This window comes from Rutilus rutilus, assembly GCF_951802725.1.
Source record: "Rutilus rutilus genome assembly, chromosome: 3".
In the NCBI taxonomy this organism is placed as follows: Eukaryota; Metazoa; Chordata; class Actinopteri; order Cypriniformes; family Leuciscidae; genus Rutilus; species Rutilus rutilus.
This window is the reverse complement of record NC_140211.1, coordinates 38,402,689-38,456,422: the sequence shown is the minus strand read 5'-3', so window position 1 is coordinate 38,456,422 and position 53,734 is coordinate 38,402,689. Positions and strand designations below refer to the sequence as shown.

Genomic DNA, 53,734 nt, shown 5'->3' with positions numbered 1-53,734 from the left:
AGTCCGCCTTGAAATGATTCAGCATCATTGAAACCGTTCCTACACAAACAAAAGAAAGCGATTAATTCAGACCGTAAATTCAGTTTGACTTTATCATGTTTTCGTTAGCACAGCACGATATATCATCATTTACTCATTTATAACGAGAACATTTCTGAACCGCTCCGTCACTCTGATTGCTGCCTCTGTTCCACGTTTTGTTTACATTGTGGATTTGCTCAGCTCTACCCCTATTTTACCGTGGTGTTATGGTGGTAAAGTGCATTGTTGCTTTCTGAACAAACTAATTGACAATCTTGCTGTTTTTTACTGTTTACAGTTTTTGAAGGTGTTGAGCTTTAGAATGAAGGATTTGTTCAAACTGGCGTGTTGAGCTGTGTGTTTAAGTTGCACAGAAAATTGGAGGATAACGAAATCCATACATTTGCATTATATCATTTTTCTGTCAGTTATAAATCAACGGAAGAGCTCGAAACATGCGTTTCATGTAATTGTCCAAGGCATGTATGTAGAGGTCATGCGCCGAGCCTTAAAAACACATTTAATTGCAAATCTGAGTGAACAAATAGTCATTTTTTTTATGTTTATAGTCAGTCAGTTGGTGTCATTTATGTCTATATGTTGGTTTTATAATTCTCCATTAACTTTGCTCTTCCAAAAACTGAGCTCTGATCAATGTATAGGTGATATGCCAAATGTCTTATACTTACATTTTCATGCACTGCTTTTCAAACATGGCACCAGAGGCAGCTTTTCAAAGATATCTCAATAGTTATAGACGAGAGAAGGATGGGAATACATGATTATGTACTGTATACGAACAGTAGCGGTTCTCTAGTTCCGTACAAAGAGCTAGAATCAGTCCTAACGTTGTCTTGCTTTGCCTTTTGGACGTGAACGTTTAATCAAAGGCACAGCTTTTTCTCTTTTGCCATCGGGAGAGTTAAGTGTTGTACTGCATAGTATCAAGTTATTATGCCTTTAGGACAGTCTTAGTTTGGTAATTCACCCTTTCTTCTGGTTTTGCACTTAGAGAAAACCACATTTGTCTAGATTAGTTGCTTTCAGTCACTTTTCATGTCAAGCAATCCCGCTGTGCCTAATTTGATGCTCTGTGCTAGGCTTTATGTGTGCAGCTCATCGCTTTCACTTCCCGTTTGTCAGCGTCTTTTCCCCCGTCCCTTTTTTTTACTACTTGGTCTGTTCTAGTTATAATATTCAGAGGTATCAGTATGGTAGCAATCTCAGTCCTTAATGGGCCGCTGATGTTAGGATCATGTGCCCCAATGTGAAACAAGGAGAATTAGTTCCGTTTCATTTGTCTGTATGTTTGATTTTGTACATATTGCACCTGCTCAGTTCCATATGTCATTAAATAATAAAACTGCAATATTGGCATAAAAATCTAGAAATAAAAGTGAGATTTATTTCCATTGTATATTCTTTTTTTGGTACAACTGCAACTCTTATATAACTTTTATATAACCTATAATGTTCTCTGAGGTCCACTTATTAATAATGTTATCAAGACTTTTACATCAAAAACATCCTACTTTATAAGTAATAAGCTATTTTCTATCCTGGTTTTGACCCTGTCTTTCAAACACTCCATTTTGATAGGCATGCCGCATTCAAGAAGTAAACGCACACAAAGATATTTTGAAGAATGTCGGTAACCAAACAATTGATGGACCTTATTGACTTCCATAGTATGGGGAAAAAAAATCCTAATGAAGTCAATGGGGTCCAACAACTGTTTGGTTACCGACATTCTTCAAAATATCTTTTTTTGTGTACAGCAAAAGAAAGAAATTCATACAGGTTTGGAACAATTTAAAGGATGAATAAATGATGACAGATTTTTATTTTATTTTATGGGGTGAAATATCCCTTTAAATGTTTGCCCACCCCTGAAATGGGTCATACAGGAGTAGCCTACATTAAAATGCAATTGCATTGAATGTTTTTTTTTAAACCCAACGGAGGTGTCCTCGACGAGCGCACAGCACTTTATGTGTCAGGTTATTTATGCTGCTAATGTTTGCTGTTACAGGGGCGTTTTCCATCGTGACATCAAGTTGGAAAACCCGCTTGTGAACCTGAGCACACTGTGTTTTTTTGTGTAGATGATTTTTACATTTATTTCAATGCATTCCTCTTTCTCCCCCAGAAACTTTTTCGACATTTAGACTCCAAGATGCTGGACTTTGTCTGGAATAAAAAGGTCCCCAAGTTACATAAAGTATATTTACAGAGACCCAAGCCATTGGGGGGTTTGGCATTACCTAACCTGAGGTTCTATTATTGGGCCACCAGAGTTTTAAAATGTTGACTTCAAAATAAGAATTGAGTCTCTTCCGTCATGGCTTAAAGGGATAGTTCACTTTGAAATTAATTTTTGATATGTTTTAGCTTACCTTAAGGGCATCCAAGATGTAGGTGTCTTTGTTTCCGCAGTAGTTTCAATTTTGATATTTTTAGGTCAAACCGTTCTTGTCTGTCAGTCATATAATGCATGTCGATGGTCACTGGCTCAAAACACAAGCACAGAGTCCAAATTAAAACAATTCCCCATCATCCAAATTAAACAATTCCCCATCGTAAGTACACATTGATGGCCTAAGACACGAAACGAGCGGTTTGTGTGAGAAAACGAACAGTATTTATATCGTTGTTATCTCTTGAACACAGCACACGTCCAAATGATCTGACGGCGCGGGCGGGTATAGATATATACATAGATGTCGCCTTGGCTACGGTTTCGTTCCAATGAACTGCAGTAGCGAAGGCGACATCTAGTGTATACATCGGGCGGGTATAGATATATACACTAGATGTCGCTTGGCTACGGTTTCGTTCCAATGAACTGCAGTAGCCAAGGCGACATCTATTTATATATCTATACCCGCCCGCGCCGTCAGATCATTTGGACGTGTGCTGTGTTCAAGAGATAACAACGATATAAATACTGTTCGTTTTCTCACACAAACCGCTCGTTTCGTGTCTTAGGCCATCAATGTGTACTTACGATGGGGAATTGTTTAATTTGGACGATGGGGAATTGTTTTAATTTGGACTTTGTGCTTGTGTTTTGAGACAGTGACCATCGACCTGCATTATATGACTGACAGACAAGAACAGTTTGACCTAAAAATATCAAAATTGAAACTACTGCGGAAACAAAGACACCTACATCTTGGATGCCCTTGAGGTAAGCTAAAACATACCAACATTTTATTTCAAAGTGAACTATCCCTTTAAAGGGTTAGTTCACCCAAAAATGAAAATTCTGTCAGTAATTACTCACCCTCATGTTGTTCCAACCCCGTAAGACCTTTGTTCATCTTCGGAACACAAATTAAGATATTTTTGATTAAATCTGAGAGCTGTCTCACTCCTCCATAGGCTTCTAAGACATTATAACTTGCTGGCTCAGAAAATGTATTAAAGACACCGTTAATATAATCCAAGTGACTACAGTGGCTCAATCTTAAGTTTATCAAGCGACGAGAATACTTTTTGTGCGCAAAAACAAACAAAAATAACGACTTTATTCCACTATTCATTTCCTTCTCTGTGGGCCTCGAGTGAGTTCACGTAGTGTTTTAGCGCAGCGCTTCTGTGTTGCACGTCACACGTAGGCTCACTATTGGCCGACGCTGGTCATGTGTGTGATGCGTGTGACGAGGCCAAACAAAATCTTACTGAAAGCTCATTCTTTTAGATATCAGGCTCAAATTTTGAACACAACTTGTTTAGATTTACGGCTTTGATTTTCTCACAGTTTTAGAGTAAAACATGTTTTTGAAAATATATATTTCATATAAAAACTGAAAATAGTATTTTTGATTTATGTTATGATACATTTTTCATAACAATAAAGTACAATTCTGTTACTTTTTAATTTTTCACTTCAGCAAAACTGACTTGGGTGGCCTTTTCATCCATCCACTTAAAGGGATACTCCACTTTAAAATGAAAATTCTGTCATCATATACTCATCCTCATGTGGTTTCAAACCTGTATGAATTTATTTCTTCTGCTGAAGAGAAAGGAACATATTTAGAAGAATGTCAGTAACCAGACAGTTTCCATAGTAGGAAAAAAATATACTATGGAAGTCAATGAGACCAGAAACTGTCTGGTTGCTGATATTCTTCTAAATATCTTCCTTTCTGTTCAGCAGAAGAAAGAAATTCATACAGGCTTGAAACAACATGAGGGTGAGTAAATGATTACAGAATTTTCATTTTAAAGTGGAGTATCCCTTTAAGCCTTATCACTGCTGATATTACTTAGGGATGTTTAAATATTGAATATAATTTTAAAGTTGTACCATCCTTCCTCTTAGGCCTTATTACTGGCAAAATGACTTGTTTAGAGATGTTATATTGTATATTATGTTAAGTTTATCGGAGGAACACAAAACTTTTATGAGAGAACAAAACCATGTCCCTTTAGGGGCTTTTTTTATATTTAAAATATTTATTATACCATCCCTATACTTAGGCAGTATTATCGGCAATATAACTTGCTTAGGGTTGTTCAAATATTGTATGTTATTATATGCTTGTAAATAGACTTTTTATATATAAAATATTTATAATAAATACATATATATATATATATATATATATATATATATATATATTTATATTGCACTGTTTATATTATTGCACTTAGTTGTGGTATCTTCCTAATGCAATTAAAAAAACTGTATAGGCCTACACCTTTTGAATTTTACCATGTTTTTACCATCCTATTACTTCATTTACCGCTTTATACGATTTAAACATTTTAATATTGTTTGAAATTTCAAATTTTTCAAGAACTACCTCAAAAACCAATGTGATGCAAGACAATATATAGCCTATTTTTGATCAATATTTATGAGAACATTTATTTGAATATATCATTAGATGAAATTTATGTAATATGATAATTACCAGTACAATCTCATGGATTTCAATGGATTTAATTAAATTCATTTTGAAACTTATAACAGTCTAAATTTAGGAAACATTGTTTTTCTAACAAAACAACACCAAAACCACATCAATATTACTCTGAAATGTTTTCAAACTAAATATATTCATTTTACTAGCAAAAAACGTTTCCTTTCATATGGAAAAAAATGATGATGATGATGATAAACAGTTTGAATCTCCTTTTCAATGCTGCAGTGGTTCATCAATAGGTGGCAGCAAAGTGAAATGTGTACCATTTCTTTTCCAAACCCTCTTTCAAATTCAGACTTTTTGTTATACTTTTGCTCTACTGACACATTAATACATTCATTTGTTTTTGTCATTTTATGTAAATTTTAAGATGCTAAATGCATTTTACAGAAGTAATTTGAGACACATCTAAAAAATTTAAACAACAAAAAAAACACCATAATTCATGTGTAAAACCAGTTTACTTTCGGGTCAAAACAGACCCGAACACAGAAGGTGTAACCATTTAGTTCAAATGGTTATATCTCTAAATTTTTATTCTTTTTTAAAGAGTAAAAGAAAAAGAAATGTGTATTTTGACAGTCTTACATCTCCTTAATAAAAATTATGAATGTTAAAAAAAATCCCCTTCTAGCTCAAAACAGACTCCAATGCAATAAGAGAGCTTTATGGCACATTCCCCTCAACTAGTTGCCCAAAAAGTGATTTCGGCTAACCCGCTATGGTCCCAGATTTCCCAATCATGGTCACCCCAGTCCCAGAGTTTCCCGTCTCAACCGACATGGTACCAGAGCTCCCCAGAGGTTCATGTAATGTCCATCCCAGAACCAGTGCTCACCATCACAAGAACCCCAAAGGTTCCTGTTGCTGCAGCTCCAGTTGTTCCTGTAGCTTCAGAATACGCTACAGTCCCAAATGGATATACAGAATATTCATGTCATGACAGCAGCCAAAGCCAGTTCCCAAGGCAGCCTGTTTCAGCCTCCCCAATCCCAGAGGTTCCTTTCAAAGCTGATACAAATAAAGTCTACCTGTAACATGAAACTTTACTTGTAAATAGACATTTTTCTAGCTCTGACTGATTTTAAATCGTAATGTTGGCCACCCCTGAAATGGATCATTGCGTCTCTCGTACTACTACATGACCTGTGTGAATCAGTGGGCGGGGCTAATGATGTAGAAGTAGGCGTTGATCTTCTTGCAGAGCCGGTCTTTCGTCGCACTATGACGTCATACTGAGGCAAAATCTGAAACGAGTCGTTTTGGCAGCTTGGTTTTAACAAAAAAGTTTTGATTTCTAAAACTTACACGATATTTTTATAGTACAATGACTGATCAAGGAAACATTGATTTCTCATTTCATGACCTCTTTAAAAGACCCTGAACTGGCTTTCTGATAACTTTATACTTACTAAAGCATACTAAAAAAAAACATCTTTAAATGCATCTGTGCTGCATTGAAAAGGATTTCTCAATTTGTCAAAGCTCTTGAATAGTTAGCACCACACTGCCAGCCAACAACACTTCCATTTAGCCACACAAATGTTTTTATTGGGTCACTCTGTGTTATGTCATTTCGCAGACCTCTTTACATCCATAATAGCTGATAGATTAGATAAAGCAAGCCTGAACTCACAAAGTTATTTGTAGTCCGGGATTAAACTTGCGTATTTGCCATTGTTTTGCTCCCTAAATGGATAGTTCACCCAAAAGGTCTGTCATCGTTTACTAAAGCCCAAAAGAATATTTTAAGAGAACGATTCATCTGTTTTTGTCCATATTATTATAGTTGTTCCAACACTGTATAAACACTGAGACATTTTTTAAAATATCTTATTTTATGTGTGTAAAATATATGTCCACCATATGCTGCTGATGTAAACCATATCATAGTATATTAAAAAGAGCATCCCATTAGCTATTTATTGTCAATGGCTTTCAAAAATATTGACTTCCTACATTTTGTCTGATAAAACAATGGAAACTATGAAAAAAGTTTTCTAATATTTGCACTTCGCAAGAATACAGTGACGCAGCTGAAATAATATAAACATTCTGGTCTGACCCCCAGGTTGCATTTCATACAAAGCACTCCTAAAATATTCATTATTAGATGATATATGCACTGGCATATGTAAATCTCCTCAGGGTTTTGAAATGTTTCCTTTAATAAACAGATGTTTATTATTTTGGGCGGTTCAGTTTCCCGGTATATATACATCCGACAGACGATTAAGACTTTACACGGTTTAATGTGTTACCAGTATCGGGGACCATGCGAACGTGCGTTATAACATCTTGGCTGATGAGTATGCTATTAAAGGAAGAAATACTTGTTTATTTCATTGAGAGATGAAATTAAAAATGTGAGTTTTGGCATATACAAATATTATAAACAAATATAGTCAATGACCATGTGTCCTGGGGAAAATATCCCAGATGTCAGAAGCAGCCTTGAGTAGGTCCTTTGAAGTGCGCAACAGGTGTTAAAAGTCTCATGCAATGATAAGGACAGACTCTATGTCACAGTGTACAAACAGTACAGCTTTGCTAACACAAGATAAAGACATGCCTGTGTACTTTCCTAGAAGAAAATGGTTAATGCTACACATCTACCTATAGACACAAGCTGGTACATTTTGTACAGAGTTTACACGTTTTTGCATGTTGTATTGGCAATGAATCCAAAGAGGTTTTGCAATTGCAGATTGTGTAAGTATGTGTCATACATTTATCAAGCAGAGAATTATATGTGAAGCAGATATGATGAACAAAATATCAAACACAGCCCAGTGTACACTCTTAAGCATCTGTAAACTGATCTCAGACGTCCGATATATACACTACCATTCAAATATTTGGGGACAGTACGATATTTTAAAAGACATTAATACTTTTATTGAGCAAGGACGCATCCACTGTTACAAAACTGTTTCATATAAATGCTGTTCTTTTGAACTTTCTGTTCAGAATCCTGAAAAAAACAAATATCACGGTTTCCACAAAAGTATTAAGCAGCTCGACTGTTTTCAACTGTGATGATAATGTTTCTTGAGCAGCAAATCCACATATTAGAATGATTTCTGGATGGATCATGTGACACTGAATACTGGAGTAATGATGCTGAAAATTCAGCTTTGCCATCACAGGAATAAGTTACATTTTAAAACAAATTAAAACACTTCTTTTAAATTGTAATAATATTTCACAATTTCAAAAACGTAAAAAAAAAAAAATCCTCCAACTTTTGAATGGTAGTGTATTTAAAAGCACTATAAGTCTATTCTCAAAACATCTGGATGATTGCTTTGACTGTAACACGCACACACATACACAAATTAAGTAAAATACCAAGAAAAGCAAAGGAATTCCTCTTTGTCTTCTAGGTGAGCCAGAAAATTAGAGCACCAAATGGACAAACTTATTTATAAAGTCATGTGTTTTATCTAAAACCCAACACGTATAAGGCATAGCCGTAATGAGGACTGGACGCTACAGTCTTGCTCCATTTGATTCTGCTGTTTGTTTAACAGTGACGTACTAAATTTAAGCACTGGATTCAGTCAGCATTTCGATGCTATTGGCAGCCATTGCTTGTGCTCTCATTTATCAACAGTCCAATGAGTCTCTTTTCAGCTAGCAGCCATTTTACTAAACACCGCCAAGCTCCAGGCACGTGCACTGATAGACCCCAAGTGGTGCTCAAGCACCTGCCCTTTTGGCCTCTGACTAGATAAGTGCCCTATTTTATGTATGCCCGTGGCATCCATCCTTATTCAATTCTCAGCGTGTGCCCAACAGCTTATTCTTAATAAGCATCCACATCTCCCGGACCTGCCTTCATTGGTGACAGCCTGGTAACCATCGTGTTCGGAAATGCCACCAAAATGAACAAAAATGCCCCCAAAATACAAGATATCAATTGCCCTCGTACGAGTTCTAGTATTTTTGTGTTCATAACATAATATAGTTAAGCAATATCACACAAGCAGGAGTGCTATTTACGCAAATATCAACACGATTGCAAAATGTAATATTCAGCCGTTTGATAAACATTACGTTTATTTTTAGACAGAACATTGTCAATTTTGGATATTTTTCCTCTATTTTGCCAACAAAAAAAGTTCCAAACAAAGCAGAGAAGTCACATCTCCCTGCGACACACAGCGGAGTTTTGTTCTTGAATGATTCACCATTTTTGAACGAATCGGGTGAGTCAATGATTCAATGACCCATTCATAAACTCAGTGGACATTTGCTTCTTTCATGAATGAATCAGCCGGTTTGAACGAATTGGTTAAATGGACGATGATTCACTTATAACGACTTGCTGCCATTTTAGTTTAATATATAATAGTATCATTTCATATTTCTATATTAGAAACAGTAATCTCATTACATTATTTAGGCAATTATTGTAATTGCAGTCTAAATGGATTTTGATAAATGCTAAGATTTATCAATTTGCCAATAGGGTGTAGTTTTAAATAGTGTAATTAATTAAAAGATCGATGATCAACAATATGAAACTTTACTTTTTATAAATAATTTTAAAAGAGGTACCTTTCTTTCTTTTTTTTACTAGAGCACCTGCCCCCCAAAATGTCTGTGTACGGCCCTGCCAAGCTGTGAACGATTTTGATATCATATTGACTTTACTCTTTGGTAAATCAAAATGGGTTCCTACGCTGCAATTTTCAGGGTTTGATGAGTATCAGTTACGCTTGTGCCGAGCCACGGATACTGGTGTCAGTCAGCCTGGTAAGTGTTCCTGAGGTTTGCGTGTTACCGTCGGTCTGTCCGGTTCCTCTAAACCGCGTTCTCAGCCCTCCTGCTCCTTTGACGCTCCGTCGGGTGCTGCTCCTGCTCACTTCATCGAAATCATCCCTACAGCAGGTGAATGTCGCCAGGATGCCCTGTCTGAAGCGTTTGTTCATAAAACAGTAGACTATAGGATTGACGCAGGCGGAGGTGTAGGACAGCAAGTGGATGAAGGATATCGGCGCTCCTGAGAGGAGACGATCGGTCGAACGTCTGTCGAAGGCTCTCCAGGCGTTGACGACGAAGATCGGCGTCCAGCAGAGGAAGAACAGCGCCACGATCACCAGCAACATGCGGATGACCCTTTTCTTGGCCATGAGGTTTGCTGTGGAGCTGTTGCTGCAAACCCTTCTCAGTTTGGATTTTGGCTTGCTGAAGCTGAGCGTCACGGGTTCGGCACGCTTCCTCTTGGACGGCTGGAGGTAGCAGCCGTCGCCATTTTTCAGATTGGACGTGCCGTACTCTTTCTCTAGTGAGCAAAGTGAGGATGAAACCGTGATTATTTGATTCAAGATAAAGCTGTTCTGTTTGTAATCCTAAAGCAGCTTCCCCGCTATCTCCGACATTTACATATCATTTTCGCAGTTTGCATTTAGTGATAGGCTACACACATGAGTCACACTTTCACGCTGGTCACAAAGCAGACGTTACCATCCGCTTATTCAACATGCTAAAATAAATGAATACAAAAGAAATGTCTGCCAATAGATCTAAAAGGAAAACATAGTAGGGCTAGTCGAGGTAAATAATTATTCAATAATTATAAAATAATGATTTCGCACATTATTCATAACCGCCCATTTTACAAAATAGCATTTAAAGAATAACGTTTTAGTGGGAAAATATTGTTAATTCACATCTTTTCTCGTAGACTATGTCCATAGTGCGCGAAGAACAGTATGCTAAAAGAGTAGTATATCCGAATTCATAGAACTCCAAATTTCCCATTGTAAATACAACTTCACTTGGTCATTTAGGTGCTCAGAACTCTAATTTACGATATTTCCGATTCCAATTGAAGGGCACATTCTGGGTTGTCCCACAAATTGACTTCATGGCTAAACTCAATTTAAAAGGCTTTTATACGGTAATCACACATTTGAAATATTAAGGTCAGGAAGTCTATGATTTTTTTCCCATACCTTTGTTTGACTTCCTATTAGCCATTTCAAATTTGATCCCCCTGTAGAGTTCGATTGAGGTGAGGCCATAAGCTGTCACCATTATGATCCCAGGCACGAGAAAGAGTATCAGCAACAGAAAAACATACCTTAAAAAGAGAGGGGAGAGAGAGAGAGAGAGAGAGAGGTAAGTCAGTTGCAAAGTCAGACATGGAGATGACAGTATCTCAGTATTGTTTTTTTTTAGCTGAAAGTAACCTTAAGACTGCAAATGCTGGGTAGCTTTCTAGGTTTACATTTGCATGATATATTACCCCAAAATTATAATGGTTTACTCATCCTCAAGTCATTCCAAACCTATCCAAGTGTTTTTAAGAAGAATCTTACAGCTCTTTTCCATTCACTATTTCACTTCCATCTTCATTGGTTTGTAAAGTTTTTGGACCACATTCACAATTTTAGTGGAGCTTAAAGGCTGGAATACACTAGACAACTATTGCCTTGATTTGCAGTCTGGAGAAGTTGATGCTATTGCTGAAAATCAGAGCCAATCTGCAGATTTTGGGAAGTCGGAGTTAACAGATTTCCATGAAAATCTGGTACTATATGATTGGGCACACACTCCAATTTTTGTATCTTCAGACTATGAACAGAGCCGATTTTAGTACAAGTATTGTTTTAATTTGTCATGCATATGTTAGCAATGAGGCACATGAAGAAGAAGCAGCTTTAAAAAAAAAAAAAACTTAACCACATTCAAGTTTTAATCATTTTTTGTGTGTTAGTTTGTCTCTGTTCTTTCTTTTGATATAGGCTATATTCATACAACTAAATATTCTGGGGACCATAACATTTTTGTGAAAATTATCAAAAATGCTGGCGATGGTTAGCAACTTGAAAAAAAAAAGTTAAAGTACAGTTAAATGTTTATATTAAGTATAAAAACTAAGTTCACTTAAAAAAACAAACAAAAAAAACTAGTTGTTTACAAAGAGTATACTTCAAAGTGAACTTTCATAAACTAAAAAATTCTTTTTTAACTAATAAACTATCAGTATACCTAAAAGTTCAGTTGCAGTACAAATGAAAAACATAGTTGTAAACTACGTTTACATTTAAAGTATACTTTTACACACTAAAAACTGGGCCAAATGAATTCCAAGTAGTACTAGTACACTTAGTACAAGTATACTACTTGTACATTGATATCAGTATACTTACTACATAAGTATACTTAAAAATATACTTGATCTTTACTTAATTATACTTAAAAGTATACTTATTTTTTTGTAAGGTTTAATATGCATGGTCACACTAAACTTCTTGAATAAATAAAAGAGCAGCATAAAGTTCTTTTGTATTCCACAGAAAAAAGTGTCTTTACAGTGTCTTTACACTTTACAGCAAATAATCATGTTAGCAATGGCAATTTTCACTAACTCCAATGCTCTGATGTTTTACCTTTAGTAGAAACATTACTGTATATTACTTCTATTTACACTTTGTGTGAATAGCATCTGTCCCTATTTGCACTTATACATAGTGCAAACAGTATCTACCACTATTTACACTCAGTATAAATATCATCAAGTTTTTTGCTCTTAGTGTAAATAACTGCTGCTGAAAACATAACAGCATACAAGGTGGGAACAACATGACGATAAATTATGACCGAATTTTTCTTTTTGGTCCCTTTTCCTTTAAAGGGATAGTTCACCCAAAAAGGAAAATTAGCCCATGATTTACTCACACGCAAGTCATCCAAGGTGTAAATGACTTTCTTCTTTCAGACGAATACAATCGGAGTTATATTAAACAATATCCTGGCTCTTCCACATTTTATAATGGCAGTGAATGGCTGTTTCTGTTTTGAAGTCCATCCATCCATCATAAAAGTGCACAGCTCCGGGGGGTTAATAAAGGCCTTCTGAAGCGAAGGATTTGTGTAAGAAAAATATTCATATTTAACATGTTACAAAGTAAAATTCTAGCTTCCAGCCAAATGGCCATTCACAGTCTACTTACGCCTAAAGCGCAACTGATGGCGTAGTGCGTCATGGCGTAGTGTAAATATCAGCAGAACTCGCAGAAGTTGCGCTTAGACTTAAGTGATATCCGTATGTTCGTTTGGCCAGAAGCTATGTTTTACTTTATAGAGTTTTAAATATGAATATTTTTCTTACACAAACGCTTCGCTTCAGAAGGCCTTTTTTAACCCCCCAGAGCAGTGTGGAGCAGTGTGGATAGATGCACTTTTATGTACTTTAAAACAGAAACAGCCATTCAATGTCATTATAAAGCTTGGAAGAACCAGGATTTTTTTTTTATATATAACTCTGATCATCGTCTGAAAGAAGAATGTCATATACAACTAGAATGGCTTGAGGGTGAGTAAATCATGGGCTAATTTTCATTTTTGGGTGAAATATCCCTTTAACACCTTATCCTCAAAAAGAATAAGACACACACAGTCCTAATAAATCTTACCAGGTCTGCATGACATCACTGGGCCAAACCAAGCGGCACATGTTGCCTGTGCTGTTGTTACTGCGCATGAAAGGCACCAGGGTGCTGCCTATCGGATAAGGCAGCATGAGCAGAAAAGACACGACCCAAGTGGCTGTGATGACTTTTGCAGCGTGGGACTTCGTCTGCCAGGTACGGGACTTAAAGGGGTTGCAGATGGCACTATAGCGCTCCAGGGAGATGGCCACAAGGTTAAATGTGGATACGCTCACCGAAATACCTGTGTGTTTGGACACACAGAACTCAGTTGCACATACAGAAATAAATCTGGGCTTGTTAAAGTACTGATTCTCAGGAGGTCTGATATATATGCGTCTATAAACAACAGTAAACACAAAAATGGGAACAGACAGTAAAACTTCATAACAAACTATCTCTAAGCCCCGATAACAAAGGCATGAACTGTTAATAAACTTAATGGTGTGACTGCACCCTTTGCAACTAGTAAGAAAGCAGTTAATTAGACAGCAATGTTAACATACACGCGGTAATAACAACAGAGCATGTACATTGCGTCAGCTTTATCATGAACAAGTATTACAGAATAGCACAAAACAAACACATAAAACATGCTGATGCATCAAATAGAGAGACAGTGGCATTGTCTAATTACTAAATTGTTTACATGGCACATTTGCAACATCTGGAAGTGTGCAACCAACTGGCTATAAATAGTTTTCAGAATTGTTACACAATTCAACAAGTCATAAATATGAATTTAAAATGGATGTGCCTTCCAATAAACTATAATCTCAAGGGTGGAAAAAGAAACTCTTGTCGCTACAGTTGAGACTTAAATAGAATAAAAAGCATTTCTATTAGTGCAAGCTTTACTGTGTTTGTGGTCTGCTTTTATAATAATAAATCACTAAATCAATCTTTTTTACAAACCAAATGCGAGAAAAAAGCACCTGCAACATTAAGCATTTCCTTTTATTAAGTGACCCTTTATAGTCTGCCTCTCTCGCGTATAATGTTATCAGATTTCCTTTTTTTAAGGTACAAAGATGCTTGTCAGATCAGAGAATATTAGACATTCTCATACAGAAGTGTATCATGATACTCACACTCAAAGTAACGCAGTTACTATGGTAGCACTTTATTTTACAGTCCTGTTCCGCATGTACATATTATGTACTTATTATACCAATTACAATAACTAGGTACTAACCCTGAACTTACCCCTAAATCTAACCTTAACCCATGTAGTTACATTATATTTCACATTTCAGTTTTGGTACCATAGCAAAAACAGTTTGAACTATTATATACATAGGCTACAAAATAACAGCATCTAGCCTTCAGATAGTTTTTTGGAAAGAAAATTGAAAATTGAATCACATCTCATTTCTAGTTTGATTCAAGATGGAATGCATGTTTGTTAAACGATCTGCTGTCATCTGAATTACCTTATTTATAAAGAGAATAATCAGTATCATCATATTTTGAAAGAAAAAAATGTCACCGTCATCACAATAACAAACAAAAATATATATATATATAAAAAAAAAAGCCTTCTATATGAGAAAGTTCCCATATTGATTTACAATTGGATTAATTGTTGTAACTGTAAAAGTCTCCTTCATTGTATTAACTCAAATTTTTTATTTCAATGAACTCAGATTTTTAAGGCAACCATGTAACTTACTTTTTTTAAGTTAAACCAACAACATTGTTTACAGTGTATTTACTATCTGCCAGAAGTAGCTGCAAAAAGTGAAGCGTGACCTACAAATATCAAAATGACTCACCCATGAAGTACGTGGCCACTTTACACATGCCGCTGCCGAAGATGAAGTCCTTCATGAGGTTGGGGATGAGTGTGAAGGGCATGCAGAAGACACACAGCATCAGATCACTGACGGCCAGAGACAGCAGGAACAGATTGGTGACCGTCCGCATGCGCCGGTTCCGCACCAGAACCGTGATGATGAGGCTGTTCCCTATGAAGCTCAGGAGGAAGATCAACACATACAGCACGATCCGCACAGTCTGGTTCATATCTGACAAACAAACACGAGAGAACGAGATGAGAATACCATATTTTTATACCAAGTTTTAACAAGCAGTTTGTGTGTCTTTTGAACAAGTAGGCTATAGACGAAACTTGTCGTGGTTCGTTCACACATTTCTCAACACAAAAAGCCTGCGCTAATGCAAAGACTAAAGGCAATAAAAGTAAAATATTGAATAAATGTAAATATATGTAGGCCTATATAAAATATGTATTATAAAAGTTTTTATTTTTTATTTTATTTTTTTACCTTTTGGTTCCATCGTGCTGTCTTTGTCATTTTTACACTCCGACAAATTCCCGATTCCTAATCCACATAATATTTTATAAATATCAGTGGAATTGATGAGCATATCTTGAATAGTAAATGTCTCCATGTTTGTTTGTTGTTTCTGATGATTTCCCGCTTTCCTTCACAATATATATCCAAATGAATGTCTCTTCATCTCTTGGAGGTAAAAGTAGTACAGCAAAATTTTCTCTGCCATAATGCCACAGTGCTGCACTCTATAGAAAAGCACATGGTTTTATCTTTATTCACAATGATATATTCAAGACAAAACTGTATAAAGTTTTGAGATGTCAAAAGCAAGACGCAAACAAACAAAAATAACAAAAGAAAATGGATATTTATAGTACGTCCAGGACTGTATTTCGTCAAGTGTTACTGCTCTTGAGTTGTGATGTGAAGTAATGCTGTTGATCAGTCCTGCCTTCCAAAGAACAGCTGACCCCGCCTTCACTTTTTAAAAGACACCTTCCGTGAATATGCTATACCCCAACGAAGAAAAAAAAAAAACTTTTTTTGAGAATTTGTAAAACTGTTGTATAACATAAAACGAACCATACAAATTACACATACTGTACAATAGCTAATTTATTTGTACGTATAGGCTATAATGATAATAATAATAATGTTGTTGTTGCTGTATTTATTTTAGGCCTAGTTATTAACTCCAAAATTTTATATTTTGATGTGTTTCTTATTCTGCTGGCAACTCAGGTTATGCAACTCAGATTTTCCCCTATATATAATATATATATATAGACACACAGCAAGACACTACGGTTTGACACCGCAAGAAATAACATAATTTGGAACCTTAGCTTGATAAGAAAAAAAATCAGGCTAAGAACTGTATTCATATGTCAGTTTTGTTTGACGGTTTGACAAACAACTCTAGATATTGAAGCCACCAAAAACTTTAATTTATGTGATATATACGGTGATGGGTGTTTTATGGGGACTTTCCATAGACATAATGACTTGTATATACTGTATATTATATCCCCTTTTACATTCTATCCCCCTTTTTTACATTTTCAAAAATCTATTTCGTATGATTTAAATGCTGTTTTCCTCATACTAAGGGGTTAAACAAACAAACAACAAAAAAAGTCCCCACAAGGCCAAAAATTGCTGGTATTACTATCTTTGTGGGGGACATTTGGTCCCCAACATTACCAGGACCACCAGACACACACACACACACACACGCAATTGGACAAGGGGTTTGGAATATGTATGATGGATGGATTTATTTATTTTGTACACAAGTCATGAAATGTGCTTTAACTCTATTTATTCTTTCACATAACCGAACAACTTTTACAAGTGAAGTTGTTTGGGTACTCTTGGATACTGTTTTACTGTTCTGATTATCCTGAAAGAGATTTTAAGGGCCCTTTTATGTCATTCACTGACCTAGTCTCCACACTGAACAAAGCACTCATGCTCTCACACAATTTAAACAGCCTGGAAGATGCTTTATAGCTTTGGAAATAGATCTGCAAAGTTAACAGACTTTAAATGGTTTATTTGAGCTTTTACAACATGCTAAATTCTTTTACAGTGTGTGTGTATAGCTTATAGTATAATATCAAATATCAAGGTTTGCAACAACTTGTCAACTACAACTATCCAATGCCTCAGATCTTTGTTGAGTAGTTATGAATCACGATTTATGTTGTGCTTGTTGATGCAAAAACCTTATTAATACTGACCTAACAGTTCACACACTGAAGTCACATTGTGCCCCACACTCCCCTATGTCTGGAGGAAGAATAATGAAGCATATGCTGAAAAGAACCCTCAGTCTAGAGTTAAGCATGGTGGGGCTCGGTGATGCTCTGGGGCTGCTTTGCATCCTCTGGCACTGGAAACCTGCCACGTGTGGAAGGCAAGATGGATTCATTGAAGTATCAGGAAATTCTAGGAGAAAACATCATGCCGTCAGTGAGGAAGCTGAAGCTTGGGCGTCATTGGACCTTCCAACAGGACAATGATCCCAAGCATACTTCCAATTCCACCAAGGCTTGGTTGCAGAAGAAGTCCTGGAAGATTCTACAGTGGCCATCACATGAGGAATGAGCTTAGGTTCCTCAGAAACACTGCCAGAAGCTGGTGTCTGGTTAATACATCTCGTTTGCATTAGGTCATGACAGCAAAAGGCTGTTCTACAAAGTACTAAAGATGCTTGTCATGAAGGGGCTGAATAATTTTGAGACTGCATAAATCATTAAAAGTTGCATTTTCAGTTGAATTTGGGGAAACCACTTGAAAATGTTGTTGTGTTGAGCTATTTCAATTTTGTTTGATTTGTTCATTGCAAACAGTTGAATGTCTCCAAATTTTGCCAATATACTTGATATGCAATGGGGGTTGAATAATTTTGTTTACAACTGTATTTATAATAAATACTGCAATATTCCATGAAATGAGAACGTTCTATTTCATGGTGACTTTAATTGTTGTTGGATGATTATAGGTAATTAGTACAAAGGAGTTTACAGAATGTGTTTTAATGATTTGGCAACACTAAAAAATGATCGTGATTTTAACGGTCAAAGACTGTAAAAATGCTACAGTGAAAAACTGTTAATTGGTTAACAGAAAGTTTCCTTACTATATACGGTAAACAACTGTGATAGATCTAACGGTACATTTAATGTAATTTTACTGTAAAATACTGTTAAATGTACAGTTTTTGGTATTTGTATAATTTACAGTGAAAAAACGTAAATTGACATTCCCACAATTCCCTGCGTGACACTTCACATTTCATGTATTTTTGTTGAAATAACTATGTTTCTTCATAGTTTTCTTAGTTGTTTCTAATCAATTATGTACATTAGGGTTTTATGTTACATTTAATGTTGTTAAATTAATGCTTATTGCATTTCTAAAATTTTACGTGTGTTACCATGATGGTGTTTAGTGTTTGTATAAATGACACTGTGCAGCTTCTATATATTAGTATTAACTTTCTTGTGAAAGAGCTGCTTGTGATGGTCTGTAATTCATCATGTGTCTCATCTCCACTGTGATTGGTGGTTGTCAGTGTATTACTATGGTACAAAACAGATACTTTAATAGGTCAGTAAATTAAAATTGTATCAGATAATTAAATGCGGTTTATTACTGTAAATTTAAGTAAAGTCTGTAAAATGTTGCTACCAGATTTTTTACGGTAAATTTCTGGCAACCACAGCTGCTGGTATTTTACCTTAAATTGAACAGATTTTTTTTTACAGTGAACGTAAGACACTTCTTATTGACTATAAAACTAGTACATAACATTCAGCTTTCAGACATACTATATAAAACGTTGTAAAACATAAAAGGGCTTTAGGTAAGTGTTTTGAAGAAGACCACACGCAGGTTTTGTTAACTCAAAAATCTCTAGCACTGACCAAAAGCTTTAATTCCTGATAGCTGCTGTCAGATATATTTGTGCACAATAAACATTATCAGCCTTCCTGCAAAGAGAAACAGAATCTGCTTGCTTGTTCATGTCTATACATGTTCAGGTTTAATCTGTAAGACTGGAGAAACTGGAAGATGCAGAGCCGTCTGGGCCAAGGAACGAAAAAAAAAAAAAGAGGACATTTCTGGAAATTAACTAAATTAGCATTCCCACCAGAGATGCTATCACACTGAGTCAATCACCTCGAGTCAATCACCTTAGTATTGTCTTAAATTACATTTCTTTCCCCTTCACCCCCTCTTTCCACTCTTCTCCCCATGCTGCAGATAACCTGAAATTCACCCAAAAATATATATGGGTTAATGTGAACAATTATCATACAACACTACATGGTATCATTTGAAATGTCTCAGTGCGACTGGTACAAATGTCTCATTCCCACAGAAATAAACCAAAAGGTAATAAAGAGTTTAGAGATATTTTGCTTTCTGTAGTGGGTGGATCCTCTGCCAATTGGTCTTTGTCTTCTGTCCTCAGTAAGGTGTAAACTACCCAGGTCTGGAGACTTGAGTAATGCGAATTCCCATTGTTAGCTCATGTTTCCATTTCAAAGAGGTTTCTGTCTTGGTCTGAGTATTTAAAGAGATGTTGCGGGAGGCTCAAAGCACAATTTGTAGTCAGATCAGCCCGTAATGCTGAATGTCCTCAATCAGCCTTATGTATTTTTTCAGGTATGCATCTTTTAATCTTTGTTCCAGAGCATTTCATGTTTTTCAATAACACTTTATTTTGATAGTCCACTTTAGACATTCTACTAACTTGATGGTCCCCCAACAGATATTCTGCTGACTATAAGTAACGCACCATTTGGAAACTGTCATTAGGCCGACTGAGAGGGCCCTACAAACCTGATGAAAAACTGAGCAAATTAGAGACTTTACAGATTAAATTTTTTTTTTTTTTTATCATCTGATATACCCTTCTCTTCCCTGTTTCAGTTGATGACCAACTTAAGCCATCTCTGTTTACTCACCATACATACACTGGTCAAATTGACAATAGCTGCAAAAAACCCACTAATCAACAGAACAGCATTCCCATCTAAAGCTACATTCATTTATCTTGTACAGCCGTGGCCAAAAGTATTCGCAAAGTTTTCTGCTTCAGTATTTGTAGATCTTTTTTTTTCACATGTTTCTACTGGAAAACAACGATTTCATAAGAATTTCATAACTTTTAAAGGCCTTTATTGGCAAAAACATTAAAAATGCAAAAGAGTCAATATTTACACATTTTTCTTTCATAACCTCTGCAATTCACTCTAGCGTACTGGATATCAGCTTCTGACTGGCCGTGGATGTGGATCCAAAAACTCAATGCAATGATCTTCATCACTCCTGCCTAGGCTTGTGAGATGATAATCCATCATGCTGGAAAATGTGCGGACCATCACCAAATTGCTCCTCGATCGTTGGGAGAAGTGGCTCTCGCAGGAAGTTTTGATACCATTCTTTATTCATGGCAGTGTTTTGGGGCAGAATTGTGAGTGAACCCACTCCCATGAAAAGCACCCCCAAAAATGGATGGTCTCAGAATGCTTCATTGTTGACACGACACAGGACTCATGGTAGCGTTCCCTTTTTTTCTCCGGGCAATTGACTTTACACATATCCCAAACAGTCAGATGGAGGCTTCATCAGAGAAAATAACTTTGCACCAGTCTTCTGCAGTCCAAACCTTGTACTTCCTGCAGAATTTCAGTGTGTCCTTGGTGTTTTTCTTGGAGAGAAGTGGCTTCTTTGCTGCCCTTCTCCAAAGGTCTTGGCCTCACTGTGCATGCAGATGCACTCAAACCCACTGCTGCCAATACTGAACAAGCTCTGCACTGGTGGTGACACAATTCAAGAGAAGGTCCTAGTGCTTGCTGGACACTCTGGGACATTCACTGAAGCCTTCTTCTCTGCAGATGAACCTATCTCCTTAAAGTTCTCGATGATCCAGTAAATGGTTCTTTCAGGTGCAATATTCTTTGCAGCTATTTCCTTACATGTGAGGCCATTTAGATGCAAAGCGATGGCTGCACATCTTTCTTTGGAGGTATTTGCTATTTGCTATTAGCAACCATTGCTATTCTAACACAAGAACACAATGATTGGAAGACCCGTCCTTTTATCACAATTTATTTTAATATAAATGTATTATTAAAATAATATAGGCTATATATATATATATATATATATATATATATATATATATATATATATATATATATATATTAATATATATTTTAGAGAACTAAAATAATTACAGCATAGGCCTGTAAAGTAAAAAAAAAAAAAAAATCGACATTTTGTGGAATTCATTAGTTTGAGTCGATAGCATAAAAACTCTTATTATTAATGTTAATAAAGGCATGTAGTATTTTGTGGAATTCATTATTTTGAGTCGTTAGCATGATAACTTTTTTTTTTATTACTGTTAAAGGAATAGTTCATCCATAAATCAAAATTCTGTCATCACTTACTCACCCTCAAGTTGTTTCACACCTGTATACGTTTCTTTTTTCTGTTGAACACAAAATAAGTTATTCTAAAGGTGATGATACAGAGGGCAACTTTTTGAGCAATGTTGCTTGGGCAATGTTGCCGTCAACGGGCAACCAGATGAGACACAGGGCCCACGACTGATCTAAATTATCCAGATAGAAATGTATTGCACATTTTCAATGGGAAAGTGCCCAAGGAACAATCGCTTGGCAAGATTGCCCAGCAACATTGCTCAAAAAGTTGCCCTGTGTTGTATCATCACCTTAAAGAATGTTGGTTACCGAACTGTTACACCCATTGACTTCCACAGAAGGAAAAAAAAAAATTGGCTACCATCAACTGTCTGGTTATGCCAACATTCTTTAAATTATTTATTTTGTATTCAACAGAACAAATAAACTCATACAGGTTTTTAACAACTTGAGGGTGATGAGTGATGACAGAATTTTCATTTTCGCTATCCCTTTAATAAAGTCCTGTAGTGTCCGAACCATAGGGTCGGAACCTTCCGTCGAGGACATGTTTCCTGAAAGGTTTGTTGTCATTTGCCTGGATACGGTGCTTCATTCTGTGATGCTGCAGCGCTAACAGATGAAAATCTGTTGGAAAAAAAAAATCACATCGACATCACATTAAAAGTGTGATAATGATGGACGAAAGCACAGAGCTGTCTGTCTCTATAACGCAGATAGTTCAACGGCTCAAAGGGACTCATTTACACTCTCAGCTGGAGAAACAGGCTAAAGTGAGTAGCTTCAGCTAACTGACTGCAGAGTGTGCAACACGATATACGGTCACTGCATTCTTGACTGCCAGCTTTCGTTTGCTGTTGTATTTCATTGCAGAGGTGTGTTTTTTTCTCTCTCTAGGAATGTATGCACAAACCCGAAATTAAACTAGAAACACTGAAAGATGATGTGAGAAGATTGTTAAAAGAATCAGGTACATGGCCGTCGTATGAAATTTAATGTGAATTATTTTTTATTTATTTAAGTAAAAGTTAATTTAATACAATATCGTTCAAAAGTTTAGGTTCAGTATATATATATATACACAGCAAATCTTCATTAAATTGATCAAAAGTGTAAAGACATTTACATTAAATAGCCTACAACATATTCTATTTCTAATAAATGCTGTTCTTAGGGAATCGTAATTTTTTTTAAATGGTTTTTACAAATATATTAGGCAGAACAAATGTTTTCAACATTGATAAGAAATGTTTCTTGAGCACCAAATCAGCATATTAGAATGAATATCTCCTATTACTATTATACATAATCATGAGCTCATATTGATTGAGAGACTACTTTTTTTTCTTATTATCTTATCTTTATTTTATTTGTTATTTTACTAAATATTTTTGTATTTTATTTTACTTTTATTTCTTTATTTTATATATATTTATAAAAAATAAAATAAAGATAAGACTATATATATTATGGTATGTAGCCTAAAATCTACTCGAGGAATAATTTTTTTTTCTTTAATAAAATTAATTTTAATAAAGTATAATTAATTTTTATATTTTATCAAATTCTTTATTTTACATAAAAAACATGTACATGTCAAATGTCAACTTGCTCAAGAGATGAATGTGTTCTCTGTTGCACTGCCACTGACCCTTTTATTCTTGCAGGTTGGGAGAGGAAATTACAAAATGCAGTTTACAGGGAATTACACATGTAAGTGATATACCATTTTATATTCATGATATACAACCCGAATTCCAGAGAAGTTGGGACGTTTTTTAAACTTGAATAAAATGAAAACTAAAAGAATTTCAAATCACATGAGTCAATATTTTATTCACAATAGAACATAGATAACACAGCAAATGTTTAAACAGAGAAATTTTACATTTGTATCCGCTAAATGAGCTCATTTCAAATTTGATGCCTGCTACAGGTCTCAAAAAAGTTGGCACGGGGTCAACAAATGGCTGAAAAAGCAAGACATTTTTAAAAGTTTCAGCTGGGAGAACATCTAGCGACTAATTAAGTTCATTGATATCAGGTCTGTAACATGATTAGCTATAAAAGGGATGTCTTAGAGAGGCAGAGTCTCTCAGAAGTAAAGATGGGCAGAGGCTCTCCAAGAAAAGATTGTGGAATACTTTAAAAACAATGCTCCTCAATGTCAAATTGCAAAGGCTTTGCAAATCTCATCATCAACAGTGCATAACATCATCAAAAGTTTCAGAGAAACAGGAGAAATCTCTGCGTAAGGGGCAAGGCCGGAGACCTTTATTGGATGCCGTGGTCTTCGGGCTCTCAAGCGACACTGCATCACTCATCGGCATGATTGTGTCAATGACATTACTAAATGGGCCCTGGAATACTTCCAGAAACCACTGTCGATAAACATAATCCGCCGTGCCATCTGCAGATGCCAACTAAAGCTCTATCATGCAAAAAGGAAGCCATATGTGAACATGGTCCAGAAGCGCTGTCATGTCCTGTGGGGCAAGGCTCACTTAAAATGGACTATTTCAAAGTGGAATAGTGTTCTGTGGTCAGACGAGTCCAAATCTGACATTCTTGTTGGAAATCACGGAGACCTTCCAGCATGTTATCAGCTTACAGTTCAAAAGCCAGCATCTCTGATGGTATGGGGGTGCAGGGCCGGCCCTGACCAATTTGCTGCCCTAGGCAAGATTTTACCTGGCGCCCCATGCATCACAGCCCATTTCACCCTGTCATTGTGTTCATGATTTAGCATATATATACACACACACACACACACACACATTACAGCAGAACTGTTTCCAACACTCATAATAAATCATCATATTAGAAGGATTTCTAAAGGATCATGTGATAGACCGGATGTCACATGTGACACTGAAGAATGGAGTAATGATGCTGAAAATTCAGCTTTGCATCACAGAAATAAATGTTAATTTAAAGTACAATAAATTGAAAACAAATTATTTTAAACTGTAATAATATATCACAATATTACATTTTTTTCTGTATTTTTGATCAAATAAATGCAGGCTTGATGAGCAGAAGAAACTTCTTTCAAAAACATTAAAAATAGTAATGTTTCCAAACTTTTGACCTGTACTGTATCCCCCCAAAACTGCACAACTGTAGAGTAAAACATTAATAAAAAAGTGATAATAAAAAATGCGTCTTAAAACTGACATGATTGTTACAAAATCACAGTCTGGGGAACTCAGAACAACTGCTAACATTAAGTTTAAGGTAAAAATAACTGCCATGAAATTATAGTATCTTACTCCTATGCAATAAATTGTTCATTCACTACATCACTTTACCTCTGTCTTTATCCTCTTCTCTTCTTTTTGGCACTGTATCTATCGCAGACTTTGCTCATTTATAATGTGTCATGTAAATTCGGCCTTCCGTCACAATCAGGAAACTTTCACCGTGTCTAGAACTGGCGCGAGCTGCCAGGCCCGTTTCTACGAGCTGTGTGTTTACAAAAGCAGTGCTGTCTACATTAGATGCGGCGTCGGGCACGCTACACAACAAATTACCAACAACTGATCGCGCGCGCGCTCTGTTTCTGACGCACTTCAAGCACTCGATGGGCGGGGGAAGATTGAAGAGCCGGACTTTTTTTTTTTTTTTGCTTTATTTGGTAGTATTTCGAATTAATGGTTTTAAAATAGTAGCCTATTATAAAATAAAAAAAATATGTAAAAAAAAAAAAAAAAAAAATTCACTGTTCACTCATTCTGGCGCCCCTATGGATGAGTGGCGCCCTTAGCATTTGCCTATACCGCCTATGCCGCGGGCCGGCCCTGCGGGGGTGCATAAGTGCAGCTTGCAAGTTTAGGAAGACTCTATGAATGCTGAAAGGTATATAAAGGTTTTAGAGCAGCATATGCTCCCCTCCAGATGACGTCTATTTCATGGAAGGCCTTGTGTATTTCAGCAGGACAATGCAAAACCACATACTGCTGCTATTACAACAGCATGGCTTCGTCGTAGAAGAGTCCGGGTGCCTGCAGTCCAGATCTTTCACCTATAGAGAACATTTGGTGCATCATTAAACGAAAAATACGAAAGATGACCACAAACTCTTCAGCAGCTGGAAATCTATATAAGGCAAGAATGGGACCAAATTCCAACACCAAAACTCCTGCATCTCATAACCTCAATGCCCAGACGTTTTCAAACTGTTTTGAAAAGAAGAGGAGATGCTACACCATGGTAAACATGCCCCTGTCCCAACTATTTTGAGACCTGTTGCATGAATCAAATTTGAAATGAGCTAATTTTGCGCATAAAATTGTAACATTTCTCAGTTTAAACATTTGTTATGTTATCAGTGTTCAACTGTGAATAAAATATTGGCTCATGTGATTTTGAAAGTCTTTTAGTTTTCATTTTATTCAAATTTAAAAAACGTCCCAACTTTTCCGGAATTCGGGTTGTAATTTTTTTTCTAATGCATATCGTTAAAAACACTAGCCAGTTTCTTCTAAAACATTTTATTCTTGTATTACCACACTGAGATCATCAGCAATAAAAAGGATGACATGAGATTTAGACAAGATAATAATATTCTCTCTCTCTCTCTCTCTCTCTCTTCTCTCACACACTCATATACACACACATTGGAAATGTCGAGAGGTTTTCTTCCTCCAGTTTTAGTGTTTATGCAATTTTAAGACAAATACTCTTTCTGGCAAAATGTAAAAATGACAAGAGACAGAATTGCTTCATTAAGCTTAAAAGGTTCCAGGTACAAATACAGGACAGGACTTAATGGAGAGTATGACGTACAATATAAATTGCTTTTACAGAGTGTAGACCATAAAACTGTTCGAGCTGGACGTTGTTAGAGATGAGAAGAAGAAACAAATTTATACCTTTAAACATATGGCTCCTTGTTTGAAAGGACAGCATTGTCAGATGTTTTGTAGATACATGTTTTTGGTGATGTGTTTATCCTAAAATGACTGTTTTAAGCTAATGGGGCTGAAAAATATTGAAGGGACTGAAACAAAGAAGTGTAGGACTGGCTTCAAAAAGTTTGATAATGGAATATGGAGCAGGTGTCTGCTAAATGTCTTTTTGTGTAGACATTAATGTGAAAGTCTGGTGTATGTCAGGGGTTTCAGAGTGGGAGGAGCCAATATATGGGTGCAATAGAGTGCAACAGTTGGGTTCCGGAGGGAAAATCTCATTCATTTTCTATCGTAGGGGAATCAATCTAAATTGATCATTTTATCTAAACATGCATAAACACGTGTGACTTATATGGACTCCTTAAATCATTTTGTTATATAGTGTCCTTTTGGAGTCTCCCAAATATCCTTTTTTGGAAAGACCTAAATTTACCTTGAAAAAAGCTTGCAGAAAATACAGTTTTGTGAGAATAATGGTTTACTCTGCTGGATATTGCAAATGACGACAAAATAAACATGTTAAACAAGATAAATGGTGTATGCTTAATTTCACAATAAGTGAAAAAGGATGCGATTCATCGCGATGAAAATGTTTAATCTATTGACAGTCCTAGTTTATAACCCTTAAACAGAGGACCTGTACTAATACCCATACTTGTAGCCTTTGCACTTCACCAGTTGTCTACTTGCATGAGGTATTTGGCCAAGGTTTTCAAGTGGGTGCAAAGACTGCAAGTATGCGTAGAATTTTTGATTACCCAATGGGACACACTTGCAACATAGTGTTTTAAAAATGCAAGAGCTTTATTTACACATTTTGATTTTCAATACACTTCAAACTTTAAAATGTCTGTTCATTACCTATATAACAAACACAATTTACTTGTGGTGCTTCATATTAAGTGATAAAAAGCAGCTGGAAATTTTTTTTTTTTTTTTTTTTTTTTACAAAATACACTTGCTGCTTATCTGCACCAATACAATATCCAAAACTTTACGTTAAGTAATGTCAATATGTTGTGATCATAATGATTACAATATATAGAATTTTTTTAATTTACCATTTAACAAGTTATATGCAATGTCTAATTTAAATTACACTGAAAAGTTTTCCTAGACATGTCTCAAAATCGGTGCACGCAAGTTCCTGAACTAATGAATGGATTCTCTTAGCCTCAGATACCGCTCTGCAGCTTTAAGTGTACTGCGCTTTGGCATTTTTCAGACCTGGGACAGTCTTGCGCACTTATTAACTGTCACATGCACACACTCTCTAGTGTGCCAAGACCGCAAGTGTGGGTAATGGGACAGGCCCACCAACAATTTTAGGTGCCTATGGGAAAAATGTATGGGAGAAATGCTTCTGAAACCAAGGCCGCTGAAAAAGTGTGCGGGCACTGTTGCACTCTAAAACATTTCTTAGAATGAAAATTGACTTCTATTTTAATACAGAAATTGCATAAGTAAGGTCTAATTTTGACTGTAGGTTTCCATCGAGGTTAAACTAATGTAACTGATGGTTTGTCCATGCTTCTGTGTCTAATGTTTATGTGTGGTGAAGTCTGCCTCCCCCTGGGCACCCCAGAGCACCTCCTGAACACGCCAAAGAGCCCCTGGAATATATGCGCAAAGCCCAGGTACACATTATTTCTCTTATTTCTTTAGGGGTTCAAGAAAGGGGTCGTTAGAAATTGCTAGAATTACCAAGGATCAGCATTCTCCCCTAAAAGTGATCGGGCAGACCAAACCATAAGTCGCAGAGACTTGAAACTTCGAGGGATGGTAATACCCACCCAGTCTACAACGTCAACAAGGCTTGCCCCAATTGGCCTGATGGTGGCGCTGCAGCGATCAAAAGTACGCAATGGCTCATAACTCCTAAGCCATTCGTCGCAGACTCAAGTGTCTTATATCGTTGGACGCACGGTTTGGATTTGATCGACACCCTGGTGAAATTTTCGGGTATTTTCTTTTCCAAATCGGAACCATACGAGTGCAAAAAGATTCTCTTCTCGAAATATCAATTCAAGTCCGCGACGGGACGGCAAAACTTTTGAAGGTGGGCGTGGCCACTTTTACTAAAACGTCTATCCCCCTTGAACGGAATGATATGCTTTCACCAAACTCGGTAACGTTACACCTATGTATGAGCTTGTCAAATGAAAAGAATGCTTGGTGGCTCTGTAAAATAAAAAATAAAATAAAAAAAGTGCTGCGAAAATGGCTATATCTACGCAACAGTCAGTCCGATTGGCTTAGTCAGGTCCGAATCTTCAAGATTGTGTAACCTTGTAGGCATTTTTGAGGAAAAGTTGTTATACCACATTTTTAGAAAGTTCAATGTCTCCTGAATAAGGATCCACTGTATAACATTGAAATAAGGGTCCCATTTTCTTGTAATTGTTATTGAAACAATAGGTGCATTATTCACAGCCGAAACACTACAGGTGGATAGGGTAAAAATGTTAAGTTATAGATATCACCATAAAACCTTTCCAGTTTTTCACTTACATAGAGACAGACATTTTTTGTATTACAAGTTTTCTGAAATGTCATGTTTACATATGCAAATGAGGCATACCAGTATGTATGTATATATATATATCCTTTGGAATTAAAATAGCCCCACATCATCACATAGCATTCACCATACCTAGAGATTGGCATGGTTTTATTTCAGTTAGCCTAAAAGCTAGTTTGATTTGCAATGCAAATCAAACTAGCTTTTAGGCTAACTGAAATAAAATTTCATCATGAAAACTTGGCTATTTTAATTCCAAAGGCCAAGGGAACTTTATCAGGATGCATAGTATCCTGGATCCATGAAGTAACTGGCCTTTAAAAATAGAAATCTGCCTGCCTCTATGGGAATTTAACATAGGGGTGTACTAACTTATGCACCATGTATTTTAAGGAAGAACATTTATTTATTTACGATACATTATTCATTCACAAAGAAAATTGGTGTCCTTAAAGGTTGGATTTTTCCTCATTTTTTAAATGAAGGCATTAAGTTCAATTTCCAAAATATGATTTTTTATTCCTCTTTTTAGTCAACTTTAGCATGGGTGTATTAACTTATGCATTGCATATATATATATATATATACAGGGGTTAAATTGGGATTTATTATGTGGGGGGGGGCTCTCCCTGGGGGGGTCCGGGGGTATGCCCCCCCGGGAATTTAAAAAAAAAAATAAACTATTAAATGGCATTTTCTGGAGAGTTTTGTGCAAAGAAATGGAGAAATTGAGTCTTAAATGATATGTGAAAAACTGCAAGGTTAAGAGCATATTTGCATTGTTGTAGTATCAACAGGTATTAGGACATTTTTAGCATTTACATTACTGTTAATCAGCAGTGGTGGAAGTAACGAAGTACAAATACTAAGTTTCTGTAGGCCTACTTTACTTAAGTAGAATAGTGCATACTTTTGACTTTTACTTAGTTACATTTTGCAGCAATTATTATACTTTCTACTCCACTACATTTCTACAACGTTTCGTTACATTTTCTGATCAGTTTTTCCCCTGCCAAAACAGGGATTGAAAAAAATGTCCTGTTTTCGGTGCTGATGCGGTGGTGACGCGTTCATGTAACATGTAAGGGTGGCGCTGCCAATAAAGCACCTAAAAGCTGTCACAAAGAACCGGTAAAAGTAATGATTAATATGTAAATTATAGCAAGGAGACATTTTAATTGTTTATTAATAAACAAGAGTTTTCTGTGTCAGTGCCCTGCATAGATGAAGTTGACGATGCTATCCTCGCAATCTTCGCAGTAGTGAACTCGCCAGAGAGAAATGCACATTTCATACGGATTAGGCTACTCAAGCAGCGGTCTGTTTTCTTTCGTTTTGCATTGTTCTGTTTAAAAGAAGACCTTCCAAGCTTTCTATAGATATATTTATCAGGTCTGTCAGGCAAGTATAGCTCCCTTATACGCTGAGTTTCGGTTCATTTATGAGACGAGAGTCCAGTTCACTCGCCGGCGCGTCCGTGTCGTGATTATCTATTGTCTATATACTATTTTTACTTCTTGTTTATTACAGGCAATTGTTTGATGAAACATTGATTAAAATTAAGATACAATTAATACAAAACGAAATTCATTTTAAAGAAAGGCTTTGTGCTTTCTGTTTGAGGTCTCAGTGAAAGTTTTAAACAGTCTTTTAGTGGCGCTTTCAGAGCGGTCCCGTCCGTAACATTGTTTTTTCCTCATAAATGCGAACATGAAAAATAAAATAAAATGAATATGTTATGTTCTGTGGAGAGCCAACCCTTCTTCATCCGGTGGGTAGTATTACTTTGGTTTGCAGTGTAATTCACAGAATTACAAAAACATATTTTGCCACCTAAAAGTTAAAGATTTTTTGTGTCACGTCCACGGCATGTGTAGCCTATTTCCCTCATATTAAATATAAAACGCTTGATTACACACTGTATTACCTTGTTATGATAGTGACCCACAATGTGCCAAACATTTTTCCTTACCTTGTCATTCAAGGCCAGGGCACTTTTTGTACAACCAACGTTGTGCTGAACTTGACAAAACTGATCTGTTGCTGCAGCGGCGGTCAGCAGCTCAGGTTTTTTTTTTTTGTTTTTTTTTTTTAAGACAGTAGAAGGTTCTGGAACTTTTGCGCGCTTCCACATCCCGCGCAACCACGGATCTCCCAGGAACATTCATTATTGCTGCGTACATTTATCCATGTCGGAGTTCTGAGTAGTAGTTTATCTGTAGATGCGCATGGCATGCGCGAGCGGTGCGCGATCATATGGTCGACTGACAACGAGATTATAAGCAGCTGAACAAGAGTACGGCCGTGTCCCGATTGTTCTCATCTCAGCTCCGCCGAGACAAAATAGACATGCCATTTCAAAATCGTTCATTTATAATCAGAAATATGTTTTCAAAAGCGTCACTTTCATCAAATTTTATGTGACATAATTTCCAGTAGGCAACTGCCTGCAAACGAGCAGGCTTATGTGCCGGGGCTGAGCCCCGGAGAGCCCCGGCCCAATTTAACCACTGTATATATATATATAACTCGAGGGGCAGGCATACCAGTACACGGTTCTCCCTTTCAGGCTAGCCCTGTCTCCTCGCGTCTTCACGAAGGTTGTCGAGGCAGCCCTTGTTCCTCTCGACGACTGGCTGATCCTAGCTCACTCTCGAGACAAGGTTTGCGAACATAGGGACCTAGTGCTCCGGCACCTGGCTTGTCTGTGCCTTCGGGTCAACTGGGAGAAGAGCAAACTCTGCTCCGTGCAGAGGATCTCTTTTCTCGGTATGGAAATCGACTCGGTCGCCATGTGCGCGCAGCTTACGAGCGAGCGCGCGCAGTCACTGCTAACTTGCCTTCGTCAGTTCGAGGGCAAGAGTACGGTTCCACTGAAACTATTTCAGAGGCTCCTGGGGCATATGGCATCCGCAGCCGCAGTAACGTCGCTCGGTTTGCTTCATATGAGACCGCTTGATGATCAAGTCCCGAGGTGGGCATGGCAACACGGCACGCTCCGAGTCCCAGTGACTTCGACCTGCCGTCAGACCTTCACCCCGTGGACGAACCTCAGTTTTCTATGGGCTGGAGTGCCCATAGAACGAGTTTCCTGGCATGTTGTTATATCAACAGATGCCTCCACAATGGGCTGGGGCGCCATGTGCAATGGACATGCTGCCGCGGGCTCCTGGACAAGACCTCAGCGCCTTTGGCATGTCAATTGCCTCGAGTTGCAGGCTGTACGTCTCGCCCTGCACCGCTTCTGTGCGTTGCTCAGGGGTCAGCACGTATTAGTCTGATCAGACAATACCGCCACAGTAGCGTACATCAACCGACAAGGTGGTCTGCGCTCCCGTCGTATGTCGCAACTCGCCCGCCACCTCCTCATATGGAGTCAGAAGCATCTGAGGTCGCTTTGAGCCATTTATATCCCGGGAGACCTGAACCGTGCAGCCGATCGGTCTCGGTTTCGGCCTCTCGCTGGAGAATGGAGACTCCATCCCCAGTCGGTTCAGCTGATTTGGGATCAGTTCGGGGACGCACAAGTAGATCTGTTTGCCTCCCACGGCTCGTCCCACTGCGACCTGTTTTATTCTCTGACCGAGGGCACGCTCGGCACGGATGCACTGGCGCACAGCTGGCCGCGGGGCCTCTGCAAGTATGCGTTTTCCCCAGTGAGCCTTCTTGCGCAGACTTTGCGCAAGATCAGGGAGGACGAGGAGCAGGTAATTTTGGTTGCCCCGTATTGGCACAACCGCACCTGGTTCCAAGAACTAGTACTCCTCGCGACAGCACCTCCCTGACCAATTCCTCTGAGAAAGAACCTGCTTTCACTTCCGCTAGAGCATCGTCCACGAGACATGCCTATGCGTTGAAGTGGAATCTCTTCGTCAACTGGTGTTCTTCTAAACTTCAAGAACCCACGAAAGGCCCGATCAGTGTCGTGCTTTCCTTCCTGCAAGAAGGGTTGGAGCGAAGGCTGTCTCCCTCCACCCTGAAAGTGTATGGTGCCGCTATTGCCACACATCATGATGCAGTTGATGGTAAGTCCATTGGAAAGCACGACCTGATCATCAGTTTCCTGAGAGGAGCGAGGAGACTGAATCCTCCTCGCCCTCCTCTCGTTCCCTCTTGGGACCTCTCAGTGGTTTTAACTGCTCTGCAGAGTGCTCCCTTTGAGCCTCTGCAATCAGTGGAGCTTAAGTTCCTGTCAATGAAGACAGTGCTCCTGGTTGCATTGGCCTCCATCAAGAGGGTAGGGGACCTGCAGGCATTTTCGGTTGACGAAGCGTGCCTGGAATTTGGACCGGCTAACTCTTACGTAATCCTGAGACCCCGGCCTGGATATGTGCCCAAGGTTCCCACCACACCCTTTCGAGACCAGGTGGTGAACCTGCAAGCGCTGCCCTCGGAGGAGGAAGACCCAGCCTTGGCACTGCTCTGTCCAGTACGCACCCTCCATGCTTACGTAGACAGAACGCAGTGTTTCAGGACTTCAGACCAGCTCTTTGTCTGTCATGGTGGGAAGCTGAAGGGAAAGGCTCTCTCCAAGCAAAGGTTGTCTCACTGGATAGTGGACGCCATTGCTTTGGCTTACCTGCAGCAAGGTCGACCATGCCCCCTTGGTGTGACGGCCCACTCCACCCGGAGTGTGGCATCCTCTTGGGCTCTAGCGCATGGCGCCTCATTAACAGACATCTGTAGAGCTGCAGGCTGGGCGACACCTAACACGGCCTCTGGGCGACCCCCACGTGTGTAGTCCACTGTAAGCCTCTCTGAGCATTTGTCTTTCCCTTGGCAAGCCACCTTGCCACCCCTGGGTTTGAAATATTCCACCTGCGGCTGGACACCCCAGTGATTCTCAATATGCAGCCCCCTGGGGTCATGTGTATTCCAAGTTCCCCCCTTCGGGCTGGGCATAATTGCATATTTCCACTGATATATGCTTCCCAGTGTACCTTGGTACCTTGGCATAATTCCAGCAGCCATTAAAAACTGTCCCTTTCATGTTAATGTTGTTTTTTTATTGTTTACATGTTTAAATATTCTGAGAATGCATAGTTTAGTTATAATGTTTAATGTTTAAACTGCAATAAATGCATTAAAACTTTTTTTTTTTTTTTGGCAGCCATTTTGTTTTTGTTTATACCAAAACAGTGATGTTTACAACTTGTTATACGGCAGAAATGGATTCAGCACCTAAAAATCATTTAGAAACAACACTTGAAGTACTTTTCCTCAAAAATGCCTACTGCATCTTATCCAGGGCTATTTATCTATTTTGGGACTCGACTAATATGGTGTCGTAGATAATCGCGGCACCTTGGACACGTATCGTCAGCCAATGAAGTTTGAGCGGCTGTCAGACAAAGAAAACTCTCTAAGGCCTGTTTAACTCACAGCCCTAGAGGCCTGTGAGAAATTCGAATGAAATCGGGCACTGGGGGGTGCCTCCGCGTTTTTAACGTGCGTAAAATATTGTATGTCACACGATTTTTCGCACATGCCCACGACATTCATACCATATGGTAGAACTCCTCATTCTCAGCAACTTTGCCTCTAGGACCACTGCTGTCAATCGAACCGTTCGTTAAATATTGGAGATTATTTTACAAACCTACTTTCACGATTTAGTGCTAGGTTTTTTGCTCAACCTCGACATAGAAAGACGGTTCACTCCTATTACTTATGAATGGGAGAAACTGCAACGCGCAATATGGCGGAATAGACCCGCCTTCTAAAGTAAAAGAGCCAATTGCTGATTGGTAAAGTCATTGTGTCACTGCAGCTGCCGTTAGAAGCTCGGGTTCCTATAGAAACCTGAGACTCGCGCTTAGGACTGCACATGCTGGCTGGTCGAGCCTGAAAACTAAGCTTTTTTTTAACTCTATTTGAGCATAAGAAACAACATTTACGGGACAGTTCATGTCAGATTTTGTTGGTGATTTGAAATGGGTTATTTGGTTGTGAGTTCGGTAAGCAGCAGAGATTTCAGGATTCCCGCATTCAAATAGATAGAACTTGGATGACCAAAATAGCTGCCCGGAGGCGTTGCAAATATGGCCGCCGAGTGAACCGACTTTCCTTGAATTCCCTCAATAACTGTTAAAAAGCTTTAAAACATGTATTTCATTAGGAATTCAGTTTCCTGTGTTCCCTCTAGTCATTAGATACCATGGACACTCTACTATTTGATTATTTAAGTTTGTTTGACTAAATAAATACTTTTGTTTTGAACCCTTTGCATTGTGTGTGTGTTGTAGGTGAGCTGGGAGAAGAGGATCCTGAAGAGTTTGAACAGTATGTGCTCTGAGTTAGGAATCCCATTGGCACGAAAGGTAAAGGTCTAAACCAGCGTATGTACAACACAGAATCTATTACATATTCATTTAATCAGTTATATGTTCGTTTTTTTCTCCTCTGTTTTATAGCGTCCCGTCTCAGAGCAGAAAGAGCTGACAAATAAATGGAACGAGATGGGAACTGATGAACCAGGTAATGCAGACTTTCACAACCCCTCCTGACGAGGTGTTCGAGGTTACATCTCGGTGTGTGTGCGTGTTAATGCATGCACTCTATTGCAGAATGTTTACACACAGAGGTTTGGCTCACACACAGAAGCCCTGAGCAGTATAACAGCTCCATAACAATGCTATCAGTTTGCAGTGTGTATGATAACATTTACCGCCTTCTGGAGGACACTGGCATAAACAGCCCTGCCTGTGAAACCAGAGCATGTCCAGACCCCTGGACCACATCCCAATTACTAAAGCTTTCTTTCTTGCGTTCTTCTTTCTGCTTGCGTTCTTTTGCACTTTCTTTCACACTCTCTTATTCTTTTTCTGTCTGTCTTACAATTTTGCCATGACTTTGAAACAGAGTGTAATACTGCCAGGCCAGCAGCTTTTGTTCATGTTAAAGAAGTAACTTTTTCCCAAAATTAACATTTGGTCATCATTTACATCATTTACTCACTCTCAGCACACTACCAGTTAAAAGTTTGGAGTAATCAAGATGTATTCATGTTTTTGAATGAAGTCTCTTATGCTCACCAAGGCTGCATTTACTTGATCATTGGTCCCCAATGATTTCTGCATATTAGAATGATTTCTGATGGCTATGTATTCCTATGATGGCAAAACTGAATTTTCAGCATCATTACTCCAGTCTTCAGTATCACATGATCCTTCAGAAATCATTCTAATATGCCCAAGAAACATTTCATATTATTATCAATGTTGAAAACAGTTGTGCTGCTTTATAGTTTTGTGAAAATTTTAATACACTACCATTCAAAAGTTTGGGGTAATTAAGTTTTGTTTTAAGCAATGACGCAAATATTATAATGTTACACAAGATTTTTGTTTCAGATAAATGCTGTTCTTTTGCCCTTTCTATTCATCTAAGAAATTAAAGTATTTTTATACATGAATCTGTCATGTGTCTCCTTGCTACCATGATAATGATGACATTAACACTGATAATAATAACTATTATTAATAATTGAGCACCAAAAATAATTGATTATAATGGATATTAATATTTATGCTAAGACTTCTTTCAAAAATACTCAATAATTTAAAACAATAATTTTATTCCAAAATTAATTATTCCGAAATGTTGTGTTTGTGTATTATCAAAATCATGCACCTCAGAGAATTTCATCATCCTGAATGTCATCATTTGGATCATGTTTGGCATCAAGTCTTTATTCTCTAAATAGCTTTTTAAATATCGAAATGTAAATATTTTGCCTGCATTTATTTGTGTCTCCCTCTCCTTTCTTTTTCTTCCTCTCACTTAAGTGTAGATATTGCTTTATCTTACCAAATCATTCCATTGGACTTTTGAGTATAATGTAAACAAAACGGGTTCTGATTAGCATCCTAGTATGTTGCCCGTGTTATTTGTCAACCATATTCTGTTGCGCTCTTGTTTACAATTACACTAATTGCTAGGCCATTACATACAAGTTTGGAAGCACTCAGATCTCTGTATTCTTTATTTAATTGCAGACCTAAGCAAATTCAGGCCTGTCTACGCACCCAAAGACTTCCTTGAGGTGGGTCTCGTTTACATAATCTAATCAGTTTATTTTCAAACATCCGGTCCAAATGAGAAAGATTGGGATGGATATGAAGCAGCTGATTGGATTCCCTCAGGAAATGTTCGGTTAAATTACTCTGAGTGAGAATTGACTGAGAGGTTGTTTTGATAGCACCACAGAACCACTTGATGAATGGTTTATTTATATTTGGCATATTAAATTGGGATAAGAAGGGGTTTGTTGAAAATGTTATTAAGGTTTTAGCATTTGGCATGTCTAGTACTTTTTACATAAGTATTCTTATTTAGGTAATATGAAACGTATTACTTGTTGTCTTGTAGGTGCTGATTGGTTTAAGAAATTTGAATAATGATCGCAGTGAAGATCTAACAGTAAGAAGCAACTGGGGCTTAATCCAGGTTTCCCTCAATGTCCGTGACATTCCTCAAATGGTGAGTTACCCTCTTTTTATTTTACTTCCTTCTGTTTTCTTGTCAAGACAAACAATTTGCATTGCAACGGCTGATAATCATCTGAAACCATTTCTATAAACAAATTACAGTCATCAAGTTAAGAGTTCTAGAAAAATTGAAATGATTGTGGAAAACTATCTTGGTGCTCACTGTGCACGAGATCTCGCGAAATCAGCATGACAGAGTTGAGTTTGTGGCAAAACCTTGCTGTTTTTTGGGGGGGGTTCCAATAACGTGCATTTGAGAACACATATAAAGTCTGACACGCTTTGTTTCATTGCGTTGTTATCATTTACATGCGTTGAGCGCGTCTCAAACACCATCTCTGCATATGCTGTGAGTTTAGCTCGCTCATAACGTTCATCTTGCAACGCAACATGCGCCATTTCACCAGATTTGTAACGTAAATCATTTATAAAGCTAGGCCAACACAGGAGAATACATCAATATGTTTCTAAATATTTCAAAATAAAAGTTTAAACCCTCGCTGAGTTTGTTCTTGTTCAAGAAATTACAGTGGGTGTAGCATTTCTATCATAAAGATATTTAATATATTTAAAGATTAAGTGGACATTTTAATTAAATGTTGTTTGGCCAAATTGAACAAGGATTTGATAGCCTGACTACGTCAGACTTCCTACTTCCGCTAATTTCATTTCGCTCCTGTAGTCAGTCTGAGATAGCAGCCTATCTTTCAGTTTTCCACCGGCCTTCAGACGGCCGGCCAATCAACGAACAGAGGGCGGGCTGAGAGCCGTGACGTAGACGCTGATTGTACCGTGGTGGATGCGTAGATTTACTTCACATAATCTGCAAAAGTCGTTCACAGCCATGTTCACTCCGGTATTTCGCTCGATGGTTTAGTTTTTGCATCATACATGCGTTTACAGTGGAAGTTAGATGCGGCTGAGCATGCGCATAACACACGCCATAACCAAACGTTATGTGATGGGCTTACGGGTAACCAATGATTTTAAACTTCAGACAAGTGCCCCCCGCGAGAAAGAAAACACTTTTCAATTATGCCCTTCCAGACTCTTTCTACGAAGCAAAGTGAAGTAGCAGAGTCTGGTATTACCAGGCTAAGGATTTGATGCTGTAAAGTATAACAACAATCACCAGGCCTTTGGCTCCCTCTGCAGTCATTTGTTATAATAATGTACATAAGTTGATTGTTTATATTATGTATATATTATTACATAATGTATTTTAACAGTGTTGTTCAATAAAACCATATGATTACTTGCTTTTGAACCAATTACCATTGCCTTATTGTTATTATATTTATTTTAAGTTATTTTAAAGGCTATTGTTCACTTAGGTCTATTTTTATGACCACAGAAATGATCAGATTACACTATTAATCGTCAAAATAACCAACCAATTACTCGATTACCAAAATAATAATTACCGACAGCATTAGATTAGTTAAAACTTCAAAACGCACCTGCATTGTTTTGCATTTTGAGACTTTCAGTCGACTAATTATTGTTATTTTTTTCAGTCATCTATTTCATCATTGAAGATTTCTTAAAAATGGTGTTTATACATTATCTCATCTCGTTCTCGGGAACCAAATGTCGCGTATCATTTCGTCTCGTGAGATAAGTGTATCATCACACCCAGATGGCATGCATTAGAAGAAGTGATTTATGTGAAACAAATTTGGCCAAATTCCATTGCAAGAATTTGAATAGATGAATTATCATAAACTTAACCCACTTTGTCCTTTTGTAGGGATCTAATATTTTGATAATTGTGGCCCATTATTTCTCTGTGTTGCAGAGGGAAACATATCCAGAACTGGGTCTTACTTATGGGCAGCTTGGTATAGATGATCACACTCATGTTCCCCCAGGTATTTGTTTACTCATTCCATTCATAACATGATTATGGAATAATGGAATATTACGTGGGCTGAGCTCCACTCCCGCCAGGTCCCAAAGTCCTTCCGCACTGGTCCAAATAGTTGTAGTTGATGTCTACTAACTTGTCACAAGTCAACAGAAGCTTCACCTACTGTATACACCCTGTGTAATATGTTCCGACTCTCTAAATTCTGTATTTACTATATTGTATTTAAGGCTACCAAAGAGGCTCACTACTCATTTGTAAATATCTGTGTTGTATGGTCTGTTTGCACTATCACTTCTTTTGTATCTTTCACTATCTCTCTGCTGTTTCAACACAGATTTGTTTGAGAGTGAGCACATTGTCATTGGAAAAAAAGGTAAAAATAAACTATTTTTGCCGTTATCATGACACAAATGCTTGTTTAAAACCGCTTTATCACTCTTGTCTTGTGGGGAATATTTGCTATTCCATTTCCCCTCAAATAATAGTCTGATCAGAATTTGAAGGCAGCTTAGATGTATCTTCCACTGCCTGTGAGATCCCATGGCCATGATGCTATGCAATCAGAAGAATAAAATGGTGTACTTTAAGTTTTATGAAATTATGATCCCATTTATTGTGAGAAAAAACATTTACACTACCTTTTAAAAAACAACAACAAACAAATACATTAATACTTCTATTCAGCGAGAATGCATTCAATTAATCAAAATGGCAGTAAATACATAAATAATGTTACCAAAGATTTCTATTTCAAAATATTCTGTTCTTTTGAACTTTTTTTGTTCATCAATAAAATCCTGAAGAAATGCATCATGTTTCCACAAAAATATTAAGCAGCACAGCTGTTTTCAAGATTGCTAATAATAAGAAACGTTTCTTGAGCACCAAATAAGCACATTAGAATGTTTTCTGAAGGATCATGTGACACACATTTATGTCAAAATATATTGAAATAAAAAGCTTTCATTTTAACTTGTAATAATATTGCACAATATTACCGTTTTACTGTATTTTTGATCATATAAATGCAGTCTTGGTGAGCATTAGACACTTCAAAATCATAAAAATCTTTCTTTAAAAAATAAAACAAAACATTAAAACCCTCCCCAAAATTTTTGCCCCCCCCCCCAAACAACGGTAGTGTAACTTACTTAATGATTTCTTGGTTTTCTCTAAAGCTCACTTTAATTTGTTCTGGATCATGAATTTTCTTAAGATGTTCCTTCATATACAAAACACTGCCTGTTTAGTCATTGACAGACTAGGCGGCAAGGCAGCTGCTTTAGGTTTTGGACGCATCCACAGAGTGTCTCTCTCTGAAAGGCCAAAGTATATGGATTAGCTTTGGATACGACAAGAGCCTCTCAAGATGTGTTTACTAAAACAAATGCGGCTTCTACTCCTGTTTTTCTGCGTTTCTGTAGTGGTAAGTGAGCAAGACAGTGCAGCGGCGCAGCAGTACAGCAGGCAGGGCTGTCCCACGGGTCTCAGGGCCCAGCTATGGACTCTCATCCTAAATACTACTGATGATCCTGAGGTACTGACTGAATTTCAGAATGCATTCTTTTGTTCCCATCAAGGTCATTTTAGAAAGGAGAAAGTGTTTTCAACATTGATAATAATAAGACATGTTTTTTGAGCAGCAAATTAGAATGATAAAATATTAAAAAATATATTAGAATAGAAAGCAGCTATTTTACATTGTAATAATATTTCACAATATTACAGTATTTACTGTATTTTAATCGAATAAATGCACCCTTGGTAAACATAAAAGGCTCAAAAACAAACAAAAATCTAAAATCTTACAGACCCCAAACTTTTGAACGGTAGTGTGTAAATATTTCTCTCTCCCTTTTTATACTCACAAAATCAGTCACAGGTCCTCAACCATATGTAAACCTACCATAAATATTTATGTATATTTAAACAAATTAAACTGTTTGTGTACATCTCAACTGACATTTATGGCAGTTGTTTTGAACATGTGCCAGAACTGACATTTAATGGGTATTTATTTGTACTTATCAGAAGCATTCTTGACTGAAACGTTCTATATGCGGTGCAAAGTACAGGTAGAAAGGTAAAAGGTAGTAAAATCATTGCACTTTTGCTTTTTTTTTTGCTTTTTTTTTTGAAGGTTAACAGAAGTTAAAAAGAAGAGGTGAACATGCTTTCACAGTAAAGCTTTTGGAACGAATTCAAGTCAGCTTGACATCAGAATGTAGTATGTTTGGTTGGTGTGGAAGCGATTTTCTCTGGTGTATACTTGTAAACCATATTCGAGTCTGCTTGATTAGGTGGTTTGGCAGCCTTTATTAAGGACGTATAATTTCCTTGTTCCTGGGCACACTTATAACAGCATAATGTCTTTCAAAATTTAAAAAAAGACCTAAAATTGTACTGTGGTCCAGACCAAGCAGTTTTAAATACTGGACATCCTTCTCAATAATAAAATAAGCTTTGAGCTTCTTGTTTGACAGAAATTACAGATCAGGTACCCCCTGTGAATTTTTTTTTTCTTTCACCCTGGGCATCTAATAGCTGCCATTTTCAGACGTGAAACAGTTTCTCTCAGCTGGCTGATTAGTCCTTGGGCCTCCATTAAAGCAGTGACACGGCATCTGGAGAATGTTCTTTCTCTATGTGTTAATGCGAAGACAAACACCCGGTGTGGGGCGACACAATTTAAACAAGTAGAGTAATCCCTCACTCTTTTGAGCTAGTGCTGTAGATGTGGGCAGGACAGGAGCCGGTAGAATGACAGAGGGGAAGAGGGGAAATCACAAGAGTTTAAAATCTTTCAGGTGGAACAATTATGTAACTGCTGATGTCTGGATGACAGTGAACAGCTGTCATGCCTATCCTCACAGCAAAATGGGAAAAATTCTCCTGTCCCTCTGGGTTTCAGGAGGGGAATGGGCTTTAAGAAAGAGTGTCTTAAAGGGATAGTTCACCCTAAAATGAAAATTAAGTCATCATTTACCCACCCTGGCGTTGTACTAATGTAGAACGCCCTTCTCTCTTTTATGAACCACAGGGAATTAAAAAAAAAAAAATCCCGCTCGCGCTCATCTATATGATGTTTTATTAACGTAGTTCGGGAGGAACACGTCAAAATAAGCTACTCTATTGCCACCTGCTGTCTACAATCAGTAATCACAAATACTCTAGTATCATCAGCTGTCTACAATCAGTAATCAACATATCTACCCAATCAGCTCGAAGGCAAACCATATATAATCACAGTCAAACTCACCTAAGGATATTCTACAGTCTTCAGAATCCCTCCACCACCCCGTCTCCTCTCACTCACCAGGTCACTTCCTACACCTGGGGCCAATTACCAAGATCAGAGCCCTCTCCCCGGACAGCACGCCAAATACGTTTACCAATTTAATCTATCCGACTTATTTGTAAGTGTGAACTCGTGAAATAATGGCAGTGAATACTGTATCTGCAACCAGCATCAAGCTTTTTAAAAAAGATGCAAAAAAAGTGAAGAAAGCACATGGATATTGTATTTCTATTTCATGTCGTGTTTTTGTTCATCTTGATTTCTCAAAACTTCTGTGCTTTTTCTGAGCAAGACTGAGTGACCTGCGGCGCTAATAGTGTTTCACAAACGCAAACATCACGTAAACATCACGCAAACATGCACAGACCAACAGCCAAGGTCAAGAATTTCGTTAGATAATACATAAAATTATCACCAAACCCTATCGTATACCTTGGTATATATTGCATGGGATCATTCCTTGATACTTTGATACTTGATGTCTTTTTTACTGCCATTATATGTATTATTTGCACCAGTTTACTGTGACATTTAATTTTTGAGCCAGACATTTTCAGCTGGAGGTCCCACTGAGAGCATAACATGATTGAGTGATAGAAAGCGGTCCTATTAATATGCTGCTTACAATAGCAATTGAATTAGTTAATTGGTTATTATAATTAATTTAGCTGTAATGACTGGGGGTAGTTTGATCTGTGTATAGGTGCTTCTTTGTCCATTATGTATTAATTAATCTAATTCAGCTGACTGAGATGAATTCACTTTGTCAATTCTTTTGTTTTTATTTCATTAAACAGGTCATAACACATTATGAACAGCTGAAGGCCAGAGTCATACATCATGGCCTGCTTGTGGACAACCTAATATATAAGGTACATTTACAATGCAGTTTATTTGATAGAAATGGTTTTGTATGCTGCATTTATTCTCTTGAAATTTCCTCAAATAGGTTTTGACCAATAGAGTAACAGTTCTGAAAGACTAATTTCTTCCAAGATCAAGTTTTCCATGTATGCTTTAAGGCCAGTACATACCACACTGAAGCCAAAGAACTAGCGGCGGTGGTGTCGGGTCACGTCAGCTTGCGTCTGGGCAAAAAATTGGTTTTGAACACACTGTAAATAGAGATGAGAGATAACAACTGTCTACCACAGCAGATGACAGAATTCGCCATTCAAAAAAGGGAATATGAACTAGTGAACTAGGAATGCGGATATACAAACTGTAAACAAAGCAGTGCTTGCTTAACATTTTGAATATGAATCATGCTGATCAGTTTGTCTTCACTTATATTAATTAGGCTACATACGGCCATATCGTTATGAAAATATTCGCATATTGGAATGCTCCAAAAAAATGAAGAAGAAATTTATAAGCGCCTTCTTTGTGTGCCCTCTTGTCATCGTCATTTGCTTTTGCTCGTGCGCTGGTTTTCAAAGCTGAACAGCCAATCAGAATGATCTCTTTTCCCAACGGCCCGACGCCAATTCAACATGCTCAATCGACCTGACTAAAGCCAATGGAGGTCCGATTAGAGCCGTAGTGCGAAACACACCGCAAAACTAGCCTGAGAGATGCTAAATGACTGCCTGACGGCCAACCGTCGTTTTGGTGTGTCTCGGTCCTAAGTGATAAACAGATATAGTGGCAAGAGGATTGTAGTTTTTTGTTTGCAGTAAAAACTGTCCAATTTTACCACACCTAGTGCACCCGTTTCTGAATAAAATGCCTGATTTTTCTTCTCAGGATGTGAAGCTCACTGCAAGTAATGACGATTACTACTTTGTGTTTGAGGACTATTTATATCAGGTGGGTGAATGCATGTCACTGACAGTTTAACACACTCACAATGCAAACTTTCAATCACTTTTGAGAATTTTTCTCTGTGAATCATAAACAAGCTCTGATAATCAAAGTTTCCCAAGTTATTTTGGACATGACATTGATATAGGTCTTTGTACACATATCGCTGTAGACTAAACTATTGTCAGAAAGTTACTCATGCAAGCCAATGCTCTTTCACTTCACATACCTAAATCTGGATAGATACAGATAGGACTGGGTTGTGTAGTCTCACAGATAGACCTCTCTATAATATACCTCTCTATTCATAGGGAATTGATGAGTCATTTCTTATTACAGGAGCATTATTACATTTCCACTGCTTGATATGCACTTTCACCACACAATCATACTCGAGTTTAATTTGCGGGTTAATTTTTTCCCATAAAACAGTAAAACACACTGATACCTTGCCTTATAATGCCATTTTTAGATATCATTATATAGTATATAGTATATATAGAATATAAGTACTAAGTACATGTAGTTAATTACTGTTACTTAGGACTTAATTGTATAATTGCACTGTAACACGGACATCTTAAAATAAAGTGTAACCAAGAGAGATTTTCAAAGTTGCTGTTCACTTGTTTCATTAGCTGGTATCCTCTGGACAACCATCAATGTGTTTCGTTCCTAATTTTTGCTGAAATAAACAAAAGATATGGCCAGTGTTTGGGCTTCACAGGAGTACATTGTGTCTTCACTATGGAATCGGTAATATGAGTTGCAGGTGTGAGGTGATAAAGGAGCCAGGCTGGTTGTAAATATTGGTTTAGTGTGAAATCTGTGGGTCGTTCAGACACAGGGTGGTCATGTTTTTGTTAGATAGGTGACTTTTGGGAAAATAAGGTGAAAGGGTTCATAATTACTATTCAATCCAATAGTAGCAATTGGGAGTATATTAGCAAGAGATAACAGATAAAAGATCTAAAGGTGCTGTCACATTAGGGAAATGTAGGCTAAGGAAAGGTAAATTGCATATTGTCAATAGTGTAGTGATGTATGATCACAGTTCACACAGAAGTCACTTTCAAACCACGAAGTTAAGAAACCTGCATCTTAGAAAGCAGATAAAAGGTTTGATGCTTTTAAAACAAATTACATTTCCATTATGAGAAACATAACAAAAGAGAAAGAACATGCTTGGCCTCAGTAGGCTGAAACTCTAAAGTGGCACTTCATATGTAATTGAACCAGGAAATAAGCAATTTACCAAAGATACAAAGTGTGTTTTGCAATAGTAATCCTTATCTGTCTGTGTTGCCAATTATTTGTCCTCTGTTTTTCTCCACAGGTCTTGCTGTGTTTTTCTCGAGACACTGCAGTCCTTGAGCATTTCAACTACAACAGCGCTACGCCTCCTAAATCTTGCGTCCAAAGTAATGTCTTTGAATGTTTATCTTTGCTGTAAAGTTCTGATTGATACCTTCCTTAGTTTCTATTCAGTTTATAAAGTTGTCTCTTTTCTCAGGCAAGTCTGGCTCCGAGCAGTGTGCTGTGGTTTACCCCCCAAATGGTGATAAAACGGCTTCTACAAGTATTTCAATAATAGCATGTCCCAGCATGTATTAGGTTCAGTGGTTGAATTCTTTGAAACCGGCGGCAGTGCATTTATTAGATGATTTATTAGTTTAGCAGTATTATAAAACAATTGTGTAACAATGATAATCAGTATAACAGAATATGACATCTCTGTGCCCTAGGTGTCATCCCATTTCATGGCTTTTCGATGTACGGTGAGTATGAAGAATAAAGCACATAGCCTCAAATTGCAAAATCTGTTTTCTAAGCAAACATCTTTATCCTGTGTTGCAGTTGCCCCTCTGTGTTTCTTATATAATGAGCCATCTAAGCTGTACAGTGTGTTTAGGGAGATGTATATTCGCTATTTCTTCAGATTACACTCGATCTCCTCACATCCGTCTGTAAGTATCTGTGTGTGACGTAACACGATTGATCGGTTTGCTTAGGATGATGGTTGTCTCTGAGCTCAGCTGTATGTGTATGTGTGTTTGTTAGGGAATAGTGTCTCTGTGCTTGCAGTTTGAGAGGTTACTGCAGACTCATCTTCCTCAACTGTTCTACCATCTACGAGAGATTGGAGCCCAACCGTGAGTTCACAATGCAGATTACTATTCTCATTGATTTTTTTTCACACACACACACACACACACACACACACACACACACACACACACACACACACACACACACACACACACACACACACACACACACACACACACACACACACACACACACACACACACACACACACACACACACAGAGTCCACATCCTTAAAAAATACACTATCATTTGATTGGTAATAAAATAACATTTAATTCAGCTCTTATATTTAGAGCTAGGAAATGGTTCTAAACCTCCAACCTTAACTATTAAAGTTCAGTGCAAAACTTTCTACCGGATGATGAGTAAAAACAAAAGCAAATGTCATAGATTTATAATGAAAGATAGAATAAAGCCTTATTTAGGGACCACCAGAACTTAAACACATTAGCGACCACATAGCAATGGGCTAAAATCCACACAAAACCCCTGCAGAGCAACATCCTAAAATACTTAAAAAATAAAAAATAAAATAAAAAACCTTAGTAACTGTAGCAACAGGATAGACAGGCTAAAAACCCTACACTTGAAACATCTTAGAAACTCTAGGTTTTATTTATTATCATTTACATGTAAATGTTCATTAAGTCCTCATTTATTATACATACAAGCTCAAAGCATATGTTACTAGAGTATCCAGCTGTCACTTCAGTGAAACGCTGTTGTATTATAACAGTGCAGCTCCATCTATTGGCTGAATTATGCAAACACAAGTCACTCCTCAACAGAAAAGAAAAGAAAAGAACAGAATTGTAATAAAAGTGTTTAGATTTACACTGTGTATGATTTGGTATCTCATTATGCGTGTGTGTGTGTATTTTTCTTAGGTTGCGTATTGCCTTTAAGTGGATAGTCCGAGCCTTCTCAGGATACCTGTCCACTGACCAGCTCCTGTTGTTATGGGACCGTATCCTAGGATACGGATCCTTAGAGATAGTGGCAGGTGGGGTTGATGTATCCTAATGTGTGACATTTTGCCAGCTATTGTGAACATAAATAAATAATTAATTTATCCCAGTGCTTAGGATGTGTTAAACTGTTTTTAATTTACATTAATTTGTTGGTGCACTCTTAAATTAGAAAGGGCCAGTCAGTTACATGGCGTACACACATTTTCCTGGAAGATGACTGTTTGTCTATCCCTTTTTTTCAGTCCTGGCCGCTGCAGTCTTTGCGTTCCGAGCCGAAAACCTAATGGAAGTGACATCACTGGCATCAGCTGAGGTTGTCACTTGCAAGCGAGTTTGTGTGTGTGTGTGTGTGTTTGTGTGTGTCTGTGTGTATGTTTGTGTGTGAGTGTTAAGGACTACAGAAATAGTGTCTTCACTCACAGCCAACACTAGTAACCCAGTCCACCCAAGGCACATGTTTTAAAGTTGCTGGGATAACACTTTTAAAAGTGGACCAAGTACCCCTCACCCAGCTTTAAAATGTTTAGACTATGTGATGTCAAATGTGATGGGAACTTTAGCATGACCGTTAACATCAACACTATATGTGTGTGTGTGTGTGTGTGCATGTCCTGTGTCTTTGTGTGCGTAACAGTTTAAATTTCATTACTTGAAGGGATATTTTGGGTTCTGTAAAAGTTAAGCTCAATTTACAGCATTTGTGGCATTATGTTGATTATTTTATATATATATATTATAAATATGCAAAAATTAGGCACTTACAATGGAAGTAAATGGGGCCAATCTGTAAACATATTCACCATTTCAATAGTATAGCCACAAGATGTATGAAGTATATCCCAGTTTTACAGACTGGGCTTAGATTAAGCCAGGATTAGGCCTTAGTTTAATTAGGACATTAAATTAGCTTTTTAAAACATGCACATCAGTATCTTGAGACAAAACAATGGCACTGACATATTTTAAGATGTCAGTGCAAGTTGCTTTCAGTTAAAACCGCTCAAACGTGAATTTTAGTCTGGGACTAGCTTAAGCCTTGTCTGTGAAGTGTTAACATGATTCTAGTAATGAAAAAAAAAAACTTGCTAACATTTTCTGTGTAAAGTTATATCCAATTACATACCTTTTTTTGCCATGAAATGCGATAAATCCCAAAACCCTAGAAAAACTGTTAAATGATGATCTAAACCACTTTAAAGTGTGTCACATTTACCGTTGTTCTTTGAAATTCTCGGGCGAAATTCAGTCGTTTCAATAGGAACCCACACAATTGGGAATTTTGCATGAGGGTGAAATATTACGCAGATTTTGCAATGGGTTCAAGTTAGTCACATGAACCCATTGCAAAATCTGCGTAATTTGAAAGCGACTTCTGTGTGAGCTGTGTTTTATACATCGCTACACTATTGACGATAGACGATGGAAAATATTTGCTAACTCATTTACAGCTCAAATAAAACTAGGAGTGTACCGATACCCTCATGTCACGATTCCAAGAAATATGGTAAAAGGTTAACAAAAAATGTACTGTTGATTAAAGTGCTAAATGTGCTATTACATTGGGGGTGTAAATCAGTAAGCTTGGACTTGGTGCTGGTAACCCAATTCTCAGGACAATGGTGATACCAGAATAAAAGTATTCATGAATCATGATTCTGAAGCTGAAAATACAGAATTATTTTAGACAAATATGCTTTTTATACTTTGTTACTGATTAGATATATTTAAAATAATTTAGGCCACTTTTTTATTGGTCACATAAGACATGACTGGTAACATGATTGGGCATGATCAGTACCCACAAATATCCCCCAATTGCATTATTATACATTATATTCAGCATTATATATTGTAGTTTAATGTTGTACTGACAATAAAATATAATAATACACAAATACAGATTGTCACTATCCACGATACATATTGTTGCATTTTTGTATTGTGACGTATTGTGACACTATATGGTTACACCCCTAAATAATACACAAGTTTTAATCGAAAAATGTATGTAAGTATAAACTTCACATTTCTGCTTTTAAATCCTCCAAAAATTGGCCCCTTCACTTCCACTGATAGTGCCTGACTGCAATGCCACGGTCACGAAAATACTGATGCTGCAACAGTCTTGATATGCCGTCACACTCTGCGGTGTCTTTAAAAAAATATATATATATACAATTCAACATATAACAAATCAAATCAAAATCACAAATCAAAAATTCAAAATGTAAAAATATACAATGTACTCCACTTTACTGCAAAAATGTTGCGTTCTTTTAATTCAGAGGTCATGCTGTGGTGCATCAATCTTCTATTGGTCACAAGTCTTCACGTGATACGAATTTGTAGACCAGATTATATATTTTTGACATAATATCTATTTTAAAATGCAAAAGCCTTTTTTTTTATTTTTTTTTTAATACAATTTCTACGTCCAACTTTTGTTGAAGCATCCATGGCCATTAAAGAGGGCTGCGCTGTCAGATGCAGTCACATGCACTGTAATGCATCTGCTTGACTGACAGCTGTAGTAAAAGTGCATCTGACCTGCTTTCGTTAATTCTAGCTGTAACCCGCAGTGACGCACGGGCCCGGGCCCCAAAACGCTGTGAAGATGCTGCTGGACAGTATCTGCTTGCTTATGTACCACCTGGCCTCTACTGGTGAAAGTATCATAACACGTTGTATTTTTAGAGTCCAAGCCTGGTCATGAAACATTAGAGGAGACAAGTTAACCTGATAGGGGACTCTAAATTTATTTGCTTCCAATTCCATAAGGACCGAAGCTTGAGAACTTGAAGGCCCCCGCCCCAAACGGCTCCTTTGAGACGGATGCACTCTTAGCACCTTCCAAGCCCTTGAGTCACATCGGTGCAGGTCACCAGGCGCCATTTTGTGAAACGGGATTGGCAGTTATGCGTTCTGTGTCCTAAGTGACATCTGAATGCATGCTTCTCTCATGAATATTTACAGTAGCTATTTACTTCGGCACTTTTGTTTCAGATGAATCCGAACGTAGGGTTTACATGGCCGGTAAATAAAGTAATTCGGTTCATGTGCGTGTTTACGTCACAAGCTTTCAAATCAACATAGATATTTTGACATGCGCACATTTCACGAATATACAGTTTCCCGCTGTTTGCGCATACTAACCATTCTCCTACATTGCTTATTTTCTTTGTTTTAAAGAGCAGACTTAATATTGATCTTTTTCGGGTCGTAATTTAGGAAACAAACGAGCACATGAAGCTTTGTGCCGTACTGCTTATATTTATCAAGCAGTAAAAACGCCTTTTCCCGCGCCCAAAACAAGGCGTCTGTGGATGAGAGTACGAAACAAGGACGGATGGGACGTTGTCCTGCTCCACTTTACAGACTATGGGCCAGACTTACTAACAGCTTGCTCCAGCGCAAACCCTACTGTCAGGATTTACTTAAAGATACCCAGTGAAAAATTAGCGCTGAAAAGGCCTGGACAGGGTTATTTTTGCGGCTAACCTTGCATTTGTTGGAGTTTCCCTTTCCGGCAAATTTACGGGAAAAGAGTATTTAAATGAATCATGCAAGGTGATTTGCTAAAGATTGAAGAATCTTCGTTTTTCCATTTTCAATTCTTTTCTTCTTGCAGGCTGTTCTTGCTGACCTCTCAACCCTGAAGGTGATGCCCTTGCTGCAGATCTTCCTCTTCGCCACTTCTGTCTGAGGAGCGATTTGTGTGTGTGTTGGTGGCTGGATGTTCCAGTCCGTTTAGATTTCATGTTGAGTCTAAATGGATATTTCACCCACAAATCACCTTCATGTCATTCCAAACCTGTATGACTGACTGCCTTCTGCGGAACTCGAAATAAGATATTTAGAACAATGTTGGTAACCAAACACGTTTGGTTCAAGTCATAGTGGTCTGGAATGACATGAGGGTGATGCCAAAATAAAAATGTGAACTTTTGGGTAAAGTGCTCCTTTATGTAGTAATATGGCTATAAAGCCACTTTCCTTTTCTCCAGACATAACCAATTCCTCTAACTTATCAATCCTCCCGTCTAACCGTCTAACTGCCTCCCCCAATCCATTGAATTCCAAAAGGATACATTAAAGATCTGTCCTACTTTTATCCTTTTCCCACAGAAATGCATTTGATTACAGGGGTATAATAAATTACCAACCCCCCATTTTAGGTTTCATTGCTTTCAATGCATATTTTGAACTGTAATTGTGACACAAGAAAAAAAAACAAGACTAGATATGTACGTTTAATATATTCTTATTTATGAATGTTATAAATATGTTGCTGCCATATTATCACTGCAAACCTAAGAGAATACTGTATGCAAAACTAACGTTTTTGTTAATCTACGTTGTGCTTCATGCAACATAGGTAAATATCATGAATGAAACATTCAATATGGTCTTCCATGTTACTGAGGTTCATTTTGTAGGATATAGTTGTGGTGTAAGTTTTAAAGATTAGGCCTTGTGAGGATCTTTGGCATAGTGGGAGTCTTGAAATTATAATATATGCCATCTACTCCGGTTAATTTAGGGCTTTGGCTTAGTGCCAGTGAATTTGGATGAGAACATTTATCAAACTATGAACATAAGTGTAATTTCCATGGATGACACACTGATTGAGATGCGTGTTTTGCCATTCATATTTACAAAATGGTTGTTTTGTGTGACTATTAATAAACCCAGAACTCGTTGCACTCCCTGACATGACCAAAAATGTTAATTGATTTATTTGAAAGGAAATGCAGGTCATTTTGAAGTCACACACCAAATGAATTGTGTTATTTTGTTTTTATCATCTGTTTGTTTTGAAAACGGGGGACACTTTACACATCTCTGTATGTGCAATAATGTAACAAATTGCATAGCTTTTTTTATATATATAAATTAAAACATGTTTGTTTAGTTATATTTTGATTGCTAAAATATATTCATATTGGTTTCTCTACAATGTAACATCACTTCTTGACAGTAGATATTTATTTTGAAGCATTTTTTCGAATGCAGATTCACAAGTTAAGAAATGCCTGAAATACATTTTAAAATGTTAATTCTTTATTCAATAAAAGCTGCACATTCTGCATAATCATTTTATGTTGTGATTGGTTATTATTTTACATTTCCCTACATTTCGTATGCATGAATGGATTTTGTTTCAACCTCAGTAAACATTTATTTCAGTAATTCTATGTAACAGAATTTTGAGTTACTCTATGTAAATGGAATTTTGAAATTGTACAAAAATGTACTTCATGTAAAGTACGTTTTGTACAATTAAAATTTGTTTTCAGATAAATAATAATGTTTAAGTGTTAATAAGTTGCATTTTAAGCTAAATAATACATTTTAATATTTGTTGTGATGCATTTAATTTGACTAAAGAGCCTGTGCTTAAAGGGATACTTCACCCAAAAATGAAAATTAGCCCATGATTTACTCTCCCTCAAGCCATCCAAGATGTATATGACTTTCTTCTTTCAGACGAATGTAATCGGAGTTGTCCTGGCTTTTCCAAGTGTTATGATGGCAGTGAATGGCCGTTTCTGTTTTGAAGTCCATAAAAGTGCATCCATCCATCATAAAAGTGCTCCACAAGGCTCTGGGGGGTTAAAAAAAAGCCCTTCTAAAGCGAAGCAATGTGTTTGTGAAAGAAAAATATCCATATTTAAAACTTTATTGACTAAAATAACTAGCTTCCGGCCGACGGCCGTACGCATCGATTTACGGAGTAACACTTGACTTGACGCACAATGCAATGACGAACGCAGAAGCGCAGAGAATAGAGCAAAACAAAACACCGGTCACGAATTAGAAGTCTAAAACGACAATTTTTGTGGTTTAAACAATGCCCAGCCCTGTTTGTTTGAACCGCGCGAGGCATCAAAGCCAAAAGAGTAACACTTGACGATGTATGACATAGGATGTAGGAGTACTACTCCTACATCCTATGTCATACATCGTCAAGTGTTACTCTTTTGGCGTAGGTCGACTTGCGCAGGCCGCCTGCTGGAAGCTAGTTATTTTAGTCGATAAAGTTTTAAATATGGATATTATTCTTACACAAATGCATTGCTTCACTTCAGAAGG

At 37.4% G+C, this 53,734-nt stretch overlaps 2 protein-coding genes across 3 annotated transcripts; one reads left to right on the top strand and one right to left on the bottom strand.

Moving 5' to 3' along the window:
- Positions 1 to 9,538: 9,538 nt before the first annotated feature.
- On the bottom strand, positions 9,539 to 16,145 carry cckar (cholecystokinin A receptor). Its single transcript, XM_084403916.1, has 5 exons — positions 15,691 to 16,145; positions 15,178 to 15,429; positions 13,388 to 13,646; positions 10,922 to 11,049; positions 9,539 to 10,248 (listed from the first exon to the last, which is right to left on the bottom strand). Exons 1-5 carry the CDS (start codon positions 15,815 to 15,817, stop codon positions 9,677 to 9,679), a joined length of 1,338 nt encoding a protein of 445 aa, XP_084260042.1. The 5' UTR covers positions 15,818 to 16,145; the 3' UTR covers positions 9,539 to 9,676.
- Positions 16,146 to 22,233: 6,088 nt separating this feature from the next.
- Positions 22,234 to 52,739, top strand: tbc1d19 (TBC1 domain family, member 19). 2 transcript variants are annotated; one of them, XM_084404423.1, is made up of 21 exons: positions 22,234 to 22,438; positions 22,563 to 22,635; positions 23,333 to 23,378; positions 28,140 to 28,215; positions 35,345 to 35,419; positions 35,513 to 35,576; positions 37,097 to 37,143; positions 37,470 to 37,580; positions 39,387 to 39,459; positions 39,793 to 39,831; positions 40,883 to 40,995; positions 43,554 to 43,628; positions 44,503 to 44,565; positions 45,896 to 45,980; positions 46,073 to 46,117; positions 46,305 to 46,337; positions 46,417 to 46,526; positions 46,621 to 46,712; positions 47,558 to 47,673; positions 47,884 to 47,954; positions 51,270 to 52,739. In XM_084404423.1, the coding sequence occupies exons 1-21, from the start codon at positions 22,340 to 22,342 to the stop codon at positions 51,342 to 51,344; spliced, it is 1,581 nt and encodes a 526-aa protein (XP_084260549.1). In that variant the 5' UTR covers positions 22,234 to 22,339; the 3' UTR covers positions 51,345 to 52,739. The 2 variants fall into 2 exon arrangements, with proteins under 2 accessions (XP_084260549.1, XP_084260550.1); XM_084404424.1 differs by lacking the exon at positions 39,793 to 39,831 and having other exon boundaries at positions 22,243 to 22,438; positions 51,270 to 52,738.
- Positions 52,740 to 53,734: the final 995 nt, after the last annotated feature.

Coding starts and splice junctions, on each gene's coding strand:
- tbc1d19 (XM_084404423.1), top strand. CDS start 22,340: ATGATGGACGAAAGCACAGAGCTGTCTGTCTCTATAACGCAGATAGTT. Junction 22,439..22,562: donor AGCTGGAGAAACAGGCTAAA/GTGAGTAGCTTC, acceptor TTCTCTCTCTAG/GAATGTATGCACAAACCCGA. Junction 37,144..37,469: donor CACCCAAAGACTTCCTTGAG/GTGGGTCTCGTT, acceptor GTTGTCTTGTAG/GTGCTGATTGGTTTAAGAAA.
- cckar (XM_084403916.1), bottom strand. CDS start 15,817: ATGGAGACATTTACTATTCAAGATATGCTCATCAATTCCACTGATATT. Junction 11,050..13,387: donor AGTGATGTCATGCAGACCTG/GTAAGATTTATT, acceptor TCTCTTTTTAAG/GTATGTTTTTCTGTTGCTGA. Junction 10,249..10,921: donor TAATAGGAAGTCAAACAAAG/GTATGGGAAAAA, acceptor TTTGCTCACTAG/AGAAAGAGTACGGCACGTCC.